At 38.3% G+C, this 72,089-nt stretch overlaps 1 protein-coding gene across 1 annotated transcript; it reads right to left on the reverse strand.

The window, feature by feature from the left end:
• Positions 1 to 12,242: 12,242 nt before the first annotated feature.
• On the reverse strand, positions 12,243 to 49,368 carry LOC132267037 (branched-chain amino acid aminotransferase 2, chloroplastic). The gene is made up of 10 exons (XM_059768074.1): positions 49,174 to 49,368; positions 49,019 to 49,092; positions 33,566 to 33,743; positions 30,610 to 30,786; positions 30,382 to 30,513; positions 27,657 to 27,755; positions 25,855 to 25,971; positions 24,790 to 24,885; positions 14,345 to 14,457; positions 12,243 to 12,630 (listed from the first exon to the last, which is right to left on the reverse strand). The coding sequence occupies exons 1-10, from the start codon at positions 49,303 to 49,305 to the stop codon at positions 12,513 to 12,515; spliced, it is 1,236 nt and encodes a 411-aa protein (XP_059624057.1). The 5' UTR covers positions 49,306 to 49,368; the 3' UTR covers positions 12,243 to 12,512.
• Between the last annotated feature and the right edge of the window lie 22,721 nt (positions 49,369 to 72,089).

Genomic DNA, 72,089 nt, shown 5'->3' on the forward strand with positions numbered 1-72,089 from the left:
CTCTTTGTTTCTTAATTTATAGAATTTATATATATTGTCGTAATTATTGAATTTTTTTTTTTTTTTTTTACACTGCCCCCCTGAATTTAATTTTATTTATTTATTTTTACACTGTGCCCCCTGAATTTAATTTCTAGCTACGCCCCTACACACACACACACATAATTTATAAGTTGTGCTATGCGGAATGGATGTGAAAGGTCAAACAATTCTCTCAATTAGAAAAATATTAATCTTCAAAACCCTAAAAATGTTGGAGAGAAAGAGAGTTTATATAATTTTAGACAGTCCTTACAACAAGTAAAAAGTGCTCTTAAAATTGTGCAAGGATAGCCATACAAGTTTGGATAAAAATAGGAAACCTAAAAGTTACTAAAATCTGATTTTATTTTATTTATTTATTATTATTATTTTTGCATATTCAAGCAATTAGTGCAACCAGTTAGACTTCAAAGTGCAACCAGTTGAACTTTTTCAGAAAGCAACTCTTATACTGCAAGTGGAACAAGTTGGAGAATAAAGTGCAACTGGTTGGATAAGAAAGTCTTGAAATTCAGAGAAAGAATACGAGAATTAAAATCATATTTTAATCATTCATTGATGAGTATTACATCCAATTTATAGAATAGGATTAGTTAAAATAGGTAACTAATTACCTACCAATTAGCCCTAAATCAAGGAGTAAATAATTCAATCCCACAGCTGTACTATAAGAGATAAAATCTCAACACTCCCCCTCAAGTTGGTGCATAGATGTCTTACATACCCAACTTGTCTAAAATTTTTGAAAACACTTTATTTGAGACTGTTTTAGTGAGAATGTCGGCTAGTTGATCCTCAGATCGAATCTTAGGCAACTCTACAATTTTCCCATCCAACTTCTCTGTAATGAAGAATCTATCTATTTTAACATGCTTCGTACGATCATATTGAACTGGATTATGGACAATATCACATGCTGCTTTATTGTCACAATATAGTCGAATAGGTTGCCCAGGTAGATAACCCAAATCCCGCATTAGAAGTCTTAACCACAATATTTCACAAAGTGCAAGCGTCATACCTCTAAATTCAGCTTCTGCACTCGAGCGAGCAACAACATTTTGTTTCTTGCTTCTCCATGTAAAAAGATTACCTCCTACAAATGTAAGAATAACCAGAAGTAAATCGTCTATCTTCTATAGCTCCAGCCCAGTCAGCATTAGTATATGCATTTTTAGTGAACAAAATTCCTTTTTCAGGAGCAGATTTCAAATACCTCAAAATGCGCATAACTACATTCATACGTTGCTCTCCAGGATCATGCATAAACTGGCTAACAATGCTCAATGCATAAGCCAAATCCGGTCTCGTGTCTGCTAAGTACATCAATTTCCCTATAAGCCTTTGGTGTCTTCCTTTATTAGTAGGTACTTAGTCGGACTCAACACATAACTTCAGTTCTTCTTCCACTGGTGTCTCAGCTGGTTGACATGCTGTCATGCCAGTCCTTGTAATAGATCTAAGGCATATTTTCTTTGAGATAGAAAAATTCTTTTATTAGATCGAGATACTTCGATCCCAAGAAAATATCTCAAACGACCTAGATCTTTCACTTCAAATTCTCTAGATAAATACTTCTTGAGAGCCTTCATTTCCTCAGGATCATTCCCTGTAACTACCATGTCATCTACATATACAATGAGTGTAGTGATCTTACCTATTGTTTCTTCAGAAATAACGTGTAGTCTGAATTGCTCTGACAGTAGCCAAAGGCTATCATAGACTTTGTGAATCTTCCAAACCATTCTCTTGAAGATTGTTTCAACCCGTATAATGATTTCTTTAACCTGCAGACCATCCGACTATACTTTTCGAGTATCATGCATCCAGGTGGGATATCCATGTAGACTTCTTCAAATAATTCACCATGCAGAAAGGCATTCTTCACATCAAATTATTGCAATGGCTAATCCAAGTTCGCAGCTAAAGACAACAAGACATGAACTGTGTTGATTTTGGCTACAGGTGTGAACGTCTCTGTGTAATCGATTCCATAGGTTTGGGTGTAACCTTTTGCCACCAATCTTGCTTTAAAGATTTCAATTGTGCCATCGGGTTTATACTTCACAATGTAAATCCAACGACATCCAACTGGTTTCTTTCCTAGTGGAGGATCAATGAGTTCCCAAGTTTCATTTTTCTGCAAGGATTTCATTTCCTCGTTCATAGCTGCTTTCCACCTAGGGTCAGCTAAGGCTTCTCGTACACAGTTAGGAATAGATACAGTAGATAATTGATTTACAAATGACAAATTTGATTCTGATAAACAATGGTTCGACACATAATTGCTCATGTGATACTTAACTTTACTAGAAAGTTCGGTTCATATGTGGGTTTAGGAATACCTCTAGTGTGACGCGGTGGTAATTGTTTTCTGAGTGGCTCAGGCACTAAGTCAGGAACATCCTCAGCAGGCGATTGGTTTGATATATCAGTTGCAAGGGACTCGAACTCAGACGACGATAGGGTTGGCGCTATACTTTCCATTTCTGGACGTTCATCACCACTTTGATCCAAATTTATACCACTCGAATCCAATGTGCCCGATTACTGATTGGCTGGTCCAACTTGTGAGTCATCAACACTAGAATTGCCGTCCTCAAAAGTGTGATAATCATAATCTAGAGTCTGAATTTCATTCTGATATTCCCCCTGAAGTTCAGACGCAGTGGAAAAATACATCGAGTCTTCATAGAATACAACATCCATTGTGATAAACATTCGTCGAGTTGGAGGGTGATAACAGCGATACCCCTTTTGATGAGTAGCATATCCAAGAAAAACACATCGCAATGCTCGAAGAGTTAACTTGTTGCGTTGATGCTTATAGAGGTGTACAAATGCTACACAACCAAAGACATGAGGAGGTAGATTTGGGACAGTTGGGGCAACAACTGCGTCAGTGAGAGCCTGCAATGGTGTCTGGAAGATAATAGAGCTGGAATGTACTCGATTGATTAGATATGCTGCAGAGGTAAGTGTTTCTCCCTAATATGATAATGGCATATGCGCTTCTATCAATGAAGCACGAACAACCTCCAACAAGTGTCGATTTTTTCACTGTGCAACCCCGTTTTGCTGGGGTGTATTGGAACAAATGGTTTGATGAATAGTTCCATGTGCTTCCAAATACTGTTGAAGGTCAAAACTCTGATATTTTCCACCATTGTCACTACGGAGAACCTGAACATGTGCGTTGTATTGAGTTTCAACCATTTTATGAAACTTCTGAAACAATAAGTTCACTTCACCTTTGGACTTCATCAAGCACAACCAGGTCATCTTGGTACAGTCATCAATAAAAGTAACAAACCAACGGGATCCACCTAAACTAGTGACTTTGGACGGACCCCAAACATCAGAATGTATAATCATAAAAGGAAGTGGACTTTTATGCAAACATAATGGATATGAAACACGGTGGCTTTTTGCTAGTTCACAAATATCACAGCGGAAACTAGAAACATCAAATTGTACAAACAAACTAGGAAATAATTTTTTCAAATAACCAAAGGAAGCATGCCCCAGACGTCGATGCCATAGCTAGATTTCATATTTCTTTTTCTCCCCCTCAGAACCATCCACTGTTAATGCTTGTCGGAGTTTGTCGGAACTTTTGGACATCAAGTCCAAGTAATACAGTTTCCCTCGCCTAATACCACAACCAATTGTCTGTTTTGTTTGGATGTCCTTAAACACACAAAAATCAGGCCAAAAAATGACAACACAAGATAAAGTTGTGGTTATTTAGGAAACTGACAAAAGATTAGAAACTAAAGAGGGAACAACTAAAACAGAATCTAGATGCAGATTATCAGTGAGTGTCAAAGATCCTTCCCCAATAACTGGGGTCGAAGTCCTATTAGCAGTAGAAACAAATTTGTGTGAGGATAAATTAAGAGGTGAAACCTGTCTAGAATCAAATGTCATATAATCTGTGGCACCAGAATCAATTATCCATACACTATTAGTAACAGGTGTAGAAATATTGAAAAACTTACCACCATTATCTGTTGTTTTAACAACTGCTGCAGTGGAAGGCTTTGTTAAATTCTTCTTCCAACGACGATGATCCCACCATTCCAGATATCTCACAAGTTTGAAACAACAACTTTTGGTATGATCAGTCTGGTTGTAATGAGTGTATTTGTAAGCAAACTTGTCTGCTCCAGATGATTCAATATTTTTTTCACTCATTATTTTTTTTAAAAAAGAATATATATATATGTTAAATAAAAAACAAAATATGCAAGGAGCCCATTTGCGTCTCTGTTACGCAACAGAAGAGCGGCTTCACCAACAGGCAGCGGTTCATCGTCGTGATGCGAGCAAGGTGGCTTGCATCGTCGGCAAAAAACTTGTGCACAGGTGTTGACTGCGATCAGCGGTTTGGCAGCGATCTGGAATAGAACCGGCGATGGTAGAGCGCTGGCGGCGGTGCAGCGGTGCGACAGTAAAGGTGCAGCGGCTCGTCGACTTGAGATGGCAGCGGCTGCGGCTTGTGATGGGAGATTGGTTAATTTCTGGGTTTGTAAAAATGGTGAAAGGGATGATGGTGACTAGATGGTATGGGTATGGATGACTGTATATGTGTATGGGTATGTATGGGTCTTTGAATTTCTATATGTATATGGGTATGTGTGGGTCTTTGAATTTCAAAGATAAATTCAAAAAGATTTAAAGGTACGGGTTCAATGATGGCTCTGATACCATCTTGAAATTCAAAGAAAGAATATGAGAATTAAAATTATATTTTAATCATTTATTGATGAGTATTACATCCAATTTATAGAATATGATTAGCTAAAATATGTAACTAATTACCTACCAATTGGCCCTAAATTAAGGAGTAAATAATTCGATCCCATAGCTATACTATAAGAGAGAAAATCTCAACAGAAAGTGCAACCGGTTGGACTTTGCTTAAGGTTAGTTTCAACCTCTGCTCTTCTACCCAATTTTAAAAATACTCACAAGTGTTTCTTACTCGCATACTCATCGAATCGAATTAGGCATGACTTGTTACTCAGCTTCCGATATCAAGATTCAAAAGTAAATAAAAAATTACAATTTGATTAGACACGTTTTGACACTGCAATTTGCTAATGATAAAATTTATATCACTCGCGTGTGCGAGCACACACACACACACATATATACACATATATATATATATAATATCATAATTTTTTATTAAAACGTGAAATTAAATCATTAATTTAATCAAAACAATTATTGGAGCATTGTGTCCAAATCGATTTGTTCATGGTTGGAGTTTGACGCACATGCAGATTGACCTTAGCAAGTAAAAAGCCTTGGTTCATTCTTATAGAACACCATAGCTCAGCAAACATTACATCATTATTAGAGAATTCTCATTTTTTTTTCTTCTGGTAGGTGACCAAATGACCAACCAAATGAAAAATTACCGCCATACTAGAGCAGAATAAAAAATGGGATGAAAATTACCCAGAAAATATGAATTAAGAAAACGAAGTATATAGGAATTTACTTAATGACGATGATGATGAACTTTCCTATATGAGACCAAGAAAAAACATTGCAAAACTTCTTCTTTTTTTTAAAAAAAAAAAAAAAAAAAATAGCATGATTTTCCTGATAATTAATATAACTTCTTTCATATCATTAAGTGCATCCAACAAGTTCTTAAGTCATAATTATGGCAATCATACCTCAGTATGTTACACAAATTAGACTTCTAAGGTTTTTTTTTCTTCCAGCAAGGCAAGAATTGTTAGATATTAGATTAGTAGATGCAAATGATCGAAATTTGGCACTTCAAAGTTTACAGGGAGACACTAATTCACTGATTATCGAGACAACTGCGACTTCTAAGACTTGAGCATGTAAAAAGTCAGTCTTTCTTTTGGCCTTAGTGAAGAGCAATACTTCTTCCCTCCTCACCTGAACCCTTGTTATTTGATAAAAAAGTTTGATGACACTGTATATTAATGCATTTTAAAAATTATAAATACATGCAAAGCATACAATATCTATATAAATTTATTGATATGATTAAATTATATTAGTAAATTTGATATCAATTTGATCCATTTTCTTTCATATTTTATTTATTTTTAATATTATAAATAGACACATGATCCAATATTACTATGACACGTCACCTTTGAGGAGGATGCTTCTTCTTATACTTATAGGTAAGGAGATAAGACTTAATTCTTTAGTAAATAACTCTCATTCACTCATTTGTCATGTAAAGAATATATCATTCGACTTGATGGTAGATATAATATTAATCAATCCCAAAAAGAAAAATAGTATATGTTATACTCTTGACTTTAATAACCAATTAAGGTCCTACATTACATAAGGAGTAATGAGGTAGCCAATTTGATTGAGAAAATAGTCATCCACTATCACATCCACCCCGCCATGAACTGACCCATAATGTTTGTCTGTTGTGCACCTGTGGTTTCTAGGTGATTTCTTATATATATATATATATATATAGAGATATTTAGTATGGTCCAGTGGGTATAAGGTGAATTAATCCTGAAAAACTGGACAAGCTATTTTGGATGCAAAGCGTAGGACAAACATTAGGAATTTGAAATTAATTCTTATATCCTTTGGCCAAAAATAAAAAATAAAAAATTGGAGGAACACGATGAAAAAGATATCTGAGAATGAAAGTGGCCATAATTATTCTACTTGTATAGAATTACTCTAGTAAGTAAGATTACAAAATCATAAGAAGATATCAAATGTGCGGCAGGGGAGGAAATTTTTTAAAAGATTGATTGACCAAGTAGTTGGTATTTTAGATTTTTTTTTTCTTTTTTTTTTTTCATGACAAGATACTCACGCATGATTGTGCAGTCGACTATTTATTTTAAAAGGCGATAAAGTACTATCAAATTATAACCTTGGAAGGTTGTTGGAATGCAAGTCTATTAAAAATATGGGCAAATCTATGTAGTAGATCAAACCAAGGATTCAAGAGGACTTCTAGATCATGTCTCAGGTTATGTTCTTCATTGTCAATAACCAAATGTTCCCTTCATATATCAAAATCATAGTTTGCAATCGCAGTATCAGTCACGGTATTGGTCGTAGTTGCAGTGTAAGGGACTTGGATGAATATTAGTCTAAATTGACTGAATCAACATGTTCATAAAAATATGTAATGGTATCGAACTCTTTAAAAAATATTATGAATCGGTCAATATGGCGAACCATAATCACAATGTTTTACTAGAAAATCTTAAAAAAAAAAAAAAAAAAAATCAACAAATTAATATGAGTATGTTGTGTGTATGGTTCGCAGTCGCGATATCAGTTGTGGTATCGATCGCGGTGCAACGTATTCAGACAAATATCGATGTAAACCAATCAAACCAACTAATTAATAGAAGTGTGTAACGATACCGAACCCTTAAAAAAGAGTTATAAATCAGTCGATACATGACTGACATAACGAACCAAGATTGTGTGTGCCTTGGCGCAAGATTGGGAATTAAGCTCTCCCAAAAAGAAGTCAACCTTTTGGGTATCCCTGCAAACGAGAACGGATCAGAATTTCATCCATGAATGAGAGAGGTCTAGAGAGAGAGATGATGTGGTGGTGGCCAACCTAGAAGACTTGTTCTTCCCAACCGTTTTGAAAAAGTTGTGTGCTTCTCTAATTTATCATGAACTTTATTATTAGCAAATAAATTTGCAACAAACACAGTGAAATTCAACACCCAAATCTAATTAAAACTATAAACTAAAGCCATCCTTGACTTTTTACCAAAAATCATCTCGAGCCAAAGTCAGTCTTGATCATCTTTCTTTTTCTTTTTCTTTTTCTTTTTCATACACCTTTTTGATTTCTCTCTCTCTCTCTGATCACTTTGTATTCCTCTAGTTTGTTTGGTTGTGCATAAGCTTGGGCCCACTTGTTTTGAAAGAGTCTTGTTGGTTGACTGTAAATTAGGGCTATAGAATACAGCTCAATCCTAGCTACTTTCTTCTCAAGGCACTCTTTCACTTTAGAAAGTACATATTGATTACTCCAAATATAATTATTATAAAAAAGGGAGAGAAGAAAAGTTTGAAAACTCTTTCTCATTAGTAAGTTTTACAAGACTTTACAATCATCCATTCTCACTAGTAAATATATATTATATCCAAACTATCTGACTACATTTGTGACATTTAAAATAAAGTTTTTCAATAAAATTATATATATTTAAAGTTTAAATAAATGCACAAACTTCTACAATGTTATCTCTAGCAAAGCTCGACAATTAATTTTTAATTCGAAGAGAATAGATCATACCATCGTGCCATATGCTCATTGATAAAAATAAAAATATAATGATGTATGAAAAATGTACAAGAATAAGATTGGGATGCCAACCCAAGGACCTCTCTCTAGAGGCCCAACCCAAAAGACCCAACTGACATCTAAAATACTTCGGTAGAATGCTGCAATTTGGGTATAACTACAATGAAATATTTTACTATTACTGTTCCATTATTTGGATGTAAAATATTATCCATCAATTCTGTGCATAGACAAACTCGACCACAATTTCGATCTAAATTTTTGTCAAATACTAAAAATATAAAAATAAAATAATATTTTACTTGAAAAAAAGAAAATATTTTCTAAAAAATATATTTTAAGCAAAGACAAACGGACCTCAAAAGTCATCAAAGAAACAATTTACTTACGTATGTATGTGTTTATATTTAGTCACATATAATAAGTAGAATTAGATCAACTTGTACAAAATGGACACAGATTAGTGGGTGCTTTATGCGATAAAAGAATAACAAATAAGTTAAAATCAAAAGTGCGCGGGAGTAACTAGGCGATACGTCTATTAATGATAGAAGAGGAGAGAGTAGACTTAATTGTATGACCATATGCAAAAATTTATAGATGCATCAGAAAGAAGAAGAAACTAATTTGCGTAACCTAGAATTATAGTAAGGGGAAACTTATGTCAAATCGGATCCGGATAGAAAGTGACATGAATATTAATGAATGAATATATAGCACTATCTAGCAGTTCAAGTTTTTGAATAAATGAGTAAGTGCTCACCCATTACAGTTGGTATCAGAGATAGACTTAATCCTTAATCCGATGTCACGCCAAACATCCGGGTCTTAATCCCAGGTAGGCAGGGTGATCCAATTGCAGCGAGAGCGTTGCGTGGATTCGGATAGGAGAGAATATTACAAGAAAAGACTTATCCCACATCAGATTCAGATGGAAAGTGACATGAGTATTAATGGGTGAATATGCAATATTACTTAACAACTTAAGTTTTTGAATAAATGGATAAGCATCCACCCGTTACAATAAGTCACTAAAAATGACCAAAATTAACTCTAATAATAGTTGACGCCCACACTCCCCTAAAGAATTGTTTACATTAAAAAAATTCAAACTTTAAACCTAATATTTCGTAAGATACCACCGTCCTATAATTAAGTCCTTACCTATTTGTTACCACCTCTTTATTTAACAAAGACGAAAAATAACGTGTGTTGAAAAGCCTAAAAAAATGTGAAAGAGTATTCAATTTTGGTGGATTCCAATGTTTATTGGTCTTAGACACGTGGGTGGGTTATGATGAGCACGGTTAAAATGTCTAGATGCATTTGTAAAACAACGAAGAAAATAACGTGGGTTGACAAAGTCTAAAGAAAGATGTGAAAAAGTATGCAATTTTGGTTGATTCCAATGGTTATTACCACAGTTAAATTTTCTAGATGTATTTAGTCTTCTCTATATATATATATATATATCACTCTATCTAGTTCGAAAAGATTATTTTTTAGAGAACTGAGTCAAAACCTTCCAAAAGAGATAAGTTACAATTTCTAAAATGAAATGTTTTTTTAAAACAGGGGAGTAATAAGTAATAAAGAAAAAATCTAATTATATGTATTAAAAAAATGTAATTTTAAAGGGCTAGCTAATTCATTTTGTTAAATAATTCTAAGGTTTGATTCCAAGTACAAAAGGACCGCAGTGGAATCTATCAGCTTTCTAGAAGTAAGAAACGACTCCGCAGGCACTTTATATTTGGATTGGTTTGTGTGAGTTTAAAGGAGACCAATTCTAGATGACTACTACAAAAATATGATGAAATAATGATGGTGAAAATAACAAACAAGAACTGTAGGCCCTTAAAATTAAGGTACATAACATAAATATATATATCTATTTAATATTTGATCCGTAATTATTAATATTGAATCTTATAAGGTGTGATCATTTGTTTTGTCCTGTATTAAACGAATCTTAATTCATACATATAAATCTCTATACTGTATCTTATAAGTCGGGATTATTTGCAATGTATTGTTTCTAACGAATCCTAACTTAAGGTAGTATAAATTTTTGTATTGCATCTAATAGATTCCAGCTCATATATACCTGGATCGCCACACATGTAAAGACTGTGATCCGTTAAATGTACCGTAAGACTACATAGGATTCCAGTTCTCCATCTTATATAAATGTGACCAATATATATATATATTTCAATGATTTGAAAATGATGTTACGAAGGACAAATCTTATTAACAGTGCCACTGCAATAATGATGAGTTTTTGTTTTATCTTCAAGCTTACCTATTAGTCTTTATGTTCATGCAATCTCACCTGTAAGTCAAATCTTTTTAATCAACTATCTTCGTAAAATACCAACATGGTGCACGTTGGCGCAGGAGGCAGGATCCCTTGTGTGCCATATTGCAGTGGGTGATTGTGATCGCTTCACGCAGTAGTGTGTGAAATGTTGAGTATAATACAACACGTTTGTTATATTGCGGAGAATTTTAATTTTTAATTTTTTTGAATCCATAGACATTGTAAAGATCGTCTCAAAATTGATTGTAAATTCAGTTTTGGTTCGTCATTGTCAAAAACAAAATGTATTCAAAAGTAGGTGAAGTATCTGTATTTGAGACACAACACTTGACACAATTGCAGAGTTGAACACGAACATAAAACATATCTAATCACAATATTGTCATAAAAAATTGTTAGACCTTGAACCCTACCTATTTTATATGAGAATGTTATTTAATTTAGAAAATAAAAGAAATATATCAAATAATTGACAATGTCATATTGTTGGAGATTTGTTAAACAAGTTATGGAAAGTGAAGAATGTGAAAGCACCAAACAACAGTCTTTAGTCTAGGGACACATTGGAATATAAGTCTAGGAAAAGAAAGGAAAAAGGCTGTCTTGTTTTCACTTCTGATTAATGTCTTTGACTCACTTTCATCTTTCACATTGTCTTCTCTCATAGAGGACATAAATGTCTTGGAAGAGTCCAAAGAAGAGGTTAGTGGGGTGTTTTGGTTGTGCATCATAGGATGTTCCACGAGAAAAAAATATGATTGAACCTAAAATGTCCGAGTTTACAGTTTGTCCCAGAAAACCCTTTATATAGTGGGCCAACCGTGCCAGTTCAAACGAATAATTACCTTCTCTCTCATTTTGATGTCTTTTTTTCTCTCTATTTGTGAGACCGGAGAAAAGAGTGCAAAAAGATTCTTGTTATTTCATTGACCTGAGAATGAAGAAGGGCAAGTATACAGGAGGGCAAAAAGAAGGAAAAGCTGTACAAAATAAGTAATGGGCCTGACTATCAAACAGGCTTGGACAGTCAAACCAACAAGCCCAAAGAAAACAAATTAAGAGTTCCGAAGGCAAAAATTTTAGTTGTACCTGTTATTTTATTTTTCTTATTATTTTGGGTAAAGTGCAAAAATCCCCCTGAACTATCCCATTTTGTTACAACATATCCCAAGGACTATATTATATTTCATTAAATGACCATAATTCGCCTCATTATTGAATTACATTTAATATATTTTCCTTATCTAACAGTATGTTTTCAGGGTTACCTCAAGACAAATTCTTGGATATATACCATTATATGAAATTAGCACATCCTTAAACCTCAAGGAAACTTACCTAGTGCATGTCATTGTCTTGGAGGATGATTAACTTAAAAGTATTCTTCAAACTTGTGGAAACACTAGTCAGTCCAAACTTTTACTTTTGGACCAAGAAATAAACCCTAGCACATCTTTAATCAAGGGTATAGAAAAGAGAATACACCGAGTTTTCTAATCATGAGCATGCCTGCCCAAGAGTATCAAATTTTAGGTACCTAACAAAGATGCATAGAAACAAAAATGTAAGAACAATTCGACTCCCTTGAGAAGTCATCTAGCATACATTGTAAAATGTTTATTAAACACAATTTCGAATAACTATCTACAAATCACCAAATAAAAAAAAAAAGCTGGACAATCTCTAACATTCAATGATGAATTTAGATAGATTTCATTTGCACAAGGTCGAAAGGGAAAAATTAAAATGAAGTAAAACGAAGCACTTGTACCAAACACCCTACTTCAGCTCGACAGCCCAATCCATGGCGTCGTAGCAATTATCTGAAACAGCCTACTTCAGCTCAACAACCCAATTCATCGTGTCTCGCGCAAGCCCCATTTGTAGACTGGTGAGTGCAGAATAAAGTTGCTGGGCCACATTGCCAATCCCACCATGTCCATAAGATACCCTGCACAAAGTAATTATCACATTAGCTGCGTATTCCATTTACAATTGTAAAGGCACTGTGGAAGCTCATTTTGCACATGGAGCCAACACAGTGTAGTCTTTTCTTCTCAAGTATATGTATGCTTCGTTGTCCAGTGTGTTTTAGTACCCGGAAAAGCACCTCATTGACATTTAACATATCTTTTAATAGATGAAAAAAACAGTATACGTCATACGAAGGTTTATAAACACGTTGGTTCTATATATAAGAAAAATAGACATGTTGGTTTTGGTCACTTTTTGGAGGAAGAACAAGAACGTAAATCAACAATCTCGATCATACTCAGCTCCAATAACTTGCACTAAATTCTCCGAAAATGGCAATGATTTACGCTCAACACTATAGAAAGAGAGGCTAAAAGTTTCTTCAACAAACTCTCGCAGCCAACCTGACAGGAGATAAAGCTTTTTTCGGACCAGGGGATCTAAAAGATCCAAACACACACACGCCATTTGGTGGCCAATAAACATAGAGACAGCCAAAGTAAAAGGAAATGAAAATCAAAGATTTCAAATTACCATTACATGCTTCTCTCAGAATGGAAAAGAGGTAAATTTACGCATTTGACCTAGGATATTTGAGAGTGTTTTCGAAAGCACCATTTTTAAGAAGAAAGAGAGGAAAATTAATTTCAAATTTCATTTCTTTAATCTCCGTTTACTTGACAGCCACATGCAAAAGAATTCCAATCATCAACCCAACTTGATGGTAACTTCTAAACCCACCCCAACCCAATCAACCAAAAAGCAAAGAAAACAAGAGACACCCACACACATAGGATAAGGGAATTTTTCAATTCCAATTTTGATTTGATAAAGCGCGCACGCACACCCCAAAAAAGAAGGGAAAAGAAAAAGAAATCCTAAGAAAACACTGCAAATTCTGATGGCCGCTAAAATTGAGGAGAAGAGAGACCATAGAAGTTAACAAATATATGCATTAGAAATAAGATTGATACATATTTACCACTCAAAGATGAAGAAAACAAAGACAGTGAGAGATCAAAATCTGAAACAAAGAGATGAGAGATTGATGAAGGAAATCTGAGAAAAAAGAACCACCCAGGGTTTTCTGGTCAACGGAATCCATGTCAGATGCATATTGCTTAGACTACAAGTGAAACTCACACCTGGTGTTTGACAACTCAGCAAGCGACACCGTTTGCTCAAATTACAGGATCATCAACCATCAAATTCAATGCCATCGACAAGGAGAAGAGAGGGAGGGAGAGTGAGGGACTATGGCAGTAGCATGTTGTGATGAGCGAAAAAAAAGACACGGTGTGGTAAAAAAAAAATGAAGGTTAATGCAGACAATGTAGTCAATATATAGGGACTATATAGTAATACTGTTACATTCCACTGACCCATGCTGTAGACATCCCGAGAAGCCAATTCTGAAAGCAAGTTTTTGTAGCTTCAGCTTAATGGACTTTTGAGGACTTTTAATTCCATTAGAAGTCCATTTTGTAAATGCCACCAAACAGCCATTTTTATATAGAAATGGCTTTTTAGGGTTGGAAACTCGTTTTGAGGCTCTGAAAAGCTCCCCCAAACAGGCCCTATATATATACATATATGTATATAATAAAAAAGAAAAAGAAAAATATCTATATACACACAAGAAGGATAATTTTCAATAAAATTAAAATTGCCAAAGCAGAAACAAACTCTACCTTCTATCAAGGTAGGTAATGCTGCCCACAGGTGATACAACTACAGCTGTTCCAGTACAGAAAACTTCATCAGCATCAAGCAATTCATCGACTGCCACCTGTCGTTCCTCAACCTACAGATTACATTTGTACATTAGGAAATTACTAAAGTGAAAGAAATATCAATTTGAAAGCTCAGGCTAGAGGAGTTAGCTAAAAGCCTTGGAATTAGAGGATTTTTGCTATGGGTTCAGGGCTAACATAGACAGATACATCAAATTGATTTAGAAATTTCAACCAAGTGAAGAATGCAGTGTTTACAACTAAAAGACCATATATGCTACCACCTTCCTTTAGGATTTAACAGAGATCATTAAGCTGTGTTAAGATTATTCAGTTTTAGGCAAAAATATGAAGGAGATCTAAATCCCAATAACTTAACAGAGACGCATAGATGTTATTCTCCTGAGGACCCCGCTACCAAATGGCTAATTCGTATGCAAAACGTGAGAGCGGCGACAATCCTAGGCAAATGATGTGACTAAGGCATGCCCTAAACTGCAAATGTGTCCACTCAATAACCATCACACTTGTTCCAGATCCAACTGTCCCAAAACACCAATCACCACACCCACTGAAGAAATCGACCAGTATGCCAAAGTTGCTCATCATAAAAGCAGAAAGGGGAAAAGATAACCATACCCACTGAAGAAATCGACCATTATGCCCAAAGTTGCTCATCATAAAAGCTGAAAGGGGAAAAGATAATGGAATTGCAATCCAAAGTTTAGAAGATGCAATGAGAACAGTTACAGAAATTGACTCATATGGAGGGACTGAATGTCAAAACCCACTGATCTTCCCTGACGTGTAGTCCTGCTCAAGTTCAAAGTTCCCTATAAAAAAAAAAAGAAGTTGAATAGGACCAAAAATATGACTGCAATTGCCCATAGATGTTTATTTAGCACTACTTTTTGATGGTTTGAAATATTGGACCACCATCAAGATTAAGATCTGAAGGGATCTCATCAATACTTCCTAAAACAATACTAGTATAACACTAAAATTGATCAAGACCGTTTCACAGCACTATGAATCCAAAACAACTCCAGTGAATCCTTCTGATCTTATGCCTAAAAACAGATGAAGATTGCAGCTCAAGCCAATCCCCTACTCACAAAGCAAAATAATGAATGCTTCCATCCTCACCTTCAAGAAACCATTAAAGCCTTCACACCTCTAGAAAGGTCGGGTTTGTATCCAGCAAAAAGAAAGAATCATTATGGAATCCAAGATGGAAAATTTAAGGCTTTGTTTGGTTGGGAAGAAATACATGCTAGAAAGTGAAGTGAAAGAAAAGAAAGCAATTTTTCCTTTTTTAGATACAATGAAAAATTTCAAGAAAATTTTAGAAATTTCGGGAGAACACTAAAGTCACAAGACTCCAACGGGCCAGTGGCCTAGCGGTATCAGCCTCTTATTTCCCAAAGGGTGGTTAGGGGTTCAAGTCTCAGAAGAGACAAGTGTGTGTGAGTACCAACTAGGAAATAAAAAAAGTCACAAGACTACTTTTTGTACTTCAAAAATTCTCCTACATGGATTTGTTTTAAATGAACCTTCTTTTATCCAATTTTTATACAACCCTTTTAGAAAAACAAATAAAAAATATATAAAACTCAATTTTATCTAATACAATTTAAAGAGTAAATAAATGTTGGTTGATTTTGTTAGATACAACATAATAGAAACTTCCACAAAGATTATATACTACTTAAGACTTCATATCATGTAGCTCTATTTAGTTGTGATATATATGGTAAGGAAGGTGCAATGAATCATTTTGAAACCAAAACAAGTTGGGAGACTCTAACAAGTCTCTAATCTTTTTATAAGAAAAAGAGAAATGGTGGAGAGAGATTGGGCATAATAGGAAACTAAAATATAAAAAGGACCACTTTCACAATATATATATATATATATATATATATATATATATATATATATATATATTTCATGTGTTTTACGAGGGAAATGGTTCTTGGAAAATTAGCCAGTTGCCCGTTTCCAAATAGTTTCCTTTCATCCAATAAAAACTCCTAAAATGTTTCAAAATTTCCCATTTCCTTTACAATCCCATAATTTCCAGCTAATCAAGCAAATCCTTATGGAATCCAAAATGAAAAAACTGAACCATTACACTGTCACTTCAGAGAAATATGCAAACCTAAGAAAGAGAAACCTCCATTGTCCTCCCCTTCCATATAACTTCAAATCTCCAGAACCAACTTCAGCAGCTAAATTCACCAGCAGCTGCTCTCACAATTCAAAGGAGTCCTCAACAAGACACAGATGAATCACAGCAGGCATGCCAAAAGAAGGCATAGGGCATTCAGTGATGTAGTTTATGATATTTATTTGTATAATTACTTTGAGCCAAACCATGTTGTTGACCCAAAGGTTTCATCTAATAATTTTGATGATTACAAACCACTAATGGTGTTTTAGGGACTAATGTCTACATTGAGTGCTTTAGATAGATATGATATATTTCCAAGAAAGACCTCAATGAAGGAATGAAGATCAAAGTCAATCCCAAGCTAAATTCACATAATGAATCCTTAAGCTTGAAGATGACTTAGATTCAAAAAGGCAAGGCAAGGAGCAATTCAAAGTGTAACTTGGTCTTCAAAAGCCAATCCAATGCTCAAGGAAGGTTCCCCAAAAGCTCATGATCAATGCCAATGCTTGAAGAAAGGGGTAGATAGGTTGGTGGGTGATAGGAACAAATTGCCAAAGTAAATTTGAATTCCTTTTGAAGCTCATCTCTATATAGGATCATACATTATCATCATTTCATCTTAAATGATCCTTAGAATAGGTCATGGAATTATCATTCTATACATAAGATCACCTATGAAAATTAGGAAGTCAAAAGGCCCTCGAAAAGAATGACTTTGAGCCCTACAGGGAGGTTCGGCCGACTGGTGTAAAGCCATCAGCCAACTGACAGCCAAGCAAAAACCATGCATCCTGAAAATCTTGTTTCAGCCGACCGAAAGTACTTCATCAGCGAACCAAAATAGGCTGATTTGAACTACAACGGCTAGAAATGCATTAAATGCACTTCCAACCACCTCTACCAGCTATAATCTGCAGAATTTACTAAATATATGTGTTGGACATTTATGTAGAAGACATCCAAAAGTTGAGAAACACTGAAATTCAATACTCTCTTTCATTTTCCCTCTCTCATTCAACAATAGACTTAACCTTCAACTTGAATTCATTTATTACTCTAGTCTTGTGAGCTCTGATTTGCAAAGCAATCTTCTGAGAGATATTCTTTTTTTTTTTTTTTTTTTTTTTTTGATAAGTAAATTCAATTAAGAAAAAAGCGTTCAACAGGGGAACACATCCAACATGCAGAAACAGATAAGAAACAAACAAGGGCCCTAAGGCGCCAGAGAAGACAGAAACTCGATCAAATCCTCGGGAAGACAGCAAGATCTACCCGAGCCCCAAAAAGAAAGAAAGTAAATAACAGAAGACTTGAGAGCAGCAATTGAGAACTCCTCTCCTTCAAAGGCTCTTCTATTACGCTCCCTCCACAAACACCACCAAAGGCACATAGGCGCCATCCTCCAATACCTTCTAGCATGAAGGCCCACGTAAACTCCTCCCCAAGTCTCCATCAAAATTCTCGTAGATCTAGGCATGACCCACGTAACACCGAACAGTCCCAGCAAGAGGTTCCAACAATCCCTGGCCACTGAACAATGCAAAAAGGAGATGATCCACCGACTCGTCAACTTGCTTACACATGAAACACCGATTAATAATGATGTGCTTTCTCCTCCTCAAATTATCCAACGTCAAAATCTTCCCCCACACCGCGGTCCAAGTGAAAAACGCCACTTTAAGCGGCACCTTGGATCTCCACACCGCCTTCCACGGAAACCTTCCCCCTGAGCCCGAAAGACAACCCAAAAAAGATCTCACACAAAACGTACCCCGAGAAGAAGGAATCCAAACCAAAACATCCTGACCTCCTCCCCACACCTCCTGTCTGTACAAAAGCTCCATAAAACCGTAAACGTTATCCAACTCCCAATCCTGCTCCGATCAACGAAAACAAACATCCCAGGTCATCCTCCCGCTATCAAGCCAATAGCAGTCGGCAACCCAAGCGTGCCTATCCGCAACAATCCGATACAGCCTCAGAAAGACAGTAGCTAAAGTACGATCACCACACCCCAAATCCTCCTAGAATCGAATCTCCCTCCCTTCCTGAGCTCGAAATCTAATGTGCTTTGAAAACTCGTTCCACCCTTTCCGGATATCTTTCCAAATCCCCAGCCCTCCAGGTATCGATACTGAAGCCGAGCACCACCCCCCAGCCTCCTCCCCAAAACGGCCTAAAAGAACTCTCCTCCATCACCTATTCCTCTCCAGTCCAAACCTCCATAACCACTTCCCGAGAAGGGCCTTGTTAAAGGGCACAAGTCTCCTAATCCCTAGACCACCCGACTGAATAGGCTTACAGACTTGCTCCCACCGGACAAAATGATACTTGAAATCATCTCCAGAACCTCCCCACAAAAAGTTCCTCTGAAGTCTCTCAATCGATGTAGCAACCAAAGATGGAATTTGAAAAAGGGATAAGAAATAAGTAGGTATGCTCGACAAAGTGCTCTTCAACAGAGTAACCTTCCCACCTTTCAAAATATACTGCTTCTTCCACCCTGCAAGCCTCCTCTCCACCCTCTCAACCACAAGATCCCATGCACCTACAGCCCTAGAAGCGACCCCCAAAGGCATACCCAAGTAATGAATCGGAAAAGAACTTACCCCGCATCCGAGAATTGAAGCCAACCTCTCCAAATGAATCAGAAAGTAATGAATCGGAAAAGAACTTACCCCGCATCCGAGAGCTGAAGCCAACCTCTCCAAATCAGGTACCTCCCTCACTGGGATCAGAGTACTCTTCCCCACATTAACTTTCAGGCTCGAAACTGCTTGAAAACAAATCAACACAGCCCTCAAGTACCTCAACTGGGACTCCTCAGCCTCACAAAAGACCAAAGTATCATCCGCAAACAACAAATGAGAAATATCCAGTCCTCAACCATCCCTACCCACCCTGAATCCCCTGATAAAGCCCAACTCCACAGCCCTCCCCATCAGCCTGCTAAGAGCCTCCATCACAATAATGAACAAGAAAGGGGACATTGGATCCCCTTGACGCAAGCCTCGCGAACTGTTGAAAAAGCCCGTCGGAGACCCATTAACCAAAACCGAAAATCTGGCAGAGGAAATACAAAACTCAATCCATTTCCTCCATCTCTCCCCAAATTCCATCCTCTCCAACAGATATAACAAGAAGCTCCAACTCACATGATCATACGCTTTCTCCACATCAAGCTTACACAAAACCCCCGGAACACCACTTCTCATCCTTGCATCCACACATTCACTAGCAATAAGCACGGAATCAAGAATCTGGCGACCTCCAATGAAAGCATTCTAAGACTCCGAGATAACATCATCCAGAACCCCCCTGAATCTCAAGGCTAGAACTTTAACTATTAATTTGTAAATCCAACCCAGCAAACTAATAGGTCTAAAATCCTTCACATCTGAAGCACCCCTTTTCTTCGGAATAAGAGCAATAAAAGATGCATTCAAGGATTTCTCAAACCACCCCTGCAAATAAAAGGCATGAAAAGTAGCCATCACATCGCTCCCGACCACATCCCAACTTTCTAGAAGGAATCTCATAGTAAAACCATCCGGACCTGGAGCTTTGTCCCCATTACAACTCCTTAACGCCTTCAACACCTCTTCTTCCGAAAACGGCATCTCCAACCCATCTCTAGATGTGGTAAAAATAGCATCAAAATAAAGGCCATCCAAACGAGGTCTCTAAACAACCGGCTCTGAAAAAAACCGTTGATAAAAACCGGCAATCCCCCTACGAACCTCCTCCTCCCTGACAAGAAGCTCCCCATCCACCATGATCCTCCCAATGTGATTACCCCTCCTATGAGCATTAGCCAGCCGATAAAAGAACTTACTATTCCTATCTCCCTCCTTAAGCCACAAAGCCCTAGATTTCTATCTCCATGAGATCTCTTATAGAAGATTTCAGCAATCTCTGCCTGACATGCAGCCCTCCTACCTCTCTGGCCCTCATCAATGATGCTAACACCTTCCCTACGATCAATCTCTGCTAAAGCTCTAGTCTTCCTCCATTCCAAGTTCCCAAAAACATCCTTATTCCACCTTTTGAGCTCAATCTTCAAAGCCCTTAGCTTCCCCGCAAGAATGAAGCTTGAATTCCCCAACACCATACTCCCCTCCCACCAAGATCTCACACAACCCTGAAAATCCTCCACCCTAAGCCACATATTTTCAAGCCGAAACGGAGTAATCTTGGACCTCAACCCACCACAATCCAGAACCAACAAAATATGATCTGAAATCAGCCTCACTAAAGCCGCCTGTGCCACATCTGGGAAATTTTCCTCCCAGTCACCAGAAATAAGAAAGCGATCCAGACGTGAAAAGGTAGGAACACCTCTACCACTCGTCCATGTAAAGGACGCTCCCTCCAACGGCAAATCATGCAGGTAATAATCGTCAATGAACTCCGAGAACTGGACCATAGCCGTTGTCCACCTACCTCCCGTCGATCTCTCCGTAGGGGATCTAACAACATTAAAATCCCCTCCAACACACCATGGCAATCCCCACTGCTCCTTAACAGACCCCAACTCCTCCCAAAGATAATGTCTCTCCTCACATCTGATTTCGTCACCCACCTTTTGTCCCACATCACCAAAACACCCCCAGACGTCCCTACTGCATTCAGAACTTCCCAATCGATGAACCTTCCACCCCACAGACTCCTAACTACCCTATCCGCAACAAACGCCATCTTAATTTCCTGCAAACAAACCACATGAACCCCCCACTTCCTCACAGCCAGTTTCACCACTTTCCTCTTATTCGGGTCATTTACACTCTGGACATTCCACGATAAAATACGACACTTCATTTAAACCCAGACAATGCCCGTTCCCCTCTCCTTCTCCCTCTACCCCTCTCACTACTCCTTAATCCTTCCCTCTCATTTTTCTTATCATAGTTCACCTTCGAAACAAGACCCCGGACCTCCCTTCCCCCTCTCCAAGGAGAAGCCCTCTTCTTTGCCCTGACACTACGATCCCTGCCTTGATCAACCTCCATTATCTTTCCTTCCGCCATTGTACGCAAAAATAGTCGATTCTAGTCTTTATTAGGCTCAAGTGAGACGCCTAACATGCTGCTTACTGTATTGATATTATTCTTCACCCACTCCACCCCTGTCATCACCCCGGATCAGAAAATTCCATCAGTGTCCCATCCGATCTTATTTCAGCTAAGGGTTGCATTATCTCCAAAACATCGGTTTCCTCCCATGGAACCAACAACCTGCCCATCACCTCCTCGTCCCCCACCATCATGTCCCAAACCTCCTCCTCTGATACCTCAGAACCATTTCCAGCCATCAGTTTACAAAAATCTCCTTCCGAGTCATCCCCTGCAATGTCTGGATCAAAATCCAGAAGGTGGTTCAACCATACTGTTCGTTAGCAACATCGGCATACTTTCTTTTATCAGAAGAACAAATCAAAGTTCCCCCTCATCCTCTATTGTTATTAGACCCATCTCGCCCTCCACAACCCCTTCGAGCACAGGAGACAGCACCCCCACCCTCTCCGACAATCCACCAAACAATGACTCTTTGTGTTGGAGCCGCGTTAGGTCTTCCTTTGGAGGCAGATGGAGACAAGCCCTTCATCTCATAAGAAGTTTCGGAGGCATCTAGAACATCCCTAAGGATGCTCCCATACTGATCCAGACCGTTGAAAAGAGATCCCTCATGGGCCTCCTCAAACTCAGCCTCGGAGGCATCCACTAATGGCCCAAATACATTTGCCGTACTCAGATCAAAAGACTTATTCTTCCCACACTCAAGCCTTGGCCCATATACCCGAGTCCATCCACCTTTTCCCCGTTCCAGGTCCGGATAAGAAGACCCATCCCTGTAGCTCCGCCCATCACTCCCCTGACCCATCAGCCCACAAGAAAGGGACTCCTCGGGCCATTTCATCGTGGCCTTTTGATAAAGTCTGCCACCTTGGCCCAACATACTACCTGTACCAGCCCAATTCGATGATGCAACACTATTACGTGATAAGTCAGCTTTATCTCCCATCCCGAGGTTTTCAGAAAGTCTTACCAAGCGTGCTGAAGAGATATTGCGATCTTGTGTCGTTGACCAATAATCCCCATGCGTGGCCCTACTATCTACCTTCCTTACGCTCCTCAACGGCACGTGACGAGCACTTCTCCATCCTCCTACGAATCTCACTGTTCTCTGGTACACTCTTTCCTTCAACCAATGTTGGATTTGAGCAGCCCCTTTCTCCCCTTTGCTGAGAATCCTGAACCACTCTTCCTCCGTCATGAGATGAGCCCCATCACTTCCTTCTAAGCTCTCCGTAGTAGGCACCAGTTCAGTCGAGACCTCTTCCCAGATTGAGACTTTGTAACAGAAGCAATCGTCGTGAAAAACACTACATTCGGACAATCTGAACCCAATTTTACTGTGATTCGGACACACTCAGCATCTCTCGTTTCATCAGCTTCAACACAAACAAAACCACCACATAACTCCCCCACTTCGACAAAAAGGGCACGACACCAGAGATGAAGAGGGAGTCTAAATAGCCGAATCCTCTTAACTCCTTGGTTCTTTAACACTCCTGAGCAACCAGGCCTGAATGACCAAACATCAATTCTCAAATTAGCTGATCCCCACTTTCTTCAGCCTTCCTTCAACACCCGTTGAGCCTCCAATGGAGCTGGAAATCTAAAGAGGAATAGAGAGTCAGAAAGAGGAGTCACCCCCACTCCACAAGAAGTATTCCACGCCCTTGCTGCCCATTCGTCAATACGATCACAATCCCCTACTTCTTGGTCAAACCTCCCAACCAAACAAGACCGCAGCATTGATCTTCTCCCTTCAACTGATTCTCCATCAATATACAGAGATGGACCTCTACGAGGTATGGCAGATTTCACAGACCTCCCCAAAGAAAGACGAGGGAGCCGAGCCACCTCAAGAAAAGACCGTTTCATCTCTAGGATGTGAGAACATAAAACAGAAACAAAGATGAAGCAAAAGAAGAAAAGAAGGGATACAACGGGAGTTCACCAGAGTAGATGACTCCGGTGAACTGCTTCTAGTTCTAACAGACTCACATACATTTCCATGCTTTCTAAACCTTTGACCCTACATCTTTTGAGAGATATTCTTTGTGCTACAAATTCTTACTACATTTTACTTCAAGGGTTGGCGTTAGCCAAAGGAAGCCTAAGAGAAGGAGGTTCTCTTAGCAAAGGAAGGAGAAGCAAGTTAGCTTCATTTGTAAAGGTTCTCTCTCTACCCATAAGGAGAAGCCTTAGTGGATTTGGGAAAGTAGGGATCTTAAGCCGAGGATTAGGAATTTCCGAATCTCGCTAAATCGCCATGTTATAGTTTGCAATTTCTCTTCCCTTATCTTATTTATAATTGTGTTTTTATTGCTTATATATATATCTTTCCATATTGCACATTTTGAGAAGTTACTTATAAATAATTGATAACCTATAAAAGCAAAAATTGACCATTGTTTGCCATAGACACTATTCAAACCCCCAAGTCATTACTTGGGTAACACGTGTGCTATAAGGTGTATGCTTGTGCAAAGTTAGATATGTTGGAGAATGGGGAAAGGAATAGGAAATTAGTCTGAATGAGGTTTAATTTGGGGTATAATTTTGGAAGATGACTAGATAGTGCCAGGCCTTTACGGAACTACATTTGAGTCGAGATCTGTTTCCTTAAATACACACACATTGCAAGGCAACTAACACAATTTCTCATAAGGTATCAACTAAGGCAACTTGAAGTAAGACGAGGGTATTGCAATGTACTACTAAAGGTTTAAGAACAGCCATAGATATGGCTGATCATACTAACAGTCACCTGTAATATATGGCTGGATTAGAAAGAAAACATGCTGGTGATTGTGTAACGCATAGATAGCACAATGTCTATACATTACATGGTGGCTACAAGACTCCCACATATGCCTGCTAGATATATATATATATATATATATATATATATATATAGAGAGAGAGAGAGAGAGAGAGATGGGAACAAATAAGTGGACTGCTATAAATGAATGAAAGAGATTTTAGAAAGACAGACGTGGAGTGCACTGCTAGTGGTTTTGATGTAGCAACTGGCAAGTCCATGAAAGGTGGATGTCTTGCCTTTGTGGGAGTGTTATTAAATATAATATATTAAATAGAAGGAAGGTTGACTTGTAGAAATTCTTATATGTAAATTATTCATAGCTGCAAAGACAAACCTGGAAGCCTTGGCTACGAGCAACATCAATTATACTCTTTCGTGTAATGCCAGGTAGGATGGTCCCTTTAATTGCAGGAGTAGATATAATATTATCCTGAAGGGCATAGTAAATAAAGCCAGATTAGCTTACCACCTTCTATTGTAAAATGCTTCAAGACAATACAAATGGATTGCCAAATGAATCGAAAGACATTAAAAAGGACACAAGGCTACTATATTTTAAAATATCTACTGTAACACAGAAACTAAGAAGCACCTACCAAAAAATAAAAAAGGATGATGGTGGTGGTGGTAATAAACATTGCAAAGCTTGTATGTTATAATGAAATAAACTCTAGATGGCCTTATTATTTAACTTAACAGGATCTATGAAAATCAAGCAGATCATTGCATCCTAAAACAAGCTCACTCAGAATGCTATGGTGACCAGCCAGAAACCAAAATCAATTCAAATGTAAAAATTAATGTGTACAAACTTAGATGCAATTGAAAACGCAGTAAATCAATATACAGAGAGTAACCCACTTTTTATTTTACAATCATACTCTATACCAAGAAAACTTTTATATCATAATATCATAGAGAATACTGATGAGGCAGCAGGTAGGGAGAGTTGGAGAAGGTTCAAAACCTTGTGCTAGTATGAAAACCCTAAACCATGCAAAGCAATGATGTACCATCTCAAATGATGACCGTCATTTCCACTACAGTGACAAGGAAATGGAGGGAAAAGAAAAAAGGAAAATGTCATAATTCAAATCAAGAATTCGCAGTGATTAGAAAAACAGATTTTAACTCCGATGTCAGCAAGTCAAGTGCTAAACTGCTGGAGTACATTAACAATCTGGTGTGATACAATTGATCAAGACATGACTATAACTTAAAAACAAACTAAATCTTAGCATACGATTATATGAACAACGCATGGATAAAGTCATAATATTTCAGAAGTTTAGTTAACAAATTTGAAATTGCTTAAAAGTCACAACTCTGTTTCTACCTAAAAAATCAGAATAACAAAAATAGATGTACAAGACACCAGCTGGTTTAATGGTCAAAATACCTTCACAAGAAAAATATTGCAAGAAGAAACCTCCTCCAGATATCTTTTGTTAACACAATCAAGGTAAAGAACATCAGAATAGCCTTTGGCCTTTGCAGCTGCTTGTGCTTTCAGAACCTAAATTCAGAAACATAAAAAAGAACAAGGATAACTTAGCAACTTTAAGTTATAATCCAAGTCCTTAAAACTGGATCTTCAACTTGACTTCATTTAATCAAAAGGTTAATCATGATAGTTGATTTCCGTGTTCAGCCAGAGGGCTGATTTTACACAAAATCAAACTGAAGAAGAACAGCACTGCAAAAGGGTACTCATATGGCTGGACACAAATGGTTGAATTAAGCTTTGTGGAGTTGAGTGCAGCGGCAAATGCAGGGGAAAAGAAAAAAATATGGGAGTATAGTCTTCATCAAAGAACTAGTTTTGACTTTTCAATAGCTTATAACCCTCTTAATTCAAGATTACCCGCAAACCATATTTGCGTAAGCATCAATAAGAAAACCGTAGTCATAAACAATGCATCGGGTTTTTGAAGCACTAAAAATAATGTAATGCATGGGAATTTTAAGGTTTATATAGACGTGTAAGCAAAACATTATTGATAATTAGATTGAATCAAATAAATAAGGGAATTGTGTGCTCTACAGGGGTTCACTTTTTTCTAACGGGTATAAATTCATGATTTCACGTACCATATACAATAAAAGAGAAGTAGACGACGATAATTTATTTAAGAATTCTTTTGTACCTTCTTAGAGATTGTGATCCTTCTTTAAAGAGAGAACAGCCGAAAGAGAGTCAAGTAGTACAGGAAAAGAGAGGATTAAAGATGAAGATTTGATAAGAGAGAAAGAGAGACAAAGGGATTTAAATTGGGAGCTAAAGATTAAGCGTGGGGACAGTTTTAGAATTTCAAATTTCAATATATAAAAAATGAGAAAATTAAAATTTAAGGAGGGGGTCTTGCCACTCCTAGGCCCAACGTAACTCCGTCCTTGCATGCAAGTTCCTTTGGGATCACGGATGAAAAAAATTCATAAACGACTCCAAGAGAGATATGTGATGAAAATAGGTTACTTAAGGAGAAAAATATTTGAATTTTGAGAAAGGAACGGGGAGGGGCACAACGTAGAGCTAAGGATAAGGCAATTTCTTCAAAAAGGCTTCCATTGAGGTTGGTGTTCGCCTGAACGTTGGAAGAACAAATTCATCAAAATCTAGGAAGCACGGACGCACCTAAAAACTCAAAGAATTTGTGTCAACAGATATGCATCAAACATGGCCCGACACGTGTCAGACATGCCAAAAGACGTGTCCACATGCACAGACACAGCATGGACACGTCTGATACGCGTGTCGAATTCATATGGAGTTTTAAGAAAGTTTTAGTGTAAATATGACGAATTTGCACATTTTTTATGATATGGTGGTCATGAGATAAAATATTTGGTTTAAACAACAATTATTATTGTTGTTGTGGAGTAGATTCAATTGTTTAGTTCTTTAAACAATAAATTAATTAATTTTAGAGCTCATTAATTATTATGAGTTGTGAAATTTTCATCATTAGGTTGATGAAAAATACTACTACACTTAAAATACAAAATCATTCATATGAAAAGACATATTTATTAGTCCCCCTGTCCCCGCCTAATCCGTACTTTTTTGGTCGTGTTGTATCCGTATCCATCTGTGCTTATTAGATCAAAATATGAAGGAAAAAGATTCCAAGATTTCAGGCTACAGTAAATACAAGCACTAAAACGGTGCATTAATAAACAAGAGTTATACTGCTAGCTTACCGCAGCATAGTTTCCTATCGTCTTCACACCTCCAGTACCACCAGGAGTTGCCCGATGCAGTTCAGATTCAACCACCAAATTTATCGGTGCCAAACCTTCCTGGTGTTAGGTCAACAAAATATAATATTAACCAACAATTTTTTTTTTTTTTTTTTTTTGATAAAATATTAACCAACTTTCCATGCCAAAATAATATGCGAAGATTATAAATGAAGACAGGCATAGAAGAGTAAACATAGTGCAGATTATCTTACATCTCAAGTAAGATCAAAATCTAATACTACTACAAGAAACACCAAGAGGTCAAACATTGGCCCTAACACACAAAAAAATTGGTATATAAATTTAATTTGCAGAACTATACAGAATCACTTTTCTAGGGTAGGCTGACCTAAATGAAATGAAAGGGAAGGGGGAAAATTTTTTGCTTTGCCGAATGGCCTGCCAAGAATTGATTAAAAAAGAATGGACTTCATATTTGAAGTTTCAAATGTAATTATGATCATTATCATCGAAGGCAAACAGCCCAAAACAAAACATACCACCAATGTATTCATCCAAGGATGCTCTCCATGGACCTTGCAGCGGACATCTCCTGCCATGCCCATATGGCTCAGCACCCTCCTGACATGTATCCTCTCCGAGAAACCACCTCGTCAAGGTGCTGAGAAACCCAAGGCATGAAGTGCCCTGCCTTAAGAGCCAGACATTAGGAGCATCCCAAGGTGATCACGTACAATGGATTTGCATCACCTCAACTCACTATAAAGATGCTTCCAGGCTCAAAAAATCTAGCACAGCAACAATTGTTTTGGGTTGTAGCAGGGCCAAGGGGCCTCAAGGCTGGCTCCGCAGTCTTCGCGGTTTCTTTGGGGTTTCATACCTTAATGGCTAAACATATGACAGGGAAGGGGGGAAATTTTTGTCTTTGCCAAATGGAATGCCAAGAATTGATAAAAAAAAAATTGGACTTCATATTTTAAGTTTCAAATGTAATTATGATCATTATCATCGAAGGCAAACAGCCCCAAGCAAAACATGCCACCAATTTATTCATCCAAGGATGCTCTTCATGGACCTTGCAGCAGACATCTCCTGCCATGCCCATGCGGCTCGGTACCCTCCTGACATGTATCCTCTCTGAGAAACCACCTCGGCAAGGTGCTGAGAAACCCAAGGCATGAAGTGCCCTGCCTCACAGCCAGACATTAGAAGCATCCCAAGGTGATCACGTACAATGGATTTGCATCACCTCAACTCACTATAAAGATGCTTCCAGGCTCACAAAACCTAGCACAGCAACAATTGTTTTGGGTTGTAGCAGGCCCAAGGAGCCTCGAGGCTGGCTCCACAGTCTTCGTGGTTTCCTTGGGGTTTCATGGCTTAGTGGCTAAACATAGCCAAGGAGTGACCCCACCCACCCAGCACCAAGGGCTGCGGATTGCCTCTTGGCCTGAGAGAGAGAGAGAGAGAGAGAGAGCACTAATAATATAATCTTATTGCACAATATTATCTGAAAACCTACAGCAAAAAAAAAAACTCATGAACTACTATTTTTATTACAAATAACCCCCATGAATTATTACCATTAAGTCCTTTCCCATTTGTGAAGATCCAGTCCAACATTGCAGAAGCCAATCCATCACCTATATTTTATCTTGAGTAAAAAGTCAAACTTGTCCTTGATAACGAATCCAAAAAGTCAATTTTAATTATTTAAAACATTCTTTTCTCTTTTTACTCCCTCTCTCTCTCTCTTGCATTTATTATTTTCTACCTCATCCTCCCCCTCAACATATATTTAGACATGTATATGTATAAAGAAGCAGAGGACCCATTCAAAATATTCTCTAGTTGTTTTTTTATAAGTAGAGTTTCGTTGAAAAGAACTAAAAAGGGTAGTTCATCCCATATACAGCTGCTATGATCTATATACTCAAGCTATCCACAAAAAACAATAGAAGTTCCATAGATTTACAATTCCTCCCATGAGTCCATAAAAATAAGGAACTAAGCACCAAGAATTTCAGCACTCCTATTAAAGATCTCTAGATATTCCCAAGGTCTATTTTTCCACTACGACATCTGAATCATAGAAATGAATTCAATTCTAACCAAATTTCATGATGCTTCTAAAGTCTGTGGCACCACTATGGATTCACAGAAAATGAACCAAATGATGCATATATGCATGTAGTGATAATTAATCCAATGATTTGTGTACCAAAACATATTTTTATAAGTGATTTTCATTGAAAATATAAGACAAGTGCCATGTTAGAAATCATTATTAAATATTCAGCAACAGATTTTCATAATATTTATCAAAGTCAACTTAGAAGTTCAATATTATTTTGGATGATTTGAAAATTTTAAAGCAACACCTGGGTCAAAATGTCAACTTTCACAAAGGTGCAAAATTGCAAAGAGTATTATTACTAGATATCCGCAAAATCAGTCTAAAAATACAAAGCATTAGTGACTACAACTATTTAAAAGCAGAAAGCCTGCTAATGATACAATAGAAAAAAGACATTAGATGAAATACAGGAATCAAGATTTTTTTTTTTTTTTTTTTTTTTTTGAGTGTCTTCTATTCTATATAAATGGATCACGGAAGCAGTTGACGAGACATGATTCAATGCAAACATAATGAGAAAGAACAGTATATCTTAAATTGCAACAACTTGATTCCAACAGACGCAAAAGAAGACAATTGACAAACCTTGAAATAATTTCCAACAGGTGAAACATAAATCAGAAAGGTATACTCGGGAGCTGGAGCAAGACCAAGAACAGCTCCGCTCCCCATAAGCAATGGTCTTATGTACAAGGAACCTTTACCCTGAGGTGGAATCTGAAATGGGACACTGAACCAGATGAGTTACTAATCAAACATGTACACATATAATAGAAAAAAACATATATATCACAAATTATAGTTGTATATTACCCATCGCTTGTTTGCCAATACAGTAACCTTCACAGCTTCCACAAACTGTTCAACAGTTGGCGAAGGCATGCACATACGCTCTGCACCCATCCTTAATCGCAATGCATTTTCCTCTGGACGAAACAGTAAAATATTACCATCTTCTTTCCTATACGCTTTCAGACCTTCGAATAATCCCTAAAAATAGACACCGAAGAATAAAAGTAGTTGATATTTGTAACAAAAGCAACTGAATACCATCCCAACAGCATAATATATTAAACAGGGCTTCATGCAAGCAAGTTAACAGTAAAATCTTAAGGCTTGCCATTACTATTCAAGCACTAATTGATAGGAGAACAGAATTGAATTAGGTTATACAACTAATGACAAGGAATTGCTATAGCGGTAGCAATAACCACTATCCTGAGGAACAAACGAATGAAAGCATTGCCAAACAACAAGAGCAATTGATGTAGTTCAGATGTGATACATCTGTGGAAGGTGCTACTCATGAGAGGGACTCCACTCCAAAATTAGTGCATGTTTGTAAAAAAAAAAAAAAAATTAATAATAATAATAAAATATAAAAGTATAAAAAGAAGAAGAAGAAGAAGAAGAAGAAGAATGTCCACGGGAACATTTGTGGTAAAGGGATACTGCTCAGACCATGCCTAAATGTGTGTCTATAACAGTTGTATAACATGGCAGATGTCTTTGAGCTCTAACTGTACTATTTGGGCCTATTTGGTCCTCTGTTTTTGTAAACGTCTTGGACCTCTTGGTGCTCAGGTCCACTTGTAGTTCTTTATACTTGAATACATATATTTGCTTTACCTTCCCAAAAAAAATGTCCACAGGAACTTTCCATGTCACTGCGATGGGAGACTCAAATTAGGCATATCAGGATATCAGCATCAATTGTTTTTCACTATTGGGTAGGTTTCTTGCCCCCGTACTTCGGCTATCTTACGTGGAGCTGAATTAAGAGTATTCTTGAAACTACTTGACTTGTTAACTTCACAACAAATGAATTGGATATAGCCCAGTCCTCATAATTGGTGAAGCGATAGCGAAAAGAAATTTTATTCTTTTGACACTTTTTCTTCAACTTAACATCACTCCAGTACCTCATCTGGCATCATATCCATCTTGATCTTTTTTCTTACCTACTTATTCGATTTCTAATTTTTTTTGCCTTTTTTATTTCCCTTTAATATATACATCTAAAGTTCTAAATTCATCAACCCGTATTGCAATGTTAAACCTCTCTTCAAATAACCTTGCAGTCCTCCAATTATTATTATTAATATTATTTTATAAATAATATTTCATTAAAAACACTCTAGAAGGGTGCATGTCCAAAAGAAAATAAAAACAAAAAACCCCATGCTCTTCATCTATCAAAAGAAACCCCCATACTCTCAAGCTATCCACAATGACTACAAAACCATCTTGATCTTTTTTCTTACCTACTTATTCAATTTCTAATTTCTTTGCCTTTTTGATTGCCCTTTAATATATACATCTAAAGTTCTAAATTCATCAACCCGTATTGCAATGTTAAACCTCTCTTCAAATAACCTTGCAGTCCTCCAATTATTATTATTAATATTATTTTATAAGTAATATTTCTTATTTCATTAAAAGCACTCTAGAGGGGTGCGTGCCCAAAAGAAAATAGACACAAAAAACACCATGCTCTCCATCTATCAAAAGAAACCCCTATACTCTCAAGCTATCCACAAAGACTACAAAATCCTTCAATAGGAGATTCCTCTAACTAAGAATGGACAATTTTAACACCCAAATAGGAGATTCCTGCACCATCAAAGGATTCTCCTATCCCTCTCATGCCACAAACCCCACCAAATACAAAGTGGGGGAGCTCTCCAAGCATCCCAGGCTACCAAGCTAACCATACAACCACTCCAAGCCTCGAGCATGCTGCATGCTCAATGTCAAACCAGCGAGACCCAGCTAACATTAAAAAGAGAAAGAAACATGTCCCACTAATCCCTAGTCACAACACTATGTAAAACTAGATGGTCAACCATCTCCCCATCCCTCTGGCTCATACAGATTCACCAATATTTGACACCTCTTCCTCAGGTTATCCTCCACCTGAAGAAAGAGACCTTGAGGGGAGCTTTGGTAGACCAAATTTTCCTCCATGATGTTGGATGACCCAGCCAGTAGCCACTGATAGAAGAAGCTCACCTTGAACCTGCCTTGCCTGGAGTTAGCCCAAATTCATTCATTTGTCTCCTCTACTACCACCCTTGGTGATATAGAATAGCCAAGATCTCAACAATGTCTTCCATCTTCCAATTCTGAAAGTGTCTCACAAACTACACATCCCAAGTCACCCTACAATCGGTCACCAAGACCTGTGTGTACAAAAAAAAAAATCCTTAAGAGCCTCAGAAAGGTACAAGCAAGTGGCCTATCCCCACACCATGGATCGATCCAAAATTTGATCTGCATTCCAGACTTCACCATGAACCGGATATGTTTTGAAAATCCATTCAGATAATAAAGCATGGAGTTAAACGAGATGAGAATCTAACTAACACAATTAAATTCCATACTCCCATCTTAAAACACAGATGAAATCATGAAACACATGTACAAGCGACACACTCCACTATAATTAACATCCAGCAATCATTTTTATAAGCAACCAAAGATTATATATATGTAGAAGAAATGAAAACAATAGTCAGTTGAAAACTATATCAGTACTAAAAAGGTAACATAAATTACATCCTCACTCCTCGGAAATGCTACCAGTTAAATCAAAGAAAGAAAGAAAATTTAATACCAACAAGGAGCTTAAATGAAAAGTGAAAGCAGATCAGGAAATTTCTATTCCAATCAAAGCTCAGAAGTACTTCCTTATAATATACAAGTCCTTGTAAAGATTATTGTAGCAAATAAATAATTAGCATTGAAATATAAAGTTTAAAGTGCTAACCTGCCCATAGTTTAAGACTCCAGAAGATGGGCTCAATTCAATGTTCCCAAAACGCTGTAATTCACCTTTCGAAAAATCTCCACCTTGAGAGCATTTCATGATATACATATAATCCGTAGGCATAAACCCAAAACCAAGGTTATCCCAATCTATGTCAGCTAAATCATGTGTTATGTTGCTGTGAAAATAAAGACTTGTCAATATATAAAATCAGCATAATAATATAAACATTGCAAACAGTTGGAGTGTTATTCAACCACTTAAATTAGAAAAGGAAAAAAATAAGGAAAAAAAAAAGTTAAAATTAATATACTTGTATGTCATAGAAGACGTGACTATCACATGCCCATGTTGTTTCTGGCACCCAACCTTTCCAAAAATGCACTTAATAGCATAAACAAGGCTGAGTGCAGCAAAATAGCTAGACAATGATGCTATATCAGACTCCTAATATAAGTTTGAAACTAGACCCAACTCAACTGACCACACTACTCCTTACCTGAAAACCAGTGGTCCAGCACAGCCCATGGCAATATAATTGTGATGTTGTAGCAAATACTTTTAGTATAGATGCACTATCTATTTATAACATCTAGGGTGAAAAGGACGCTCAAAACATTCATAATAAACATTAAAATATATTAATTAAGTCAATTACTACTATTTGCATTTACACATGTTATGGCAACAAGTACAGAGGAAGTGTCACAGTCCAAACGCTATATATATTCTTTTAAAAATAAATTATAAAATTATTAAAGCATAACAGCCAAGAAGACATCAGTTTATAAAAAGTCAAAACAAGCCCATTAATTGGGGAACCCATAGTGGCAAAAGCAGACTCAACCATAATATTTTGTTATAATCTCACAAAAACTGTTCCAACCAACCTATTCAACTTTCCCTCAGTTTCTATCTCAATAATAATATTCAAACAGTTATATATCTTTAAATTTCTATTTAATATTGCTATATAACTCTTTTTTTGATAAGTTTAATATTGCTATATAACTCAAGGCTGCTTTAACTATATATTTATTATATGAAGACAATTTTGCATTAATGGACCTAAAAACCGTAAGAATAAATATTCTATTGGGTTCTATCAAGTTATTTGGTTCTAACAACTTTAAGAACAAATATTCCATCAAATTTCATAATGCACATCTACATGACCATTGGTATCATAATTATGACTATGAAACAACAGATAGCTACAAGAATACATATTAAAGTAAGCAATTTTAATTTTAAATACAGATTCACGCATAGTCAGCACTCAAATCTGAAACAAGATGTAATATGAGCATTATGCTCTCGTAAACGGACAATTATCATCCATGCACAATGTCACACAAATTATTATATTAAATACTATTTATATTTTTATTAAAATATCCATAACAAAAAGGTAAATTTTTAAAAATATTTCACGTCATAATTATGAAAGGGAAACTAAAATATAGTTATACATGAATTGGCAAACTATATCTATCATGCATCAACAATTGCTAAATATAATATATATAAATATATATATTATAGAGAGAGAGAGAGAGAGAGAGAGAGAGAGAATAATAATAAAAATAGAGGTATTTATAGAAATGAGGGAGGGGCAGTTTGAGAACACACAAAGGGTAGATTTGGTATTAAAGAGGGTTTTTAGGTCACATGACTTGCACATACCCTATACAATGCACTTTTTCATCAAGGGTTTTTTATTTTTTTGCATTTTCAAACTACAGGGATTTTTTTTTTTTTTTGCACTTCGCCCCATTGTATTTTTTTTTGATAAGTAATAATAAATTAAAAAAGGCGTTCAATACGGGAACGCATCCCATAAACATTAGAGAGACCGGGGTCTAAGGCCCCAAAGAATCCAAAAAAAAAATTAAATCATCAGAAGAGGAGCAAGAACTTCTGTTCACATAACTAAAGAGAGAACGAATAATAAAAAGTTTCCGTGTCGCTGTAGACGACTCCTTCCTTTCAAACATTCTACTATTTCTCTCCTTCCAGATGCACCACCAGATACAATGTGGAATAGATCTCCAATAATCACGAACACTCCTACTCACACGACAACCTCTCCAAGCATGAATCAACTCCTTAGTAGAATGTGGCATTACCCAGGACATGCCAAATAGGCCAAGAATAAGATTCCAGCAATCGTGCGCTACGGAGCAATGAATTAGGAGATGATCGACTGACTCCCCATCCTGCTTACATATGCGACACCGATTAACAAGAATATTTTCCCTTTTCCTCAAATTAATCTTACCCCAAACGGCGGTCCATACAAAGAATGCCACCATAGTAGGAGCCATAGAGCGCCATATAGTCTTCCATGGGGAATCATAGGAAGCAAAATTAGACAAACATAAGAACAAAGACCTTACTTCAAAACGACCGTGAGAAGAGGGAATCCAAATCAAATTGTCATAACCCCTGCCAATTCCTTCCTGCCGATACAATTGATCCAAGAAAATGCTCACCTCTTCCAACTCCCAATCCTGAAATGAACGCCGAAAATGAACATTCCACGTAATCCCACTATTATCAAGTTGATAGCAGTTAGCTACGATGGCATGTTGATCAACTGCAATAATATATAATCTGGGAAATGTACGACATAAAGGCTGGTTCCCACAACAAAGATCTTCCCAAAAACGAACGCAACTACCATCACAAACTCTGAATCTGATATGAGAGAAAAAGGCATCCCATCCTTTCCGAATGGATTTCCAAGCCCCAACTCTCCCGCAATAGAAACCGAACGTGTAGTCCATCCGCCAACGTCTTCCCCATACTTGCAAAATACTAATCTACGCCAAGGGCGGTGTCTTTCCTTCCCGTATCTCCACAACCATTCGCCCGGAAGAGCTTGATTAAAAGGAATCAATTGTCTAATACCAAGACCCCCCAGTTTTATAGGCTTGCATACTTTCTCCCATCTAACAAGGTGATACTTGAACTCTTCTCCCCTTCCTCCCCAATGGAAATTCCTTTGAATTTGTTCAATTCTATAGCAACGGAGCATGGAATTTGGAACATAGAAAGAAAATAAGTGGGAAGGCTTGATAAAGTGCTCTTAATAAGAGTTACTTTACCCCCCTTGGACAAGTATTGCTTCTTCCAACCTGCCAACCTCTTTGCATACCTATCAAGCACAGAATCCCAACTCCCCACTAACCTAGAAGAAGCCCCTAGGGGCAATCCCAAATAAGGGATAGGAAAGGAGCTCACCCTACACCCAAGAACTGTAGCTAAAGAAGAGATGTCCTGTACATTTCCGACCGGGACAAGCACACTATTAGCCACATTTACCTTTGGCCCAAACACTGCTGAAAGCAAGCCATAATGCACCTCAAATATCTAAGTTAAGACACATCTGCATCACAGAAAACCAGAGTGTCATCTGCAAATAGCAGATGTAAAATCTCCACCTGATTGTCAATATCTCTTCCCACCCGGAATCCCTTAATGAGACCAAGATTCTCTGCCCGGTGCATAAGCCTGCTTAAGCCCTCCATAACAATAAGAAAAATAAAAGATGACAATGGATCACCTTATCTTATACCCCGAGAGCACCCAAAGGAACCAACTGGAGAACCATTCACAAGAATTGAGAACTTGACAAACGAAAGACATGTCTCAATCCATGTCCTCCATCTACTTCCAAACCCCATTCTTTGAAGCAAGTAGAGAAGGAAATTCCAGTTTACATGATCATAAGCTTTCTCAATGTCTAGTTTGCATAGAACTCCAGGAACACCACTACGCAACCTTGAGTCCACACATTCACCAGCAATAAGAACTGAATCAAGAATTTGCCGTCCTCCAACAAAGGCATTCTGGGAATCTGAAATAATCCCATCCATAACTTCCCTCATTCTTTAAGCAAGCACCTTAGCTATGAGTTTGTAAATACAACCCACTAAGCTAATATGACGAAAATCCTAAATATTTGAAGTGTTTCCCTTCTTAGGGATGAGGGCAATAAATGATGCATTGAGCGATTTCTCAAATACACCAGTAGAATGAAACTCCTGAAAGGTACTCATCACTTCATTTCTCACAACCGCCCAGCTTTCCATCAGAAAATGCATAGTAAACCCGTCAGGCCCCGGGGCTTTATCCCCATTACAACTGGATAAGGCCTTTAGAACTACTTCTTCGGTAAAAGGAAGCTCTAGCCCATCTTTCTCCAGCTCAGAAATAGCCTCAACCTAAAAGTTCTGTGTAAAGCTTCTGATAAAAAGAAACGATCCCGCTACGCCCCTCTTCCTCCCTCCACAACTCCATGCCTTCTACGCTTAGACGTCCTATGTGATTACTCCTCCTATGAGCATTAGCAAGTCTATGGAAAAAATTTGTATTACAATCTCCCTCTTTCAACCAAAGAGCCCGGGATTTTTTTCGCCACGAAATCTCCTCCATACAAGCAATCTCAACAAGAACTGTCTGATAGGAAGCTCTCCTAGTACAAAGAGACTCCACATTCCCACCCGCCTCCTCTAGCCTATCAATCTTAGAAAAATCAGCAAAGACTCTATTCTTCCTCCATTCAAGGTTCCCAAAGACATCCTTATTCCATTGCTTAAGACCGAGTTTGAGAGCTCTTAATTTATGTGAAAATATGAAGCTGGGCACACCTGTAACGATCGCTCCCTCCCACCAAGAACGAACTGTCCCTTGGAAGTCCTCCACTCTCAGCCACATATTCTCAAAACGGAATGGGCTTCTTCGAGAACACAAACCCCCACAATCCAAAACTAAAGGAACATGATCAGAGGTTACCCTTTCTAATACCGCCTAAACAACATCCGGGAATTTTTCTTCCCACTCCCTAGAGATCAAAAATCTGTCCAATCTTGAGAGAGTAATTGGGTCTCTACCATTAGACTAGGTATAGGTTGCACCTTCCATTGGTAAATCAATGAGAAGGTGCTCATCGATGAAGTCGGAAAACTGATCCATGTCTATGGACCTTCTTCCCCCAGTAGACCTCTCTGACGGGAACCTGACTGAATTGAAATCCCCACCCAAACACCAGGATTAAGAGCACAGACCTTGAACGTGGCTTAGTACCTCCCATAAAATAGGTCTCTCAATATCAACGACCAGTCCATAGACCCCAGAAAAAACCCATCTGAAATTATCCGCTTCCATCTTAAACTCACAGGAAACAGAAAAACTCCCCTTCCACACATTCATTCTGGACAACCACTTGCTGTCCCACATAACAAAAATACCACCCGAAGAACTTGTAGCATCCAGGGCCTCCCATTCCACAAACCTTCCTCCCCACAAACTTCTAACCACCACGTCAGTAATGGATGCCATCTTGATTTCTTGCAAACAAACAACCTGGGCCCCATTTCCTTAAAGCTACCTTCACCACCCTCCTTTTATTCGGGTCATTGAGACCACGAACATTCCATGTAATGATTCGTAGTTTCATTAAAAACAGTTGAGATTAACTCCCCTCCCCCCTTCTTCAAACTCCTACTCCTAGTCCTGCCCCTTTCCATCACCACGCCTTTCTTCTTGTCGTAATTGACATTAGAGATGAGATTCTTAATCTCGTGAATCCCTTTCCAAGACGATATGGGCTTCGTGTTTATAACTTCATTAGTGACTGCTATCTCAGTTCCAGTCACAATTGCTTGAAGAAGAGAGAAAGTCTGACCCTGATTACCTTCTGAAGATACTCCCAGCAACTCACTAGTAGTTCCAATGTTATCAACCACCCTATCCCTCCCCAAATCAATAACCTCATCATCAGGTCTCACCACTGCCAGGGGTTCCACCACTGATATGTTAGAGTCATCCTTCAACCAAGGTTGAAGCTCATTAGAGCAGACCTGTTGGATAGACCCCAAGTCATCAGCCAACTCCTCTTCAGTCTTTCTGTCATACTCATACACAGAATCTGAATCTGTAACATAATCACCCAATCCGACAATACTACCAACCTCATTCTCCTCATCCGTTGCAGAAGGCATACATTTAAGACCTTTCAATGCAACATTTAATCGTAGCTCTTTGAACAGAGCCATAGCCTCATCATTTGACAGCTTAAACTGTGTTAGAAGTTATATATATAATAGTGGGTCGTTATGTAATTATGTTTAGTTAATAGGCTGTTTGTGTTATTATGTAGACCTTGTAACATATATAAGCCTACATAGGCTTATTAGGTTTTGTAAGTTGTTTTTATATACAAAGTGAATACGATTTTGCTCTCTCTGTTTCTCTCTTGATTAAGAACATGGTATCAGAGCACAATGATCATGAGTGTGAGAGTTAGTAGGTGGGTTGGTGGTGAATCACGATTCCAATCGTGATTCAGATCGTGAATGTGGTTTTGATGTAACTGTCGGCAATTTCTTGTTCACCGTAATCAGATCTGAAGTGTGTTCGTCGTTTCTGCCTTCTTCATCGTCACCGGCAGCTCCTCTTTGGTGGTCGTCGTCTCTGGTTTCGTCGTCGTCTCTGGTTTCTTCGTCGTCGCTGGCAGAAGCTTCTTCGTCTCGATTTGCATAGGTGAGATTAGTTTTCGGCCGGAAGTTGATTCGATCGCTGCTTGTTGATTCGGCCGCTGCTCGTGGTTGGGTTGCCGTCGCCTCCGCCGTATTATTTACCGGAGTTTGTGACAGAGTGAAGAAGAAGACCCGTGTTTGGCAATACGGTTGTGCTATTCCAATCCCGGTTTACTAAACCGGGGATAGTCCAGATCCGGTCCGGTTCCAAGATCCGGCCCGTACCAGGATCCGACCCGTATCAGGATCCGACCCGTACCAGGACCCGATCCGCACCAGGGTCCGACCCGGTTTCAGAATCCGACCCGTTACAAACCTGCTTCTAGGTTCGGCCAGAATACAGAATTTTTGTTTTCTCCCCTTTTTCTTCTCTGTTTTGCTGGATTCAACATGGCCTCAAGTTCAAGTTCAGATTTGCTTTCACCCACGAACAGTCTTAATTCTCCCATGACTTCAGTTAAGCTCAATGGGAAGAATTACATATTGTGGGCCAAATCTGTTGCCATTTTTCTCAAAGGCAGAGGTCTTGGTTCTCATTTGACTAAAGAGAAACTCAAGGAAACTGATACTTCCTTTGATGCATGGGAAAAGGAAGATGCTCAGATCATCCCTGTGATGATAAACAATATTGAACCCCAAATTAGTTCAACGTTACTTTATTTGGATACAGCCAAAGAGATATGGGATAGATTGCAGCAGTTATATTCTGGGACAGGTAATATCACCCGTGTTTATGAGCTATGTAAACAGTACTTCAATCTTAAACAAGGTACTCAAAGTATAGAAGAGTATTATTCCAAAGTTATGGGAGTCTGTGAAGAGCTGAATATGTATCAGCCCATCACTGCTGATGTTAGCAGTATGCAACAACAGCGTGCGGACTTTAATGTTGTCCGTTTTCTTACTGGTTTATCATCAGCATATGAGCCTTTTCATGCACAGATTATGAGCAGTCCAACACTTTCATCTCTTGCTGAGGTGTTTTCTCGACTTCAGCGTGCTACACTAGCAAGTGATACCTCAAATTTGAATACTGGACAGAGTGGTGAGCATTCAGCATTGGTAGTTTCAAAAGGTGAACATAATACTTACCATGGAGGTCGTGGGGGACGCTCCACCCGTGGTGGTCGTGATTCACGTGGAGGACGTGGCCGTGGCAGGGAATTAAGAAAGTGTACTCATTGTGGTCTTTCTAATCATACTGTGAACTTTTGTTGGGACCTTCATGGGAAACCATCTAGTTATGCAAATCAAGTTTCCTCTTCTCCGAATGATGTCGCTTCTGGATCGCACAATGTAGCTGAATCAGATACACTTCATGTTCCACAGGATGAGTATACTCAGTTTTTGTCTTATAAGCAAGCATCTAATTCATCTTCCACGGCTACCTTTGCCCAGTCAGGTACTGCACACACATGTCTATTGTCTTCCACTCGCAGTCCTTGGATCATAGACACTGGAGCATCTGATCATATGACCGGATGTTCTTCTCTTCTATCTGATTTTCATTATGTACCTACTTCTCAAAGTGTTACTCTTGCTAATGGTTCATCCATTCAGGTTTCAGGTTTGGGGACAACTCAACTTAGTGATTCATTGTCTCTCTCGTCTGTTTTACATGCTCCGCAGTTTCCTTTTAACTTAATGTCTATCAGTAAGCTTACTAAATCTCTCCAGTGCTCTGTTATATTTGATCCAACTTCTTGTGTGTTTCAGGATCTCAAGACGAAGAAGACGATTGGTACGGGACATGAAGCCGGTGGCTTATATTATTTTGATTTCGAACCTTCTCCTGTGGCTCTTCAGTCTTCTCTGTCTCCATTCCAGTGGCATTGTCGCCTTGGTCACCCGTCACTTCAAGTTTTGAAGCGTCAAGTTCCTAGTCTTAGTTATTTGAAATTCTTGTCATGTGAAGTTTGTCAACTTAGTAAGCACCATCGCGTGTCTTTCAAGTCTAGGGTTAATAATCGTGTTTCTAGTCCTTTTCATTTGGTTCATTCAGATGTATGGGGTCCAATAAAACATTCTTCAATCAATAAATTTCATTATTTTGTGACATTTGTGGATGACTATTCTCGCCTGACTTGGTTGTTTCTAATGAAAGATCATTCTAAGTTATTTTTAATTTTTCAAAAATTTCGCAAAGAAATCAAAACTCAATTTAGATGTCCAATTCGTATTCTACGTTCTGATAATGCTAAGGAATATTCTTCAACTCCCTTTGATACATATCTTAGTGATAAAGGAATTATTCATCAAAATTCATGTGTTTATACTCCACAACAAAATGGAGTTGCAGAACGTAAGAATCGACATCTCTTAGAAGTAACTCGTGCTCTTTTGTTTCATATGCGTATGCCTAAACGGTTTTGGGGTGATGCTGTTCTTACAGCTTGTCATCTTATTAATCGTATGCCGTCATCTGTATTAAATGGCAAATCTCCACATTCTATTTTATTTCCTGATTCTCCCTTGTTTTCTCTTCCTCCTAGGGTTTTTGGATGTGCATGTTATGTCCACAATCTTGGTCCTGGTTTTGATAAACTAGACCCACGTGCCACAAAGTGTGTATTTCTTGGCTACTCTCGCTCTCATAAAGGTTATCGCTGCTATAGTCCTGTTTCTCAACGGTTCTTTATTAGCGCGGATGTCACATTTTCTGAGTCCATCCCGTATTTTTCAGATACTGATTCACTTCTTGATATCAATCTTGAGTCGCCTCCTTCTGCAGTTCCTCTTCCCTCACCTTCTCTTCAATCTCAATCTCTGGTTCCTTCATCTGCCTCGTTACAGGTGTACAAACGAAGACCAAAGCCATCTGCTGTCATGCCTCCTCCATCATCTTCAAAGTCTTTAGATCCGACAAATTCCACTGTGTCTGATTCCTTGCCGATTGCACTTCGTAAAGCTCCTCGCTCGTGTGCTACTAAACATCCCATCACTCATTATGTTTCTTATAATTCCTTATCATCATCATTCTCATGTTTTTCCTCTCAGTTGTCTACTACATTTGTTCCTAAGACTGTGCAGGATGCTTTGTCTGATTCGGGTTGGAGGAAAGCAATGCAGGATGAAATGGATGCTTTGCATACAAATGGCACGTGGACTCTTGTTCCATTACCTCCAGGTGTCAAACCTGTTGGTTGTCGCTGGGTATATACTATGAAGTATCTTCCGGATTGGTCCGTTGAGCGTTTAAAAGCACGTCTTGTTGCCAAAGGTTATACCCAGACTTATGGTATTGATTATGATGAGACGTTTGCACCTGTTGCTAAGATTTCCTCTATTCGTGTTTTGATTTCTCTTGCTGCTAATAGGCATTGGCCTGTTTCAATTAGACGTTAAAAATGCCTTTTTGCATGGTGACTTAGCAAAAGAGGTTTATATGGAGCAACCACCTGGGTTTGTTGCTCAGGGGGAGTATCTTCACACTGTTTGTCGCCTTAAAAAGGCTCTATATGGCTTGAAACAATTTCCACGGGCTTGGTTTGGAAAATTCTCTGAGGCAGCATTAAAGTTTGGTCTTCAGAGGTGTCAGACTGACCATTCGGTATTTCACCAGCGCACTAAAGCTGGTTTCATAATTCTTGTGGTGTATGTTGATGATATTGTGATCACAGGTGATGATTCTGAAGGCATTGCTAAGTTGAAGTTGTTTCTGCAATATCGATTCCACACTAAAGACTTGGGTAAACTTAGGTATTTCTTGGGTATTGAAGTAGCTAGATCCAAGACAGGTATAAGTTTATCCCAACGAAAGTATGTGTTGGACTTATTAGAAGAAACAGGTATGTTAGGTGGTCGTCCGGTTGATACTCCTATGGATTCAAATACAAAACTTGTAGCTGATGTGGGTGATCTATTTAGTGACCCGGGCAGATTTCGTCGCCTTGTTGGAAAATTAATTTATCTCACTATTACTCGACCTGATATTTCATATGCTGTTAGTGTTGTAAGTCAGTTCATGGGAGCCCCTAGAATGCCACACTGGATTGCTGTTCTTCGGATTCTCCGATATCTCAAGCAAGCTCCAGGTTTTGGGTTACAATATAAACCAAATGGTCATCTCAGGGTGGAAAGTTTTACAGATGCCGACTGGGCCGGTTCTCCTTCAGATAGGAGATCTACTACCGGCTACTGCACATTTGTAGGAGGAAATCTAGTTACATGGCGAAGTAAAAAGCAAACAGTGGTAGCTCGATCTAGTGCTGAAGCTGAGTATAGGGCAATGGCCCATACCACTAGTGAGTTGACATGGATACAACATTTTCTAAAAGAACTTGGATTGACAGTTGAAGCTCCTACTCCATTGTTCTGTGATAATCAAGCAGCAATTCACATTGCATCAAATCCTGTGTTTCATGAGAAGACCAAACATATTGAAGTTGATTGTCACTTTATTCAAGAAAAAATATTACGTGGGAGCATCTCTACTCCATTCATGAAGTCTGAAGATCAATTAGCTGATATGTTTACCAAAGCATTGGGTCATAATCGATTAAGAACTATCTGTTCCAAGCTGGGATTATTTGATATATATTCTCCAGCTTGAGGGGGAGTGTTAGAAGTTATATATATAATAGTGGGTCGTTATGTAATTATGTTTAGTTAATAGGCTGTTTGTGTTATTATGTAGACCTTGTAACATATATAAGCCTACATAGGCTTATTAGGTTTTGTAAGTTGTTTTTATATACAAAGTGAATACGATTTTGCTCTCTCTGTTTCTCTCTTGATTAAAAACAAACTGCAAATCTCTTCCCACACAAACCGTTACTCCTTCAGACAGATCATTAACTGCACTGCCAACGGTAACCAACTGTCCAGGAGAAAGAAGCGTACAACCTTCCTTACCATTTAACCCAGCATTATGTTCAGAGTTCAAAAGTGGCAGCCCATCCATCTTCTCCATAACATCTGCATCACCCCTCATCGCCTCATAGGAAAGGGTAGAAGAAGAGGGTGGATCAGTAAAGGGGCTCCGAAAATCTGAAGACATACCTGAACCGTTCGCAGAAACCCACTTCTGCTTTTCTTTTCTTGACCACCGAACTCCAAGAAAATGAGAGCCCTGAGACGGAGGTTTAGTGCTTTCCTTTAACTGTGAATTAGCAGAGAAGAATGAAAAAGAAATGTCAGCACAACACTGAGAATGACGACCCCCTATCAACAGGTGTTTCACCAGCCTCAGCAACAGAGAGATTCATCCATCTCCTCTTCTCCGGCGAATTCTAGAGAGTTCAGGGGAAGCCATTTAAGCGTGGGCTCTGCGAAGTACTAATGACATGAGAGTGAGGTGGGTTGGGCTTTGATTTAAGAAAAGAAATGGGCCCCCGCATAACCTTGGTCATTGGATTGCTCGAATGTTGCCCATTACGCAACCTCACAGCTTCATGGTTGGGCTTTGCCAAAATAAGAGAGCTAGACTTCTCATTCAGGATGGATATTGAAAGCTAGTTGCTAGGTCCCCAATTAACGGCCCTTTTAATCTTCTGAAAGCTGTGAGTTAGCCCATTAGACAAAGAAGCCCCATAACGTGCAACAGGCCCATACTTAAGCCCATCAGTTTCTATTGCATGTGTGGCTCCATTAATGGCACGATCTTTGCCACGTGGTTGGTGATTTTTGAAACGGGCAAGCCGAGACGGTGGGCGTTGATCAAGGGCATGATTGCCACGACTCTTGGATCTGCCCTTTCTACTCGCTTCAGGCGCGTGGGCGCTGGTCAAGGGCATGATTGACACGACTCCTGGATCTGCCCTTTCTACTCGCTTCAGGCGCGTAGGCATGCAATCAGCTGTTTCCTTTGAGGCCCTGACGAAACTATAAATTCAGGCGACCCCCTTTTATGATCGTTGCAGCACGCGGGATGTGGGAATGCTCCCCAACGCCATAGTAAGACTTCGGGAGGATACGAGGTGTGACTTCCTCAATCAAATTGACCTTAAAGGCCACTCTTTGATCCTCAACAAAAACAAACTCTGGCATCATTCCCCATTGTTATAGGACAAAGACACACCAGATCACAATGGTATCACATTCTTTACTATTGACTTTTGTTAATTACCTTTGATTTTAAGAATAAATCTTTGTCAATAAATCCCAAAAGCCCAATATTCACAACTTATTGCTTGAGAATAAATCCCAAAAGCCCAATATTCACACCAAAACACAATGGTATCCCATTCTTTTTTTGATAAGTACAATGGTATCAGATTCTCTTTTTTTTTTTTTTGATAAGTAAAATTACAATGGTATCACATTCTTTAAAAATAACTTTTGTTAATTACCTTTGATTTTGAGAATAAATCTTTGTCAATAAATCCCAAAATCCTAATATTCACAACTTATTGCTTGTGCCAAGAAATGGACAGATTGGATTTCATAAAGGCATGGACGGGGGCCATAAATTTATGGTATCCCCAATGCACTTCATGTGTGGTACTTGCTGAACAAAAAGGATACATTGTGGATCCCATGGTTCTATCAAAATTACATCCGAGGTTTCTCCTACTAGTTGGCTGTTCCTTCTATATCTCACTCTACCATCTGGAAGCAACTAGTCTCTGTTCAAGAGGTGATACTCCAGCATGTACAGTTCAAAATATCCACACGTGAGTCTTTTAGTCTGTTCAGCGATCCTTGGTGTGAGGGTAAGACTCTCTTGCAGAAGTTTGGGCACAGGGGTGTGCGACAATTTCGGTTCCCCAGAAACTCCACCTTGAATGCCATAATTCATAATGGTACTTGGCAATTGCAGTTTATTGATGCTGATATGCAGCAGTTGAGAACATGTATCACTTCTATTCAGCTACATAGGACTGCTGACTCTTTGCTATGGGATGGAGGAACATTCACTTTCAAGAAGGCTTGGAATGGCTATAGGAATATCTATGCATGAACTGTCTCTCCCATTCTGATGATATTGAACACCTCTTTTTTGGTTGTCCATTTGCTCAGCTGGTCTGGCATTGGTTTGCATCGCTACACTGGAATTTCCCTGGACTCATTTCAAGGATTGGTCGCATGGTGTATTACACAATTTGCTTCTAACACCCACAGATCTAAGCTCAGTAGGATGGCTTTTACAATGGTGGTTTGGGCAATTTGGAGTGAGAAAAACGTTAGGCTTCATCAAGGCAGCCAAAGGTCTGCTCAAGAAGTTGCAAGAACTTCCTGGTTCCAAATGCTAGATGCAGCTTCCCTCACTATCCATGATGCATTTTCTTTCAATTGACAGTAGGGTGGTTTTTGTTTTTGGGTTCATTTTCTCTATGTACTGGAAATGGTCCTACTCTTCCTCATTGAGATGTCTGTAAAATGGGGGCATACCTCCATGTTCTTGGTGTACTAATTCTGCCTAGGGATGGAAATTTCCTCCAACCCAGCGGGTTTTCGCCCCGCCCCAACCCAAATGGGGCAGATTTGGCAGCCCCCTACATGGGTTTGGGGGCGGATATAGAAAAATCATTAAAAACCCGAAACGGGCTTGGGACGGAGGCGGATTTAGTGATAAACCCGTCCCGCCCTAATTATATATGTACCTTTAAAAATTCTGTATATATATATAAAATACATATTTAATATTTTTAAGACTCTTATTACTTTGCTGCAAGTGTCAATTAATATATTAATATTCACTACTTAGTAATTTAAAAGCTGGACCATCTTATTTATCAGCTCAATTTAAGCACATTGGACTAGTTTTTTTTTTTTTTACTAAATAATAAAAGTGGCATAACCCGCCCCACCCCCGTAATTAAACGGAGTATGCGAGGCGGAGTCAGTACTTTGTCCGCCGGAGTAGGGGCGGGGATAGTATACCAATTACAAACCCGTCCCAGAGTAGGGGCAGAGTTGGTGTGACGAATTTTCTAAGAGGGCGGAGTAGGGTTTAGCTAAATCCACCCCAACTCCGCTCCGTTGCCATCCCTAATTTTGCCCATTTTTATCAATACAACATACCTGCTTATGAATATATATATATATATATATATATATATATATATATATATAGGAAAAAGAAAAGGTATTGCAACAGAAATCATTGGGACCCACAAGCTCCAACCCTAATCCCCCACCCCCCTTACACTGCCTTCCCGAATATCTATCCTAAGGTTTCGCCAATAACAATCATTCCATCACTATCCAATAGTCCACGAATAAAAAAGGATCAGTACCTCTATCCAATTTATAGTGATTTGTGACTAACATATAACATATTTGTTTACATGATTACATCTTATCCTCACAAGAACTATGCATGTGCCTTGAGATCCATTTTAGATAAATGAAATTCAGTTGACCAATATTTAGGGGAAACAAAATTAGTTGACCAATTCAACAGAACTTATCAGCATGCCTAAACACTTTCAACCATTGTATGTTCCGATCAAACTATTTCCCACATAGTAAAACAAAAAATAAAATATAAAATAAAATAAAATAAAATTACAATGGAGATCTTTCATATTAGAATTTATCAAGGTATATGATTAGTAAATGAAGTCCTTTATTGACCAATGATTTATTTTAGCATAATTTCTACAAATTTGTAGCTCTAATTGTAATCAAAATTAACTAATCCAATGACTCAGACACAGTCTGTCTTGTAGATCAAGACAAAACTTTTCATTAAATTACTTATCCAGAAAGAATTTCCTAAAAAAAAAATTAGTATGAATTTCAGGCAAGCACATTCTAGAATCAAAATGAACAAATCTAATCGCTGAGACACAGTTTCTCCTGTAGTTCAAGACAAAACTTTTCATTAAATCACTTACCCATGAAGAAATTCATGAAAAATTAGTATAAAATAGAACCACCCACATAACAAAATAGAATTAGAATCTTTGAAAACATATAAACTATAGAATTAGAATCTTTGAAAACATATAGACATACCCACCTAGGAGGAGAGGCCACACGAACATTATTGCTATTACTAGTGCTATAAGAAGTGAATTGGGACTTCTTTTCAAGCTGCAATGCCAAAATTTCGACACATTGTCAGGCGCATTTGAAGCACATTCATCGTACAAGGAGAGAGCAAAGAAGTAGTACCTTGAGAGATGGAGGACAGAAGTGTCTTTGGTCGGCGTAGAGAGCAGGGAGAAGGGTTGGAACGCTGCGTGAGGGGCACAGGACACTGTTGGGGCTGGGTTGAAGCCCTGCGAACACGGCGGCGCTCTCCATTTTCTCTCTCTCGCTCTAAACTCCTAACCCTTTTCTGGTCCAACACTAAACACTGTAAGTGGGCGCTGCTTAATACAGTATTAATACCGGTCCCGGTTTAGAAAAATATAAAGTGACGTGTTTGAATGGGCTTGTGTGCAACGACTGCGTCTAATACCTAGTTTGGTACGAGAGTGACCATTCAACTTTGCCACCAAAAAATAATAATAATAATAATGAATAACAAATAAATTATCGTCAACTTCTTTACTTTTAAACTTAACCCTACCGTAAATCAACACTTGTGTTTGGTGGATTATTTTAAATTAGATTGAGTACTCAGGCTTAAACCTACTCACACTTTGAATGACATAGATTTTATAGTGTTTTTTTTTTTTTTTACACTTGCTTCTGTAAAGTGATTAAGCCGGCTGACTAATGCCTCATATTTTTTTTAATGTATTAATTGAATTTCTTTCAATATATTATTTATCAAATAAATATTAGTATTCCCATTATATTGATCAAGTTACTCCCCCAACGAAAAAGAGATGCCTCAAATTTTTCTCTATTAATTATATTTTCTTCAATATATTAATTATCAAATAAATACAATTCTTATTATTTGAAAATTTTTATTTCTATCGTTAATATTCCTTTTGAAGTCTCATACATAAATTACCTACAAAATGGAATCACTATCTCTATTACGTGACAATAATTAATCAATATTATATTATTTTTTTCAACTCTCAATTGCCTACTAATTACATGTTATTAATTAATTAATATTAGAACTCTCTCACACCTCAATTGTCTACAAAATGAAATCATTGTCTCTATTGCATGTCAATAATTGTTTAACATTATATTTCTTTCACACATCAATGGCCTAAAAAATTAAATCGCTATTTCTAAAGCTAAAAATGCAATAATGTTTTTATATTTCCTTGAAGAAAAAATAATAATAATAATTTAATATTATATTAAGATTTTAAATATGAGAAGGCCTAATTTAGAAATTTTGCTTTAGGCCTCAAACAGTATCAAAAAGGCCCTTGTGACTTTGGGTAAGAGGTATGTACAACATTTCCGTTAGTGCCTAAAAAGCATACACAATAATTTAATTTTATTATATTATTAATTTAAAATAAATAAATGTCTATTTTAAAAACTATGAGCATATAGATAATTTAATTTATTTGCAGTGTCCTCGAACACGGGCACATTCACTCGAAAAGTTGGGCGTTCTATCAATGAATCCATTGAATAATCGTGCTAATATGATGCGATAATTTATTGATTATATGTGCGTATCACAGTGGTACATGGTAATTGTTGTGTTTTATTGGTGAAACAAACGTTATACTGAAATTTGAAACAAACGATAAACTGAAATTTATTGAGTGACTACATTGTGATTGCAAATCTCTAAAGAGGACGTATGTCGATTGTATTTCTTTTTAATTGCAGGATGTTAGTGGTTTACTGTGTCTTAGTTAGGAGGTAGTTCTATCTGTTTTTGTCTCCATTAATTTTTTTTGATTATCAACTCAACAAGTTATAGTTTTTTAACTATACATGCCTACTAATAATAATTATGGGGTATGCCCCTTCACTTTTTGGACAAAATTTTTTAATGAATAATTATTTTCAAACTTAGTATTACTTGCTATTTAGTTGAACAGTTAAAAAGGCCAAGACCAATATTACTAGGGATGGCAAAATTTTTATACCCGTGAGTTCCCGCCCGGCCCTGTTTGTGATGAGTTTGGGAATCAGTTTATGCAAATGGGGAGGAGATAGAGATTGTATTTGAAACCCCAACGGGGGAAGGGGCGGGGCCGGGGAGGGTAACCTTGCCCCATCCCGCCTCTTTTATAGTGCACTTTTACAAAACTGTCCTTACATGTTATAAAATATTACTAAATTACATAATTTTATTTATATATATTCATTAAGAATTATGTTGCATGATTTAAAATATTCATGCTAAGTATGAAATTTAATTTAAAAGGTTAAATTAATTAAATAAGGTTTGGTTAAATTATTTAAATCAATTATTTGGGTTTAATGAATTTAATCAAATTGTGAAGGAGTGTAATTAATTGAGAAGCATGTTAATTTCTTATGAGATAAATTAAATACATGATATTTAGAATTGTTATTTTTGCTCAATTAAATGTAAAGGAGGTTTGTATGATTTATATCATATTTATGTGGATTATTAGATGTAGATATTGTTTGCATCTTTTTATGGATATGGAAACCTTTATGTGGTTATATTATGGATTAATGCACCATTATTGTAATGTTTGTGAATTTATATATACATATAATGTAAAAAAAAAAATGGATTTAATGTTTAGTGGTGGGGGCCCACTGCCCACTCACTCTTTTAAAGGCCAAAAGGCCATTATTTTGGCCTCAAAAACCTTCATCTCTACCCGGCAGTAAATGTAACACCCCCACATTTTCCACGCATAAGTTGATCAGGCTTATACACGAAAAACGAGGGATATCAAAAACAATTGGCAATATACAAGCATGGAATACAAAATGATGATAATAAAAAAATTTAGATAGGAAAGGAACACTAAATAATACAACATCCATCCATCCTTTATTTAAATACAGTACTCCATTACAACTTGGAAATCCTATGTCAAGGATCCCTAAATATAAACCTGAGAGTTCAACGTCAAAAGTAAATAAAAACTAAAACTGAAGTAATACGTAAAACTTCTACCCTGAACTGGATCGTAAGAGTAGATGAGTTCGGATGGTGGTCCCTCACTGCTAACCTCAACCTTGGAACGGGTACTGACCGTATCATGAAATAACAACAATGGTGGGTCAACCCCACGAGCAAGTCCTCTCTACTATGACCCAAATCAGAGAATCAAATAAATTAATCATTTATATCCGGATGAGTACTATATCTGTATACATCCTAAGGGAACCATCCAATGTATAACATGACCTCAACCAGAATAGACGGTGATTACTTAGACTCACACTAGGTGGTTAAGTGTCGCCTTTCCCTACCCAGGAAATCAGCTATTATACATGGTGCACGATACTGACAACACAGACTATAACGAACTACACAGTGATAACACCTCTCAAAGTACTGATGAATATACTGAGCATACAAATTAGGCAACACATGCCAATAATATTACTAAATATACTGAGCATGTCCATTAGGCAACACATGCCAATAATATTAAACCACATACCCCGACAGCCACACATCTGTCTATAGCAACGAATGCATAAGGTATAAATGAGTCTAAACTTATTAGCCAGCTCACATGGTTCTATATGGCAACACATCCATATAATATAAATGCGACATAATAAACAGTCCATTTATTCCCTGAAATGCACACAGCATAATAATCATGGTTGATATATGATTAACAGTATAAATATCCCATAATATAATGGATAATTTATATGACGATAACCGTGACATTATTATATTTGAACAGTAATAATGAATACCATTTAATAACATAATAATACCATCTATAGTAATGTGGTCAAATGAGTCACATTCATATACGTACGGTAAACGGCCAATTAAGGTTTAGAAATATTAATCGGCCCTAATAATACTTAGCGGGTATTGAAATAATAATTTCGTGGCCCGTTAAACCCGTAAATACCAACCCCGTACCTAAAAATCCAAGTTTAAGGCTCTAGAATTTACAAAACAGGCCCTAGGGGTTATCTGGTAATTTCCAGCAGCTGACAGGGCCCCTCACGCGCCCCCACGCGCCGCCCTAAGCTTCCCCACGCGCAGCCCAATGTTTTCCACTCTCTCACGCGCTTGCACGCGCTTCCACGCGTGTCTGGAGAGTTCCACGCGCGCGTTGAAGGCTCCTACAGACGTGGCGTCCTCCGGTTGGTTGGCTGCATCACCTTACCTACCTGCGCGCCACACCGGATCAATCCACCTACCTTCCCTCCATCCAACGCTCACGGATCCGGGTGTACCGCGGTAACATGGACCGCGGTGCACCGGATCAATCGCTGCTGTTTAATGGTCCAGATGCGCGCGCATACCCTCCTATAGTGCGCCGCATCACACCGGATCACTCCGGTCATCTCCCCCATTGCCGGCGACCGGAAAACTCGCCGGAAGGTCGCCGGAAATTGCAGAAAAACCCCGAAAAAATCTAGAAAATTCTAGAAAAATCCCTAAAGCTTTATTTAATTATTTTCGGCCATTATTAATTTCATAGGATATTAAATAAATATATACCATCCTATATAATTAAAATTTCATTAATTTAATAAGATAAAATTTATAATTTATTAATCTACTAACCTTGGCTCTATGCATACAAATAAACTAAACAATTAATTTATTAATTCAAAGGGGAAAAGTAGATAATAACTTGCCTTTTTGGATTTAAAATAAATCCGCCGGTTGCGCGTAATCGGGTAAATTCCCTACACCGGTCCAGGCTCATTTCTTTCTCTCTTTTCCTTTCGGTCTTATACAAGAACTCACTTTTATTATTTCCTTCTTCAACTTATGTGAATCCTCAACTAAAGGGCTAACTTCTATATATACATAACTTATATAATTTAAATATTACAAATATCTATTTTTGCATTTAATTAACCACATTCCCAACCATAAGGCTTTAAGGCTAGCAAGCCAAGTCAAACAAGATGTCCTAAGGTAAATCCTATCCTAAGATTTAATTTCTTCATCATTACATTGATTTAATACTATTATTATTTATTATAAATATTATTATTATTATTATTAATAAACTATTATAATTAATATTATTATATTATTATTATTATTAATAAACTATTATAATTATTATTATTATTATTACATAAGAATACATTATATCATCATAATACTTTATAACATAAATATAATACTTTAATTAACTAATAATGCTTAATTAAACATAATCAACAAATAAAATTATTAATAATAATACATGTACAATTAAATGAATAAATTTACTATTTTAACATATACAATTAATTTACATGCACCATTAAATGAACTTAATATAACAATGTAGCATGCACAATAATAGGTAAAGAAATCCACACATAAATGAATTTAAATAAACTAGACTCTTTAATAAAATACGGGGTATTACAGTAAACTTCTTCCATTTTCTTCTCATTTTTCTTTTTTTTCTTTCTTCAACAACAAAACTTCAATTTCTTTCTCAATTTTTGGTGTTTTTAAGTGCCGTTTGCGGCAAATTGAAGCTCACGACGAGATTTACAAGTTGATAAAAACAATTTCTAGTTTGGTGCACTCCTTGATTTTCAAAATTTAGGGCATCAATTTGGGGGTTTTGCATAATCATAAGGTAGGGGTCTCTGATGCCCAATTTCTTGTTCCTTTGTGAGTTTTCTTCCAATAATTGTTATCTAGCATGTTTAATTTGTGTTATTTGCCTTTTTAATGATATATATGTTGTGTATGGATAACATGATTATATGTATTACTTGACTTATATGTAGAACTTGCTTAAATGTTAAATTTTCATGCCTATGATGATTATTAACTTGTTAGAAATTATTAGGAGGAAGCATGTTAATTATGTGTATTTGTTAAATAATATGAGAAACATGCCTTATTTAAATTGATTTTATTTGAAAAATGATATAATTGTTATAATTGAAATCTATGCTTATGTGTGTTGATGGAATTATGTGAAAAATATGCTAAAGTGTTAATTTTCATGTCTAAGTGTTTATTATCTTGCTAAAATGACTATATGGATGCATGCTAAAATGTGTAGTAGAAATTTCTTTAATTCCCTGGAAATGGTAAAGCATGTGACATACATCCATAGCATTGGGCATGAAAGAAAAAGGGCAAAATGATTTTAAAAAGATGAAAACAATTTTGCTTACCCCTTATATTTAATATTTTTTTAGGAAAAGAGAAAGAAGATGCAAACGACGTTCCACCACAGGCCTAATTTGGATTAGAAGACCATTTTGCTATTTTTGTATCTAAGTCCCATATGTTTTTGTAAAACCTTAGTTTGTTATATTCGGTATAGAGATTTGTGGACTTTTGTTATTGTAATTATATTTATAGGTTGTAACTTTAGTATAAGTTGTCTAAACGTTGTAAGACATGGACTTTAGATCTTAACCATATATTTTTGGGACTGTAATTACGATAATTGGATTAAATAGTATGTAAATGTTCCACTATGAGATGAACTATGTTAAGGTATAATGAATGAATGAAAGGGATGCTGGAATGTATTATATATATATATATATATATATATATATATATATATATTATTGTGTGTTGGGACAGCTTGGATAAGTCTTGAAGGGTTATTGCATTTTTTTCATTTAAGCAGGTGGTTGTAGGCTCCTTTTTAGCAAAGGTCATGCCGAATTTTTTATTTTTTTTATAATTGGTATTTAGTTTTGGGTCGTTACAAATTTGGTATCAGAGCGATGGTTCGAAAACCATTAGGACGACGGGTAGAGGCCTACATAGGGTTGCATGGGAAGTCATCTACATAGTTTATGTGATTAGTTGTTAAAGTGTTTGCTATGTGAAAAGACATGCTTAACTGTTTACTTGTTTAAGTGCTTATGTGTTTATATGCTTATAGTAATGTGTTCATTGCATAGTCTTGCATACTAAGTGTTAGTATAATATCCTTTTGTGTTGAGTTATTCACGGTTGGACCTTAGTGTTATCATTATTGAACCATTTTCTTGCTTTATAGTACGATGTCGCCACGAAAGAAACCCAGAGGTATTGGCTCTATGTTGACAAGAGGTGATGTTGGAGAAAGCTCTAGCCCTAATCCGGCGGAGCAAAATGAAGAAGATACACTTCTTAGGGATTTGATTAGCCCAAGAGGTGTTTCCACCAGAAGGTATGATGTTGAGACACCCGTTGAAGAGGGTGAAGGTTCGGCGTAACTAGCATTAAACCATTTATTACAAAGAGCCTTGAGGGCTACAATTGCTACTCATCCGCAGCCGGTACCACAACTGGTAGTTCAGGTAGAGGAGATGCCAGCACAGAAACGTCTCAAGATTATTAAAGGGTTTTCTAAGTTGTTGCCAGTGATGCTTGAGGGTGGTGCAGATCCAATGGTAGCGGACGACTACATGGACCAAGTGGAAACCCATTTGACTTCTATGGATGTGACAGATGATCATTTGAAAATCATCTTAGCCACTTACAAGTTTTCAAAGGATGCCAAGCTTTGGTGGAAGTCAGTCATAAATCAGTATAAGATTGAAGAGATGAGTTGTGATAGGTTCAAGGAACTATTCTATGAGAAGTATTTCCCTGCTCCCAGGAGGTGGGAACTGAGGGACCAGTTTAATGGCCTTATCCAAGGCAATATGTCAGTGACGGAATATGAGAACAAGTTCACTTCTCTTTTCTGCTTTGCTCTAGAGATGGTGAGAGATGAAGTTGATAAGACTCGAAAGTTTATTTCCGGTCTTGATTACAAAATGAGGCCGTTGTTAACGGCACAGGGCATCAAGGTTTATTCTGAGGCAGTGGAAAGAGTATTAATGTTAGAGGCGGAGGCCAAAGATAAAGATGTAAAAAGGGAACAGTGGAAGCAAAAGAGGAATACAGGGTCATCTTCAGAAGGACCTTCATGGAAGAGGAACAGGGATGGTTCATCTCAGTTTCAGGGGCAGCAGTCTGCACGATCTGCTTCTACCACTCTTATGCCAGCTAGGTCGAACAAAAGTGGAGTCGTTTGTTTTTAATGTCAGCAGCGTGGACATTACAAGTCCAATTGTCCTATGAGATCGTCTTCAGTTTTTTCAGCTCCGAGAGCTTGTTATGGGTGTGGCCGACCACTTGATTCAAAATTGTCCAAGTCAGGGAGCAAGCACCACTAGTGGCAGAGGGTCACGGCAGAGGCCGTCACAGTCGGCTATAGTTCAGTCAAGTTTCAGACCTCCGCCACCACCATCACCACCACCACAGCCTGCTATGTCTTCTCAGGGTTCCAACTAGTTAGGAGGGATACTCCTACGGTGTCGGTTTAGCAATCCGGTGTTCAGGTTGGCAGTTCTCAGGCACAGGCACTACAAGGACGTGTCTTTGCACTTACTCAGGCTGATGCATCTTATAGTTCATCAGTTCTCCGAGGTATATTTCCAGTGTTTGATTCTTGGGCCCGTGTTTTATTTGACTTTAGTGCATCTCATTCCTTCATTTCATCATCATTTGCACTTGTATCGGGGTTATAAGTTAGTTTCATGGATCAGGCGTTGTGTGTTGATACGCCAGTTGGGGTTTTAGTGTCTTTGAGCCGAGTTATGCGGGATTGTTCCATTGTGATAACCGGGCGGACTTTTGTGTTTGACCTTATCCTCTTGGAGATGACTAGCTTTGATGTCATTCTCGGGATGGATTGGTTAGCTTCCTTTCATGCCACGATCGACTGTTTTAGAGGTAGAGTCACAGTTTGCACTCCTGAGGGAGACTGTATCTTTTTCATAGGAGATTGAAGTAATTCCCAACCTTCATCATTGTATGGAATTCGTGGACGGAGTCGTGGTGATTACTTCTTGGTTAGTCTTCTAGCCGAAGAAGATGATGTTATGAAAGAGGATTATCTTGCAATTGTTTGTGATTTTTTGGATGTGTTTCCGAAGGATTTGACAGAGTTGCCTCCACACCGAGAAGTGGAGTTCACTATTGATTTGATGCCCGGTACTGCGCCGATTTTTATGACACCGTATCTTATGGCACCAGTTGAATTGGAAGAATTGAAGAGGCAGCTTGATGATTTGAGGATAAAAGGTTTCATCTGACCGAATGTGTCACCGTGGGGCGCACCGGTTTTGTTTACTAAGAAGAAAGATGGTTCTTTGAGGTTGTGCACTGATTACCAGAAGTTGAATCATGCCACCACCAAGAACAAGTATCCTTTGCCAAGGATAGATGATTTGTTTGATCAGTTGAGGGGAGCCAGTTATTTTTCAAAGATTGACTTGAGGTCAGGCTATTATCAGTTGCGGGTTAGGGATGAGGATATCCCAAAGACAGCGTTCCGTACACGGTATGGACACTATGAATTCCTTGTTATGCCTTTTAGCTTGACTAATGCTCCAGCGGTATTCATGGACTTGATGAATCGTGTCTTTCATGATTACTTGGACCAATTTATGGTAGTTTTCGTGGATGAGATTCTTGTGTATTCACGATCTCGGGAGGAGCACGAGATCCATTTGAGTAGTGTATTGCAGATTTTACGGGAGCATCGATTGTATGCCAAATATGAGAAGTGTGAGTTTTGGCTACAAAAGGTGAAGTTTTTGGGGCATGTTATTTCAGAAGGTGGAGTATCGGTTGATCCATCAAATATAGATGCAGTTCTGAATTGGGAGCAACCTAAAAATGTGTTTGAAATCCACAGTTTTCTTGGTTTAGCGGGTTACTACCGAAGATTTGTGAAGGATTTTTCTCACTTGGCAGCGCCTATAACCCGTTTGACCAGGAAATGGATTAAGTTTGCATAGAATGAAGCCTGTGAGTCATTCTTTCAGGAATTGAAGACAAGGTTGACTACGGCTCCAGTGTTGGTGATACTTGAGAGTGGCTTAGGTTACATATTTTATTGTGACGCTTCATGTGATGGTTTGGGATATGTGTTGATGCAGGATGGTAGAGTAGTGGCTTATGGGTCTCGACAGTTGAAGACTCACGAGCTTAATTACCCTACTCATGATTTAGAGTTAGCGGCAGCTGTTTTTGCCTTGAAGTGTTAGAGACATTACTTGTATGGTGAGAGATCCGAGGTGTACTTGGATTATAAAAGTCTCAAGTACCTTTTCTCCCAAAAGGACTTGAACAACAGACAGAGAAGATGGGTTGAATTCTTGAAAGATTACAATTTTGAATTGCAGTATCATTCGGGAAAGGCGAATGTGGTAGCAGATGCCTTAAGCCGAAAATCTCATGGAACTTTGGCTAGTTTGGCCATTCGAAAATGGAAGATGCTTGAAGATCTGGTAGAGATGAGATTGCAGTGTTTTGATGATGATGTTTGCAGTGAGTCGGCATTCTTATTTAGTCTTGTGGCTTAGCCTACTCTTGTCGGACGGGTGATGGAGTCACAGAGATAGGATCCGGATTTGGATGTCATTCACACTTTGATCTCCAGTAGTGAGATAGTGAAGGATTGGACTTTGAATGCAGATGGAGGTCTACGGTTCAGAGGATTATTGGTTGTTCCCACAGTTTGTCGTGAGGACGTCCTACAGGAGTTTCACACTTCCTGCTTTGCAGTTCATCCAGGTGGTACCAAGATGTATCACAATTTGAGACGTCAGTATTAGTGGAATGGAATGAAAAAAGATGTTGCACAGTTTGTGACAGCCCAAGTTTTGTAAACTCGGTGCGTCAGTGATGACCAAAAGATGACCCGATAAAGGATCCAAAATACTGAAGCAAGAGGTGAAACAATGTTCTCTAGAGATAAAATGCATCTCTAAGAAACTAATGTGACCCTCAATGATGTCACGGAACCCAAAGGAAAACAATTGCAGAAGTGATGCTTCAAAAATGGACAAAAAGGAACCTAGGGGCAAAATGGTCATTTCTAAGGTAAAAGTGGGTACTACCGAGCACACCATTGGAAAGACAATGAAAAATTAATGAATTTAGACTCACGAATCACTTGATTCGGAGTACGGATAAAGAAGGATATGGCTAACGGAAGAAAAAGGGCAAAAAAAGGTCTAAATGGTCAACCCTAGGTCATCTAACTGGTTACCAAGCCTTCCTAACCGGTTAGGAGGCTAAAAATGAAGACCACAACACTGCCCACACTCATCTAACCGATTACGAGACCCCTTCTAACCGTTACGAAGCAAAAAAAAACAGTAAGCTCAACCTAAAAACCTGGCAACAGGGGTTTTTCGGCAAAAAATGAAATTTTGAGGGCCAAGATGATATTTTCTGGAAAAACACAAAAAAGAAACACCCCCAAAATCGAGTTTTCTACTCAATTGCGTGGGTGAAAATAAAAAAAACATATTGTAAAATACCCGAAATACCCCTGGAACAGAATAGGGTAAAAACTCAAAAAAATGCAACCTTAAGTTTTTGTTTCATCAAGAAGGGTATTGTTTGCCAAAGTGAGCATGTAAGTGTATGTAATATGATAAAGTAGATGTGGTACAATGGCCTATGGCCTCATTGCGATACATTTACAAGTTTTGGCATACTAAGCCTCAAATTCTCACAAATAAGCTACAATGGCAACACTTGAGTTTCTAAGGAAAGCATACTTACAACCTTTTAAGTTAATGGCCCTTGGCCTCATGTTAAACATGCAAAATGGACACTTCCAAATGTATTTAGATACACATTACATGAAGGAAGCCATCTTAGCTTCTAAATTACCACACATCCATGGTAAATCAAAATATAACATCCAAAAGAAAAACATGTTAACTAAATGCATGTCCTTATACAAAAATGCTTCAAATGGCTCATGAGCCTCTAAGGATGATGAGCATCCAAAAACATTATCTCCTTACCTGTAAAACAACTCAAACCACTAAGGTGAGTAATCAAGTAACTCGTAAGAAGAAACATATGCGTATACCTTAAAGTTTCAATATCATTGCAAGATCAATATAGACAAATACAAGGGAGCATTCCACTTAACGTCTATATTCAAGGTGTTCTAAGGGATCATCTTAAGCTAACTTAAATGTTTCTTAGCAACACAGTATCGATTTGGATGTACTTAACAACATCAAATCGTATGTAACAAAAATTACAAGTTACAATTTAAACATTTATTGTCAACTTGGAATTAAATGCGAAATCAAAAAGTGAAATCCTTGGACATTTAAGCTCGGAATTTTGCCGAGACCTCAACGGTTATTCCCGGCATTAACCCGCACTAGAGCCAAACTCTAACTATGTCACTTGTAACAATGTTTAAAGAGAATCCAAAAATCTATTAAGTTCAAAACTTAAACACAATATTAAGGCATATATATTACCTTTCATGCACAAGTATTTTGAAACCACACAAACCATATCTTAGGGTTCTAAGTCTAGAATGGCATAATAAATAACAAGTCTTTAGCATGATATAATGTGCAATACAATACCACCAACTTATCAATTTAAATCATGCCTCAACAATAAGCTTTATATACTAGATTACAACATTATAGTATTAAGCTCCTAAAATAATCATAATTGTCATAAACAAGATTATAAAACTATTACCACCATGAATATAGCAATTCAAGTCAATAGAAATTGTATATAACACTAATAATTCAACAAGAGTTCTATATCACTACCACATGTGAAAATACTAGAATTTAGTATACTACTAAATTATATAATCCTTCTACACATGGTATATATATATCATACATGCTTAAATCAATAAACCCTAAGTCAAGAGTGAGGGTTTCCTATAATATGCAAGACTATCATATTAAAAGCATGTACACAATATATATTAAACCCCAAAGGATTATAAAACACTTAAAATATAAACATACTACCACCCCTACCTCAATAGAGAATTGAATCTCTATAATTCAAGCAACCAAGCTCAAAATGGAAAACAAGTTTAGGGTTAATGAAGAGGAGAGTAAGAGGAAACTTTTGTCTTCCAAGGTTTTAAGTTTAAGTTGAATGGAAGGAGGCCAAAAGTGATGTCAAAGTTCTAAGCCAAGCTTTTCCTTCAATGGTGGTTAGGTTAGGGTTCTTGAAGAACAAGTGAAAATGAAAAGGATAAAGTGAAAATGGTGAGTAAAAGGTCTAGAAATCATCCACTCACTATGTGTTCTTACACTACCTCTCTCACACACACAATGCAAGACTTATTTTGGTGCCTACACTTGTCACAAATCCAAGGCTCCTTTCTAGGCTTAATCCTAAGCCTACGCTTTTCACAAATCCAAGGCTAACAAATGGTTCAATCCTAGGCCAACATATGGGTGAACCTCCACCCTCCATGTGTCAAGAAATTAAGCTTCCAAGTTACTCCACTCCAATGCCAACAAGTGGCACCATGAGAGTGTGACATTTGTCACACTTTTCGAAAATTACAAAAAGGTCCTTTTTAAAAATATCTTCCAAATTAAATTGCAAAATGGTCCCTACGATAAAAAATAATTATTTTTCATAATTACACTAAAACCCCAAAAAAAATCAAGAATATTTATAAGAAAGTGTGCATCTATACCCTTTATGAAAAAGTAAGCAACTAGAATGTATTTTTTGCAAAAGTAAAAATACAAATGTCATGGAAATCAAATATCGTGGAAGCATGCAAAGCTGGGATCAAATCCGAGCGTAAAAAATGAGGTTATGCAAAGAAAAATGATAAACGGAAAAAAAACGAAATAGGGAAAAGGACGAAAAAAGAAATCTCTGAAAAGAAAAGGAGGGAAAAAGACCGGGTCATTACAACCTACCCTGCTTAAAAGGATTTCGTTCCCGAAATCAAGTCATACCTGAAAGAAAGAACAAATTGGGATACCGAGAGCGAACTTCCTACTCGAGCTCCCAGGTAGCCTCCTCAATGCCGTGGTGTCTCCACAAGACCTTAACCAATGGAATGGTCTTGGTCTGCAAGACCTGCTCCCGTGAATCAAGAATCTGGACCGGACCCTCCCGTAGGTCACGTCCTCATCAACAATAACATCTGTCCACCCTAAAATATGCGATGGATTCGGCTCATACGTCCTCAACATAGAGACATGGAAGATGTCGTGAACCCTATCCAAGTCTGGCAGTAATGCCAAACGATAAACAACTCCACCAACGTGCTCCAAAATTTGGAATGGTTCAATGAACCTAAGAGACAACTTGCCCATCTGCCGAAATCTCAAAAGTCCCTTCCGTGGAGAAATCTTGAGAAAGACGTGGTCCCCTACCTCAAAAGACAAAGATCTCCTCCTCCTGTCAACATAACTCTTCTGCCTACTCTGAGCTGTAACCAACCGCTGTCGATTCAACTTAATCTTTTATGTAGTCTCAAAGACAATATCGGGACCCAAGACAACTACATCACCTACCTTGGTCCAACAAACTGGAGATCTGCAAGGTCTGCCATACAACGCCTCAAAAGGTGCCATGCCAATACTGGTCTAGTAACTATTATTGTAGGCAAACTCAACCAAGGGTAAGTAGTTCTCCCAACTACCCCTAAAATCCAAGATGCATACCCGTAGCATATCCTCCAATATCTGAATGGTACGCTCTGATTGACCATCAGTCTGAGGATGGAATGTCGTGCTGAAATGAAGCCTCGTGTCAAAAGCCTCCTGGAAACTCTGCCAAAAATGAGACGTGAACCTGGGATCCCTATCCGAAATAATAGATACTAGAATCCCGTGAAGCCTGACAATCTGCCCCACATATAGTCCACTAAGTCTCTCTGCGTCATCTGTCACTACCATAGGCAAAAAGTGAGCTGTCTTAGTCAATCTGTCAACAATGACCCAAATGGCATCATTACCTGCCTTGGATCTCGGAAGTCCCGTCACGAAATCCATAGTGATGTGTTCCATTTCCATTCTGCCACTGGTAGTGGTTGCAACAAATCTGCTGGTCTCTGATGCTCTGCCTTCACTTGCTGACAAGTAAGGCATTTGGCCACGAACTGAGAGACATCCCGTTTCATGCCTTTCTACCAAAACTATCTCCGCAAATTATGATACATCTTTGTACCACCAGGATGAATTGCGAGTCGAGAATGGTGAAAATCCCGAAGAACAACGTCACCACAAGACAAAGGAACAAACATCTTCCCCCTATACCTGAGACCACTGTCTGAATGCAAGGTCCAACCCTCTACATTCTCGCCGCCTGAAATCCGATCGTGGATGGACTTCATCTCCCCATCCTCCTGTTGTGCCTCAATAACTCTGCTAACTAGAGTCGGTTGAGCCACAAGGCTAAACAAGATAGCCGGTGAAACATCCTCATAAGACTGTAAACCAAGATCTGCAAGCTCTTCTAGCATTTTCCATCTGTAGACTAAAATGCTAGCAAGAGTACTTCGTAACTTCCTACACAATGCATCGGCCACCACATTGGCCTTCCCCGGATAATACTGCAACTCAAAGTCGTAGTCCTCCATAAACTCAACCTATCTGCGCTGTCTCAAATTCAAATCCTTTTGAGAGAAGAGATATTTAAGACTCTTGTAATCGGAGAAAACCTCAAACTTCTCGCCGTACAAATAATGTCTCCACCCTTTTAGGGCAAAGATAACTACTGCCAATTCCAAATCATGTGTCGGATAGTTCAACTCGTGAGTCTTCAACTGTCGAGACCCATAAGCAACCACCAGCTCTGTCTGTATCAAGACACAACCTAATCCTTCCCGCGAAGCATCACAATAGACCACGTAACCCAAACCACGTTCAGGTATGATCAAAACTGGAGCTGATGTCAATCTGACCTTTAACTTCTAAAAAGCAGAATTACAAGCCTCATCCCATATGAACTTGACTCCCTTGCGAGTAAGTTGAGTCATAAGTGCCGCTAGACGAGAAAAATCTTGAACAAATCTCCTGTAGTAGCCAGCTAGGCCAAGAAAACTCCAAACTTCAAACATTGTCTTCGGACACTCCCAATCCATCACAGACTCAATCTTCGACGGATCCATAGCAACACCGCCCCCTGACACAACATGTCCAAGGAACTTAACTTCTGGTAGCCAAAATTCATATTTCTCAAACTTAGTGTACAACTGATTATCCCTAAGGATCTGCAACACTGTCCTCAAATGATACTCATGCTCCTTTACCAAAACTGAGTATACTAGAATGTCGTCAACGAACACCACCATAAATCTGTCAAGATAGTCACTGAATACACGGTTCATCAAATCCATAAAAGCTACTGGAGCATTAGTCAAACCAAATGGCATCACCAGAAACTCATAATGGCCATACCATGTACGAAAAATAGTCTTGGATATATCCTCATCCTTAACCCTTAGCTGATAGTAACTTGATCTCAAATCAATCTTAGAAAAGCATGTCGCTCCTTTCAACTGATCAAACAAGTCATCAATCCTAGGCAAAGGATATCTGTTCTTGATCGTAGTGTGATTCAACTTGCGATAATCGATACAAAGTCTCAAAGACCCATCCTTCTTCTTCGCAAAAAGAACCAGTGCTCCCCATGGTGAAGCACTAGGATGAATAAAGCCCTTAGCTTTCAAATCATCTAACTGACCCTTCAGCTCATCGAGTTCTACCAGTGCCATACGATACGGTGCCATAGAGATAGGCGATGTACCGGGAATGACAAGAATGGCAAAAACAACTTCTCTTAAAGGAGGTAACTCTGTCAGTTCCTCTGGAAAGATATCAACAAAATCCTCAACAATTGTCGGAAGAACACGGCCCAAAATGCTATCCTCGTCAACTAGTAAACTAGCCAAGTAGGATCCGTGGGGACTCCAGTCACCAATGCTGAAAACCATCGCCGGGTGGGAATCACTCCGATCTCCCACAAAATGGAAACAATCTTCCTTAGGAGTGCAAATGGACACCTTCGCGCAGAAGCAATTGATCATAGCCCCGAAAGAATAACAACCAATCCATCCCGAGAATGACGTCAAAGCCTGTCATGTCGAAAACAACGAAATCAAAATATAATGTCTGCCCAGCTATCTCAATAGCACAACCCCGACAAACACGATCCAAAGACACTTGACCGATAGCCTCTTTACAAGGGTCGCGATACCAAGTCAAGCTTGAAGAGTTGTGAATTTAGGAGGTGGCCAAGTTTTACATTTATAAAAAACCACTACTACCTTTCTCTATATAAAATATAGATAGGGCGAGTAGGGATCGTCCCAAGGGATTTGATGGTGTATCGAATTGTGAAACTATGGTAATTAGGGTTAGTAGGTAGAGTGATCACACAATTGATTGGTTGGTTGATTAAGCTAAATTGAATTCAACTAAATAAAATAATATGAAGTAAACAAGAGAGAGAGAAGTCTTGGGGTGTAGAGATCACCACCAAGCAATACTTTTCTATACCACTAACAAGTGATCAATTGAGGGTAATGGATGTGTTGCAATATGATAAGGGTGTGTGTGCATTAGGTTGATTCAATTGGCAAGGATGACAAATCAAGGAAGTATTGTCTAAATATCATGTGAAGAGCACAATATACCTAAACAATAGAGCATATATTGTTTAGACAACATGGGGATAGCACAATTGATCAAAACAAGTCATTAATCCTTCATTAAGTTCACATCCACATACAACACAATATCAGAGGAATATGCCATTTGGACTCACAAGCATGGAACATCAAACATCAAGAGTAGATTGTCCTCCCATCTAATATTACACTACCACTACACTAAATCTACACTACTAGCATGAAAATAAAGCTATCTAGACTAGGGGAGAGGCACAAACCATCAAGAATAGGCATAAACCATCAAATGAACCAAAATAGCATTCATTAAGCATATCATCTTGATAATCTCTAGATCTATAGCATCAATACACATAGACATGCATCAAAAACACTAAATCTAGGGATAAGCACATGAATATCCTACTCTAGCATACATAGACATATGGATAGAATAGAATAGTCAATTGGAAGCATTAAACCATACAAACCATGAAATAATCAAGATTTATATATACATGAATATCAAGATGTATCATACAACACTAATCCCTCAATAATACACAAGATTATAGTATAGAAAGCATGCTTGGGGCTAACTCTAGCCCCAAGAGGATATCTAGCCACTCATGGTAGTGATGATCCAACCCTCAAGGGCTAACTCCATGGCTGCTCCTTGATGATGAAGGTCTCCTCTAAAGGTTGCTCTAGCTTCCTCCCTTCTTCCTCTCCAAGAATAGCTTCCAAGATGATTTTCAATGTGTGACAAGAGACTCTCTCAAAAAGTGTATCATATTCCTTATATAGGTAGGTCAAATACACCCCATGATGAGCTGTGGTCGTGCAAGGCATATTCTCCAATGATTGGATGAAGGACGGAATAAATGAGCTGGACTTTAACTTTTTCTCGCTGGAGGAAGTTCGATCGATCAAACTTTAACTTGGATCGATCGAAAATGGGTTCGATTGATCGAACTGCATCTTGGATCGATCGAAGTGGTCTGACTCCTCCGGATAATGACAAGGCTGGGATATTTTCAAGATATTTATAGGGAAAAAGACAAAAGTGGTTGGTAGGCGTACAGCTGTGGATAAGATCAATCATTTGAATAGGACAAAATAGGGTTTGATCGATCGAAGGTGATGTTCGATCGATCGAACTTGGAATTTCAGCAAAGGCCAAGGTTGGATCTATCGAGAAGTACTGTGATCGATCATAGATGTTCGATCGATCGAACTCTAAGTTGGATCGATCGAACTTTTCAGCTGCACAACTTGATTCCCTTTTGCTCCTTTCTTTCTCCACTTTGCTCCCTCATTTGGTTTATCTCAGGATTGCTTCAATTAAGCTCTTATTTGGCTGAGTTAGCTCAATTTTGGGATTAGTGCCTGAAAATATAAATAACACGTAATAAGTCTAAAACGGCAAAGTAAGATAGATAAAGGTACTAGAATGCTTAAGCTTAACGGGTTTAAATGCGCACTTTTCAGTGCTCATCACACCCCCAAACTTAAATATTGCTAGTCCCTAGCAATGAACTAAGAAGTAAAGGACTGAAATAAACAACTATACAAGTATAAACTGGAAAGCAAGTAAAATGATAACACCATTTTCGTAGGGAACACGATTGCATTTAGCATATGCAACAAGCCTTTTAAACCCCTAGGTTACCCCTAGTGGACGAGTAAAGTCTCGTGAGGGTTTCCAGAAATGGTACCCACAAACATTAAGCTCATTCTTTCAAAAGAGGCACCAATATTACAAACAAGCATTGGGAGAAAACTACCTCAAGTATGCAATTTTCAACCATTTCTAAGCAATCTCCCAAAATTTCAATATCAAGCAAGCAAGTATGGTCCTCCACATATCAAGAAAATGATCATGAAAATCGAAAGAAGTCTAGAATCCATGTGAGAGGTCCGGCATCAAGTGTGTTGCTATCTTAGCCAACTAGAGAAGTAATCACATCATTACCCTCAAACTAGCACACAAATCTAGTACCGATCATCAAGATAAAAGAATGGACCTTTTATTAAAGCTTTATTCTTCTAGGTGCGCTTATTCTTTTCACTCTATTTTTTTTTTCTTTTTTTTTTATTTTTTATTGAGGATCAAAGATGGAAATATTGTGCAATGTATTGATCTCTTAAGCTTTCTAGAAGATTCGTGTAGCGAGCTTTAGGTCAATGACTCCCAAACCAGATGGTTTTAGGGCATTAGGTGTTAAGATACCCTAACGGACTTACAAACTCAAATCAACTAGGCTACAAATCAAGACAACAACCATCTAATCATTTCCCACTTCTCGCCTTTTGGGAGAAGTCCACACTTTTATTGCTTTTGCAACTTCTTCTTCTTTTTTTTTTTTTAATCAATTATTAACCTAGAGTTTGGGCCCTCCACCTTTCGGCGCGAGAAGTTCACTGCTTAATGAGGCAAGAATCCCGGCTACTCAATGAAAAGGGGTTGTTATCTACCTTTATCAAGAATGAAAGCTTTCAATGCACTACTAGCCCAATTAGGATATAACCAATTCAATAATCAACAAAGCATGTACCCCACAAATGAATGCTAGTGTGCACCGGTGCTAGTGTAGAATTTTAGAATGAATCTCAAAACAATCACAAATTCAGGATGATGTGGACCACAAATGCAAGCAAGATATCAATCTTTTGAAAAATTTACTCCTAAATGGCATCCTCAAGGCATACAAGGAGTATTGGACTCTCAAGTCGAGAAATTTTTTAAATTTTAAGCAATATAGTCCTCAAAAGATCAAAATCATAGCTAGAAATGGACCAAGTATAGAAATATCCCTCAAATACACAAAACATGCTCAAAATTTGAATTTTAAAGCAACACTGAAATATACACCAATACCCCCAAACTTAAACTGCACATTGTCCTCAATGTGTGAAGAGAACAAAGGAAAGAGTATACCAGTGCTGTAGACATGAATGATCGGGATAGAAGTATCCAAAGTGGGTGGCATGGCCCCCCCAAACTTGGGATAAACTGTGGTCCTGAAAAGTTTGCACTCGGATAAACTCATTAGATAACAAGATAGGATAATCAGTGCACAGTGGACATGCAAGTGTAAAATGGGATAAATAGATAATAGAGAGAGAGAGGTGTAAGAGTGGTCCTGAAAAATTGGGCAGCACTCTCTCACTGAAGTCACTGTGGTGTACCTGATGGAGTCAAACATACAAATATGAGATACTAAGAGACATCCATAATCAAAAAGCAATATATAGAGAATATAAAGTGCAGGTACATCAATAAAATAATAAAGCCGACAGACCGGCCGCAAAGTATAATACAGTAACAGTGACAGTATAATACAGATCCAGAATAAAAGAAATGAAAGCATAGAACAACTGGAAGTGGAGTCTCAGGAGGCCTGATCGTGAAGATCTGCAGTGGCTGGAGGTGCAGGTGCAGGGAGTCGGCTGGAGAGATCGGTAAAGCAAGCCATGACATCCGCCCTGAAAGAGGTGAAATCAGCTCGGTGGGCAGTGATGTCGGCTTGCATGGCTACTACGTCCTCCTCCAGTGTCTGCAAGCGTGCTCCGAATCTGGGAGTGGGAACTGGAGACTCAGGCAGAGATGCCTCTGAAGAAGACTCCCGAACTCGCTCTTGAGCAGCGGCTCGATCACTGGTATCATCGACATCAGCATCATCTGCAGCATCGGCATACTCTTCCGCAGGTCGCTCCAGGTCAATGTCCATGCGATCGGTAGCCGGACCGACTGGTGCGTCGTTCGCTGCGATATCTGCTGCTGCTGGAGGTGCCGGCTGTGCCTGGGCTGCCTCCTCCTCCTCTGGTTCAGCTGCTGCCTCTACAGCTGGCTCCTGAAGACTCCGAATAAGAGCATTGTAGCTCTTCTTCCAGTCGCTCCTCCCAAAGAAGTTGGACCGTGTAAGGGGCTCCTCATCTGGGGGCACTCTGTAGCGCTGGTCAAGAAGGATCTGCGTGATGAGGTGTCCGAAGGGCAGGACCTTGGACCGCTTAGGGTCCTCCCTGGAAATGAAAGAATCATACAGCAATCTCATCACGCTCCAGATGAGGACTGGGATAGATACCCAGCAGCCCGTGTAAAAAGCGTAAAGAGCTGTCAAGTAGTCATGACGCCTCTGGATCTTGTGGCCCGCCATGTAAATGTTCTGGAAGAGAACTGTGTCGATGAACCAGAGGTCGTCAGGTAAAAAGGTCCTGGTGGCGAATGTCTGACCACCGGCATGATGGCCTGTCAAGGAGACAGCCATGTCAGAAAATGAAGGCCTATGCAGCCTCGGGTATGTCTCTGCAAGCTCAGGTGGACACCGGTATGGGCACCAGTAAGCACGGGCCAAAGTGTCAACTGTGATGACAATCTCGTGGCCGTCCACTATAGTGATCATCTCCGCGGTAGATCGTGGCGAGGGCTAGAGATGCTGAAAGAATAGCTGCACCAGTCACGGGTATACAAGGCCGGTGACTGGGGCAAGGATGGCTGAGAGGCCCCGCTGTATGATATCCTGATAGCCAGACCGGGTCAGGATAGACTCGGAGAAGTACTCAGTATCGAAGTACGACTCCTGAGCCACGGTCATGGCTGCATATCTCGGCAGCAACTGGTCAAGGCGCTGAGCCGGTAGACGTGGCTGCGGTGATGGCATGGCGGCTGCATCTGCCTGATGGCACGCAGGAGAAGGTGATGGTGTGAAGGCTGGAGAAGCCTGGGATGTAGATGGCACGTGGTCAGCTCCCTCCTCAGCCTCGTGGGATGGGGACTGAGGGGGAGTAGCCTGTGCGGGCTCCTCCTGAGCATGAGATGGCTCTGCAACCATCTCTATCCTGGGCCGTATATGTCTGCGGGGTCGCTGTGGCCCCGAAGATCGCCTGGCTACTGTTTTGAACCGCGGAGGCATGATCTGTAAAAAAGACAAGAAAACTTCAATATATAAGTCAATGCCAGATATATAAGAATTTAAATGCATAATAGAAACATATATGTCAAATAAGATAGATAAAATATGGATGACATGAATCTATGATAATGATGAAATGTGAGTCATGCTAAGCAATATAGGTGTGAAATGCATCCAATGTGGAATATCACAGGCATTGTGCATATAAAGATAGCATGAAGACGACACAAGATGAATGGAGTGTGTATGTGTGATCTTTGAAAGTTCGATCGATCGAACTTTAAGTTCGATCGATCACCGAAAATTTTCGATCGATCGAAGTGAAAAATGTTCAAAAGTTGGATCGATCGAAGTGAATTAGGTCAATCCAACACTTGGATCGATCGAAGCATGAAAGTGCATAAGATTGGATCGATCAAAGGTAGTGAAATGAAGTTCACTACTTCGATCGATCGATCGAACTGTGCGAATGCCGAATTTGAAAAGTCACAGATTTGTGAGATCTAGAGTACGGGGCCCACACAAACGTGTTTGTGGGCCCATCTACACACCATTCATACAAACAACAACACCCAAACACTCCCCAACTTCAAATCAAATCAAAAACCCCCAATTTTGGTTTGGCCGAATGCATGTGTGTATGTATAGCATGTAATCATGAAATTAAAGCTTCAACAATGAATGATTCATACATATTGAACATGATTTAACATAAACA

The sequence above is a fragment of the Cornus florida genome, unplaced genomic scaffold (genome assembly GCF_030987335.1).
Source record: "Cornus florida cultivar Cherokee Brave unplaced genomic scaffold, ASM3098733v1 CherokeeBrave_3.0.0_Hap2_Chr07, whole genome shotgun sequence".
NCBI lineage: Eukaryota > Viridiplantae > Streptophyta > Magnoliopsida > Cornales > Cornaceae > Cornus > Cornus florida.

What these genes read in the sequence shown, in the direction of transcription:
- LOC132267037 (XM_059768074.1), bottom strand. Translation starts at nt 49,305, where the DNA reads ATGGAGAGCGCCGCCGTGTTCGCAGGGCTTCAACCCAGCCCCAACAGT. An exon ending in TATTGGCAAACAAGCGATGG is followed by an intron (nt 30,514 to 30,609) that starts GTAATATACAAC and finishes GTCCCATTTCAG; the next exon opens with ATTCCACCTCAGGGTAAAGG. An exon ending in CTCGTAGCCAAGGCTTCCAG is followed by an intron (nt 14,458 to 24,789) that starts GTTTGTCTTTGC and finishes TGTAATCTGTAG; the next exon opens with GTTGAGGAACGACAGGTGGC.